The sequence below is a fragment of the Dryobates pubescens genome, chromosome Z (genome assembly GCF_014839835.1).
Source record: "Dryobates pubescens isolate bDryPub1 chromosome Z, bDryPub1.pri, whole genome shotgun sequence".
In the NCBI taxonomy this organism is placed as follows: Eukaryota; Metazoa; Chordata; class Aves; order Piciformes; family Picidae; genus Dryobates; species Dryobates pubescens.
The window spans coordinates 37824867-37885814 of NC_071657.1; the positions used below are offsets into that span (position 1 = coordinate 37824867).

At 41.8% G+C, this 60948-nt stretch overlaps 2 protein-coding genes across 5 annotated transcripts; both read right to left on the reverse strand.

The window, feature by feature from the left end:
- Window positions 1-728: 728 nt before the first annotated feature.
- Window positions 729-16504, reverse strand: FKTN (fukutin). 2 transcript variants are annotated; one of them, XM_009911694.2, is made up of 9 exons: window positions 16223-16504; window positions 15082-15141; window positions 11962-12165; window positions 10606-10883; window positions 9084-9216; window positions 7363-7492; window positions 6083-6216; window positions 5131-5258; window positions 729-1413 (listed from the first exon to the last, which is right to left on the reverse strand). In XM_009911694.2, the coding sequence occupies exons 1-9, from the start codon at window positions 16325-16327 to the stop codon at window positions 1200-1202; spliced, it is 1386 nt and encodes a 461-aa protein (XP_009909996.2). In that variant the 5' UTR covers window positions 16328-16504; the 3' UTR covers window positions 729-1199. The 2 variants fall into 2 exon arrangements, with proteins under 2 accessions (XP_009909996.2, XP_054034467.1); XM_054178492.1 differs by lacking the exon at window positions 11962-12165 and having other exon boundaries at window positions 16223-16503.
- A 4543-nt stretch (window positions 16505-21047) lies between these two features.
- FSD1L (fibronectin type III and SPRY domain containing 1 like) lies at window positions 21048-60238 on the reverse strand. Of its 3 annotated transcripts, XM_054178550.1 has the most exons (14): window positions 60193-60238; window positions 55116-55211; window positions 54215-54346; window positions 51142-51243; window positions 47774-47796; window positions 45347-45468; window positions 43659-43868; window positions 43234-43332; window positions 41504-41630; window positions 35566-35595; window positions 31664-31761; window positions 24022-24273; window positions 23658-23746; window positions 21048-21694 (listed from the first exon to the last, which is right to left on the reverse strand). In XM_054178550.1, the coding sequence occupies exons 1-14, from the start codon at window positions 60205-60207 to the stop codon at window positions 21575-21577; spliced, it is 1515 nt and encodes a 504-aa protein (XP_054034525.1). In that variant the 5' UTR covers window positions 60208-60238; the 3' UTR covers window positions 21048-21574. The 3 variants fall into 3 exon arrangements, with proteins under 3 accessions (XP_054034525.1, XP_054034527.1, XP_054034526.1); XM_054178552.1 differs by lacking the exon at window positions 35566-35595 and having other exon boundaries at window positions 31664-31758; XM_054178551.1 differs by lacking the exon at window positions 35566-35595.
- Between the last annotated feature and the right edge of the window lie 710 nt (window positions 60239-60948).

The following is a 60948-nucleotide window of genomic DNA, read 5'->3' on the forward strand; positions in this document are numbered from 1 at the left end:
TGCAGAGCAACAGAACACAAACTATAGACTCAACCTACATCTACTTAGTGAGAGGTGGAAAAGCAGTCTTTCTGGAAAAGCAGTCCTTCTGTTTTGGCAAAGAAAGAATAGATACAGGTTTCCTGCAAGTAACCCTAAGTGCTGCCAGTAACCACGAGCTCCCTTCAGTGCCTTGACACTGGTTCACAGGTACTCCTGGGTCTGTACTGTGTAGTATAGTCGTAACTCACTAGGCACCTTTAGTGTCCTTATCTTTCCTGTGAATCAGGACTGGAACAAACTTGGGACAACATGCTCACATGACAACTATTATCCCTGTTCAAGATACTGAAGAAGAAAGCTTACTTCTCTGACCAAAAGCACAAGCTGAAACAGGACAACAGAGTTGTCAGGCTTCCACTTTCTTCTCTTCCACAGCCTAACATGACACCAGCACTTCCCTTGCAATTATGCTACTCCAAGGTTGATGGAACAGTTGGTGTTTATACACACTTCTGCTCCTACCTGAGCTGTGATTCTGAGAACCCTGTTCTGCAAGCCTGTGTTAAACAGAAAATTATCATCAATACTCTCATTTCTGTCTGCTTGTAAGATGGCAGAAGTAGCTCTAATATTCTAAAAATACAGTCCAAACTTTTACATGGAGAATACACTAGTTAGGACATAAACCCAGACATTTTTCATGGGAAAGACATCCCTGCAGTACAGACCTTCATGTTCTTAAACAAACAAAATGAACAAAACCCTGCTTTGCATATTGTAGGGATCTATCAGTCTCAAATCAAGCACATCTGGTGTTTAAAAGATGAATAGTCACAGGATCTCCTCTGAAAACCAGAGGAATTTCATTGAGATTTTTACATCCCACCCCTCTCTTAAGCTTGAGAAGTCAACAGTCCCAAGGTTTTGGTGATATCAAGAAAGCCTAAGCCACCTGGCTACTGTTTAAACAGTGCACATCAGTTTACTGCAACATTTCTTCTCTATTCCCTTTGCACAGCTTTTATTTCAACTTCCCTTCTCTTCAGTTGCATTAATCTTTTCCTTCACCCAGAAAACACATGAAGGTGAAAAAAACACCTGTTAAGAAAAAAAGAGAAAAGGTATGGAGGAATGGACCTTGATGCCCTTGGGAAACAAGAAATCACAATCTGACAGTTCCAAGGACAGCAGGCATGCTCTTCTAGCGGTCAGGGCGATCAGTAGATTTGAATGACATCATCCCATTCATTGACAGGCCAGACACCGTTGTACTGCACGTTGGATGGTGAGCTCTTCCAGTCCCATGTCTTCAAAGGAACCTTCCAGTCTGGGCCATAGTTGGCTTCAATGTACTGAAGGGTTTCACAGGGCACGTGTACCTTCAGGCCTATAAATTCTGTCCAACAGAGAGTAAACTTTGGGAAGAGATACCTGTGTCATATGAAAAAAAATGTGGTCACTGGTAGAAGACTGAAACACCTCTAAATAAACTAATGGAGAAAGCAAGCAAATGCAGTGAGTGGCCATCTTGCATTTATAATTTTTGGTCTTATTTCATACCTTCCCATCTATGAAATACCAGTTACATAGTGGACAGGTGTGATTATCCAGAATAAACAGTTAGCTTTGGCACATGTTCTTAGCAAGGAGCATTTCTACATCTTTAGCTCCTTACACCCATATCATTCTGCCACTTAGAGAAAACCACTGACTCTACTTTTCCACTTACAAACTGGATTTAGAAGTGACATCATTTAGAAGGGTATCAAGAGGACACTACTTGTTGTTTGGTAGGGGAGATTTTGACAAAAGCAGCATTAAACACTGAAGGCCATTTCTAAAAACAATTTTTTACCTTCTTCCATGTTACCAAAGAAATCACTCAGCTTCCCCTCAGAAGCTGTGTTTAAAGAGGCCAGCAGCTGCACAGAATTCAGACAGAGGAGGTGCCACTCTATACTTTCTGAAACCCTCTTAGCCTCTTCAGATTTTAAAAATACTGTATTCTTCCAAACTGACCTTGCTCTGCACCTATTTTCTGTAGAAGGACCAAATGAGTCCTGTATGGTTACACCGTGGAATTTCACAATGTGATCTCAATGTCTTTCTACAGGCACACCGTGTCAGAGCTGGTATGTAAAACAAGTAAATACCAAGGCCTATGTGACATATTCCTGCCGAGGATCACTTCTACTTCTGAAACTGTAGTCTTCCACAGAAACAAAAAGTGGTTTTAAAATTCATTTTCACAGGTTAAAGCGAAACACTTCAGCCTATTGAAAGAGAACATTAAAAGGTTTCTGCGTTTGCATGAAGTACAAACCCTTTGTGTTCCTCTAAGCACAAAGTGAATTTTTTTTGAAGTGTTAAGCAAGTATCAGGGGGGGGGGAAAAAGTACCAGGAAACAAACCCAAACCAAAACAACAGAACAAACAAGTTTGCTTTTATGCCCTAAATGAAGAGAGAGTTAAAAATGGTTGAGTGCTTTTGTTGGTATATGCAAAGCCAGCCTGACCTCAGTGCCAAGGAAAATTATGGAGCAGATTATCTTGGTGGCAATAACTGCCAGGAGGGAGTTGGTCTCTTCTCTCAAGCAACCAGCACCAGAACAAGGGGACACAGTCTCAAGCTGTGCCAGGGGAAGTTTAGGCTCAAGGTGAGGAGAAAGTTCTTCACAGAGACTCGTTTGTCATTGGAATGTGCTGCCCAGGGAGGTGGTGGAGTCACCGTCCCTGAAGGTGTTCAAGAGGGGACTGGACGTGGCACTTGGTGCCATGGTCTAGTTATGAGGTCTGTGGTGACAGGTTGGACTCGAACTTTGAGGTCTCTTCCAACCTTGGTGATACTGTGACTACTGATTAGCTCTAAACTAAACCAAAAATGAAAAAAGTGCCATCTACCAATGTGAAAAACAGGTAAACAAACTTTATTAGTAAGTCTATGATCTCCAAGCAGCTGTTTATTAACTCAGCATTTATTAACTCAGGAGATCATTCACCTATCAGAGCTGCAGTGGGCATGCATATGCAAAAGCTATCACAAAACTACTGAAATTATCAGTTGTCCAGACAGTGAAATCTGAATAATAATTCTAAGGAGAACAAATGAGTAGTTTAAATGAACTAACATGTCAATTAAAATGTTGGTTGGAAATTTTACCAAAATAATTATTTAACCATTATTAAAACCAAGTATTTACACTCACTGACAAAAAACATATAACTTTCAGCGATGCTCCACGCTACACGAATATTTCACAGAATCACTAAGGCTGGAAGAGACCTCAAAGATCATCAAAAGTCCAACCTGTCACCACAGACCTCATGACTCAACTGTTAAAACGGATTGATGATTCAGCATGATGAAACCATCCCTTCATTTTTGACTGACTTCTCACATCACCTCCCTCCACAATTTTGAAAGGGCTGAAGACTAAGCAAAACTGAGGGTCATTCTGATATTGCCGTCGTTCAGACTGAGCACGCCAAATCATCGCATCTCACAGCTAAAAAGTTGTGACGGTTTTTATCTTTCTGAGATGGTATTTGGAATACCACATATCTGGAATTATTTGCTAAGCTTTCTGAACAGCCATATTCAGTCAGAGCTCAGGGTCTTTATTATGGTAAACAAGTTTCTTCCTTCTTCTCTGTATGGATTAAGTACAGTAAACTACATGTAAGAAATGCAGATCAGAATTAGAGGATTCCTTATGCTGCTCTGTCTAAGCAAATTAGTACTTACTGAACCAAAAAGCCATTTGTAAACCTGGAAAAAAACTAGCACAAAAAAATGACCAAGAAAAGGAATATGTTCTATGAAAGCTGTAATTCCAGAAGAGCTGTAATACCCCGAGATACAAGAAACGAAGCACAGCACATCTACTTTCTATACTAAGGCATTGGACCAGTCATATCAAAGGGTGAAAAAAACCCCTAGCTCTCAGGCACCTGAAGTCTGAGGCTACAATAGAATTTTGAAAGAGCATGTCAACTCCACTGGCATAGATACAGCTGTTGCAATTTAGATGCAACAGAAGCACAAAGAAAAGGAAAGGAAGCTATTGAGCTTCCTCCTTGGAATGTATGAGACTAAATCCCCCACAAACTTGTACAGAAAACCTGACATTAAGTCTGCTTTGTGAAAGTAATAAATTGTTGTTGTACTCTAAGAAAACTGTCTGCAGCACAACGTATTTTCTGTGGGAATATTCCAAGAGCTCTTCCTTTAGTCTATCCATAAGCATGCCTTTTGACTCTGGCATCAAAATATCTTCCTTAATCTTTGTTTATCATTTCACAACAGAGATAACTGACAAGTACTCAGTCTTTATCATCATCTGGGTGACAGTATTCACTACATTCCTATGAGCTAAATATAAGCAAATACATTTCAGGCCAAACATGAATGGCAACGAAATCCTGTAGAAATCAACAAGGTTTTCAAGTAGTTTGCAACTGGATGGATGATGGAAAGAAAAACTGCAATTATCAAAACATACATTCAGTTTCCTAAGTAGTTTAGGAAACTGTTGTACTTATTTGCTGACTCAATACTGAAAGGTATGAGGCAAGAAATGTGAGATCCTATTTAAAATTCCATTTTCAGAACACAAACAAGAGAAGGTCTGCAGTAGTCACCTGTGCTGCTGTCACATTATACTCAATGAAGTATTCCAAATCATTAACTCAAAATCCCAAGCTCTGAGGTTTACTTTGCAAGGATGGTTGAGACCTTCTGCCATAACACTCCAGCATCATGACAAATGCCTAAGGATTAATTTGTTATTATAGAAGCAGTTTGTGCAATAAACACTATTTTAGAGACTTCAGTCTCATCTTAGCTGTTTAACTCACAGCTTGCCACAGTTCAGATAAAATCTGCTGGATACATGACATGCCAGCATTGCTTTGATTCCATGAGAAAACTGGCATTTGACCAGTCCAGGCACAGCACTGCTGCTCTCTTTCTGCTCCTCCAGTCTCAAAAGTGTTAAATCTCCACTGATTCTCTTCTGACAGCTGCCTTTCCCACAAACACACACAGACTTTGCCAGGCAACAACACATAACGCACAAAATGCCAACACTAAACAAACATGAACTTGTTCTATTTCTTTCCTATGAGAGGTACATATCCAGCTCATACTTAAATTTCTTGCCAGATTTAGCCTGAGTTCCTCCATTCCATATGTGGTCATCCTCTTCATAGAAGAAAAAAATATCAAGTTTCACATCATCATCTCCCTGAAAAGAGAGCTCCAAGCTGTCTTCTACCTGCAAGACAAAAATACAGACTGTACCTGCTCATAAAAATACACAGCTACGTGTGTCAGCAGGCATCAGGAAAGAAATTTACTTTGCTCAGGTATGCAGACTGACTCCTATCCTAGCTGAATAAAATACACTAACTTTGCAGTTTTGATTTACATGCCTTGAGAACACTGAAAATTTTCTGAACCTCCGTAGAGCTACCTTCTCTTCCTTCCCTTTAGTCACAAAAGCTTCAGCATCATCACCTTGTCCTTTGCCACAAGCAAAGTACTCTCAGTGAACAAACACAATCAGAAGCTACCTTCATCTAATCCACCTCTCACTAGCACCAGCAAGGATGTAACACTTGAACTGTGGCTGAATCTTCATATTCCTGCATTTTTGTTTCCTTTACCATTCTGCAACCTACACTCTGAAAAAGCTAAATAATGATCCACATAAGCTAATAATTAACAAGCCCATTGTCCACCTCATCCATCCTTGCCTTTTTGCTAGTTTTACACACAGGACTACAGATTATCTCAGATGTCTGAACCAGTTGTCTCCCTGTATGACGAGGCTTAAAGACTAAATACTACCTTGACTCAAGTTTCCCTAGTGCCACTGACACAGATTATAGCCCTGCAGAAACTTCTTCTGAGGTGGAATTTGGGCTCCCCAAACAAGGCTGAAACTATTAAACAGGCTATTTTCTCATGCACTGTCCAAGAGAGCACATAAAAATCAACAGGATTATAAATCCTAAGTAAGTCTTCTCCTGCCAAGGAGAATTGAGATACCCACTTCCACGTAAGTGACCTGAAGAAAACTGTTCATTATCTAGGTACCTTGCCAAATTTGTGCTTCAGTGGTAACCCTGCTTTCTGAAAAGCTGGAATGATATCTGCTTTGTAGTCCTTTATAAAGACTCCCAAATCCACATCTTTGCTGTAAGGAATGACATTGCACTGTCTATACCAGCCTGAGTTAAATAAAAAGAGAAAAGAAAGAGAAAAACAATTGAATGAGTTAATTCAGGAACATTAGAAATACATCATCAGAACAAAAGCAACATAAAAATTAACTGCTATTATTTCACCAGGCAGAGATCTTTGAATAGGGCCATAAACAAGAGTTCTGTCATTCTCTAGTGTAAGATGAACCACACCGGAGAAAATGAATGTTCCTGCACTTACAGTCGGACCTTTCCTCCAGAAAGCCAAGAATGAGAGAGAAAGCACCAACTCTTTCAAAGACAAAGTGTCTTCAGTTTTGTAACTAACTAACTAAAGAAGATAAAAATCTTCTTTATCTAGGCCCAAATCTAATCAGCAATGAACAGTTACAGCTCTTCAGCTGTGCTTTTAATTTGAACCTATTGTTTTAAATACTATCTGAGGTGTTAATAATCTTTCAATCACTACTGACTGCAACCCAAGGAGTTCTCCCAACACAAGGAGAAAATTCTTCGGTGTGAGGGCGCTGGAGCCCTGGAGCAGGCTGCCCAGAGACGTTGTGGAGTCTCCTCTAGAGACTTCCAAGACCCATCTGGATGTGTTCCTGTGTGACCTGCCCTGGGTGACCCAGCTCTGACCAGGGGGGTTGGACTGGACGATTTCCAGAGGTCTCTCCCAACACCTAACATTCTGTAATTCTGATGTTATTAAAAGGAAGTGTTTAAAAACAAAGAAGAATTACAGATAGATGTAAACTGTATTTCAAAAGTCAGTGATAAGCTCCAAACTGTAAGGGAGTAAAACTCAGGTGAGAGTCTACAATGATATTAGAAATAAGTGCCCCTCACTGTGTTTTCCAGCTTGTATTTCAGTAACCAAGTCATACAAATCAGGGAACTGCTAACTACTTTCTAAGCAGTGATCAATACAACACAGACAATTGCTAACAATGCCAAAAGCTTCACTGAAAATTTGCTCAGCATCTTCAAGGCTTTAGTTTCCAATTAAAAAGCATCTTGTCAGGAGCAAAAGGCCTATTTTAATACACATAATGCCATGTGTTACCTTCTGACATTGTACATTTAACCTCAGCTGGCATCACAAGCAAGAGAAGATGAAATGTTCAAAATTTCAGGTGAGTTTAAAAACTCAGTGTAACACAAATGTCTTACCAAGGCATGTTCCACTGCTCAGCCAGAACTTCACTCCTAAGCTATTCAGTGTCAAGGCAGCCAGATGGAGCAAGGACTTTGCTTTTTTTCTGAACTCCACTGCATCAAGAGAGGCATCATCAGGATACAGCTGGAAGGAAAAGAAGAACAAACGAGTTATTGTCAGAAAGCAAACTTGTCTCTTCATTTTTCAGTATCATAAGTAAAAATTACCTTTGAACATTTACTTAATATCTGGGCAGTATCCCTTATCACACATACAGACTAGTTTGGGAACGTGCGCTAGGAATGCCACGGTACAATTTCAACTCTGAAACATCAGTCTTCATTTTTTTCCAAACTAGCAGAATGTAGTCACAGTAAAATAGCATTAAAGCATGTGTATTAGACAGCATTCTCAGCACTTGGCAACAGTACAGATGAACCCTAGTTCTGCACAGGCTGAAGTCAGAGCAGCAGCTAGAGTCCTGTTGCAGCATATGAGTTTATTTGGCGCCACCAAGTGTAACAACTGGACATTGACAACTCCACCAGTGAGCAGAAACCGTGCCAACAGAAAACCGTGCCCACCTTCCAGCTACAACCGTGGCAAGATCTTCTTTTAAAGCAAAGCCAAAAACAGCACGGCAGTCTGAGCGACTATTACCACATCAAACATAGCAACAACGCACCACTCAGCTTCACAATTGATTCCATTAAGAGCCTTTGGGCAACAAGCAGATTAAATGACTGGTTTTCAAAACAGATGACAGCTGCTTATTTCGACATTGAAATTCCAGCAAAGTTCAATATAACTTCTGAAGCCTATTTTTTCTGCCTGTGGCAAATACAGCCGGGGGGGTTTAAAGCTGATGTGGCACATGCTTAAAATTTCTGTTCTTTGCAGATGAAGTGACAGCACATGGGTACCCTTGGGTACAGTAACCCTCCTGCTACACATGCAGGGAGCTACAGCCTGCCAGACTGAACAACAATAGTTCTCCTTTCCCTAAGAAGTACTTTCCCCAGGACCTCAAATGTCTGAAGATGCAATCACAGATGCCTCAAATTCAGTGACCTGATTCCGACTCCACAGTCTTAACTAACTGTGGTAAACTTGATCACTTTGTACCTCAGTGCTTTCCAAGTTAGGACAAAATGTTCCCCATGCTGCAGCAGAAAGTTTTCTACTACCTGCTAAATCAGGTAGCAGTATTCTAAAAATAATGCTCCAAATAGTGGAGAAGACATTAGCTCACATGGTCAAAAAACAATTAAATAGGTAATTTCAGAAAGAATATGCCATTTCAAGTAAGCTGAACCAGCAATGTGGAAAAGCAGGGCACAGTGCAAAGTAATATAAAATTAAGCATTACTCAGAACTTTAAGAAGTGGCGTAAGAAAAATCTTCAATCACAAACACAACCTTATTTACATGAAATCTACACATTTAGTAACACTGTGTAAGAACTGTGGACATGTTGGTTACCCCTTCCTTCCAAAGTTTTGGAAAATGGGTAAAACAAGGACTCAAAGTGAAAAAGACACACCATGATTTCCAGTTAAAGGTTTAGTTTTATTATTCCTTACAAAACTCTATGGATTGAGTCTCAGATGCTGCATTTATGCACATGAACAGCGGTTTCTTTTTTGGTAAAAAGACAACATAACTGTTAGTAGGCTTGGGTCAATGAGTGAAAACACAAATGACATCTCAGACACACTATCTGGTTACCACTAACCTGAAAGAAAGCCCGAGCTTCTCTGTACCTACATTCAAGAAATCTAGAGTGTGACATCTCCTCTAGAAAACTGGATGGACTTTTTGGAATTTGAACTTTTAAGTCATCAATGGAAACAAGCAGAAGTTCTGGCCTACAGAGAAAGAAAGATCATGTATCACCCCATTCAATTCCTTTACAAACCACAGGTCACTTTTTCCTCCAGCTCAGGTTAAAATCTGCATACTGCTGGCAGTGATACCTCTGTCCAAATAAGCCCAAAACTGATTATAAAATGAGCAGCAAGCGCTTCAAAAAATTCCCCATACACAAAAATTTTGTTTAAGAAGAAATTCTGTGCCTCTAAGCTCTCAGTTTGTCAGACCACTGATTCCTGACTCATAGCTTGCACTGAATTTGTTCCAAGCTACTTTTTCAGTGCATTTGAAAATTCAGGCTGTTTGTTTAGTTGTCAAAGTATGGGCTGCACTTAGGAATGAAATTTTACCCTGTACTTTGAGGCTGTTTGCATAAAAAAATGTTAAAACTATTTAGCTTTCACAATGAATGAATCACTGAGTTCAAATATTTAGGCATGTAACTGCAACAGATTCCATGTTTTAAGAGGAAGGGAAAATTGTGTCAGTTTCAATAAAAGAGTTAAACAGATTTATTTTGACCTGCAAAATGTTAGGCTGCTTTAACTTTGATTTATGGCATATTGTATATGCCATACCCTACAGGAACACTGTTCTCAAAGCCTACTGCTACACACTTGACTTTGAAAATAATGTCAAGATGCACCATGATCTGTACCTCCTGAAATACTGCGTCTGAAAGTGTTGTAGGGCAAGGCAGATACTTACAGTAACTTTGCCAATGCAATGCAAAACTTAAGCATAGAACTATAGAAGAACACCAACACCAACTCAAACATTTATGCAAAAAAGGAGTCTCTTTACCATGCTAAGCACATGGCTTAGATGCAACGGTTGTCACACTTCTTTGTGGTACAAATGCTACCTCTCTTGTATTCAGGTTAACACTGATTATATGACTAATACTGAATAGATTTCTGTTGCTTCCCCTTTTCATTTCATGTTCCATATCTGTATTCAATTTCTGGATACATGTTGTTACAGAAAGAGCAGCAGTACTGCACTTCTTGCTACTTATGCCTCGTGTCTATGTAGGTAGCACAGATGGCTATCAAAAGATTTCCAACTTTTAAACATACTGATGGTAAACCACTGACTTTAACAGACAGTCCTCTGGTATATTCCACTGCAGTCATGACTTGGCTTCTCTCATGCTTCAAAAATGCAGCTCTTAATTTATGAGTGGTGGGAAGCTCTTCTTTTTGGGACAACAGAAATGCATTTACCTTCACACCATACTTCACCTCCACTTTTGAGAGCTGAGCCACACATGAACTCAATTTTACAACCTGACTCTAGGAAAGACAGTAATCTTATATACAGGAAAAAGAAGCTACTTTGTAAGTGCCAGTGATGGCCTCATCCCTCCTCTGTTTCGAACTCACTTTTCATATGCTCCAGCGTAGCGACCAAAGTGGAGTTTCCGGAAAGGCACAAACTTTCTGTCCATATGTTGCTTGAGCCTCAGGGGGCCATGCCAGAGATAATTACCGCTCCTCTCATAGAAGACCACAAGGTGAATGGCATGAGATGCCAGTTTAAATATGTAGTGCAAGGCAATTTCAATTCCAGACAGGTCATCCATTCCATCCAAGCGGGGATCCTTGTTTATGATTTTTAGCCACTGGAACCCCATTTTCTCAGCAGCTCTAAAAAGGCTCACCTAAAAATGACACAAGAGAAAAGATTAGAGAAACCAAGATGGAATGCTAAATGTTTATTTTCAGCTGGTGTGATTCCCCATTTTCATTTTCTAACCAGTTAAAGCACATACTTCTCAAAAAATTTCAACACCATAAAGATCAGCAACCACAAGCAATTCCAACCCAGTGTAGCTCTACTCGTCTCAAATTTTGCACCCCAAACAATGAAATACAACAGCATCTGAAGACCATTCAATTACCCTTCTTGAACTGTTTTATATAGGTATATCAGCTTCTTCTCTGGATGCTACAGATATTATCAATGAGCCACAAAGGAAAGGGGAGGTGGGTTTATATTAGTGTGCTGTCATACAACCATATTATCCCTTTAATTCTTTTAGAGCTATAGATAAACCAACTGCATGATCAGATCCAGACAGCCATCACTCTTCACTTGAGAGGGACTCTTTCAGTAAAACAGATACAGACTCTTTTGATTCCTGCTTAAAAAAACATAAGGGCAAAAGAAAACAAACAAAAGTCAAACAAACAAAACCCTGAACTCTTTAACACTGCTATCTTTAATCTGCATAAATTAATCCAATAAATATATCCAGCTGACACATGATGAAATAATCTTGGATTCCATTTTGTCCTTCATCAAATGCTACACCTCTATTTTTAACTTTGATTTTAAAAACTCAGAAGACCTAAGTAGAGATACTTGTGCACTAAGTGACAAAATAAAACGATGATTATTACCAGGATGTACTGAAAGGTAAACCAGCAAGCTATGACAATCTTTCCAGCCTTGTCCCATCGATACCAGTCTCTCCTCCTTGACAGATCCCCAGACTTGAGATTTATGTGTTTATTGAGGACAGCTTCTAAAATCTTTTTGTTATCTGTAAATGACTCTTTAATGTATCCAATATAATTAATGTATTTTTAAAAGTTCCTTCTCCCAGTACTTTTATAAGACTTACACACAATTAATTCAGAGGCCTTAGTACAAACATGAAAGCACTATGTCACAAAATCATACCACAGTTGAGTGCATTACCATACGCAAATGTGAACTGAAGAAAAGGCACTTACTTCATGTTTCCATGTTTTATCCACTAGTGCAAATGTAGTGAAGTCTCTTGGAGCACAAAAGTACTTGCATTCAGGACTAGGGCCATCAGGAGAACTTCTGATCTGTTCAATGTCTTTATCAACCAGTCCCAGAATCAAAGGATCAATCAAATACACTGGTATATTGTGAGTGGATATTAAGCCTAGGAACTTTCTAACCACATGCTGTTTGACAAAGGACAAAATCATAAGTCAGAAACATCATCTTTAAGCATACAAAGGTTAAAAGTCTTTGACAGAAGGAAAAAAAAACCACCCCAGCACTCTAGAGTGCTTGAGAACAGACTCTGGGCTACACTCTAAATTCTGTGCAGCTCTGCTCTAGACGGAGTTGGAAAGCACCTCAATAAATCAGATATTATAACACATAATGTACATGTGGGTGCTCAGGGAGATGGCTGATGTCGTTCTGAGGCTGCATTGCTGCACCTTGAAAGCCCACAGTGGTCTGGAGCTGTTCCTCAAGACTGAGAAAGGCAAATGTCATGTCATATTCATGTCATATTCATGTCATCGGGAACTTTGGTTACCTTAATCGCAGTCCTCAAGAAGCATTTGGAGCAAAAGTCCCTGCACATGAAGGACACAGCTGCTTTCTCAAAGGTGATTGAGAAAGACAGGTAAAGGCAAACTGCACCTAACCACACCAACAGCTTTTGAAGCAGTCTGTGGGCAAGGCAAGAGCAATGGATGCTGTTCATATTGTGACTTTAGCAAGGTTTTTGACCCACTCTCAAACAGTATCATGCCTGAGGTTTGGGGATGCCTACTGTATATGGAGGATGATTCATTGAAAAAAGCAGGGAGTGCTACACAGTCTTTGGATACTAGCATACTCAGGACACTGAACCATGGTAACCTTGTGTAAGGGGCTTGAAGCTCTATCAAGAAGGTCCTGTGCCTGATGAGATTCATTAAACTGACTCAGTGAAAAATTTCAGTTAACTGCATTTAAATGCCTATGGCCTACAGAAGCCATTTACTGCAGTCAGAGCCACCCTGCTATCAAAAATGTAGCTAAAGTATTTAAAATCAACAGTTAAATTTAATGACTTATAGTACTTCTCTAATAATAAAAATTATTTGCTTAGAACAGCACTGTCAGGCTTCCTGTTATATCTCAAGGTTTCAAGACAACGGCCTACTGCCCAAGGTACCTGCCCAGCAAGCTGACCCTGGCTTTCTAACTGAAACTCAAACCTTCCTCTTGTCCAGATACTGAGTCTGTTCAATCAGACTCCATAGACCAACCTCCAATTCAGGCACATGGTTTTGATTTTAGAGAGATAAAAAAATGAAGACAGAATGTGGACCAACAAAGAGAATTTAAGCAGCAGCACTACATTTACTGTACCACCAGAAGCAAGGCCGCCCTCTTTAGTGATTTCAGCCATATGAAACTCAAAAGTAACTGATGTGGAAGCATTATTTCCTTAGCTAAAACTAGCAGATTATTCTGATGAACAGACAGCAAATCTGTGCAAAATCTACTTTTTCACCCCTTGACACTTCTCCAGGGAAGAAAAAAACTTTTAGTTGAAACGTAAAATAACTGGTAGAATGAGATGGTGATGATGCCAAGCAACTAAGAGAAACACTTTCCAATAGAGTATTTCAGACTCATCATACAGGAACTCTGAAGAAAGCTTGCTGTGCAACAGGTCCCTGGTAGGATCATGGAGCATTCTGCCTTCTTACAACTTATCTCAAGTTAAAGCTAATGAAAACTCTGTCCACAGACTGGCAGACTGGAAGCCCACTGTGACCATGTTATCTAATGCTTAGGAGATGGTTCCACCTCCAGAATAGAGAGACATTCCTGGAGCAAGCAAGCAGTCCACAGATTATTTGGTTTGGATTATAGCAGCCTTCCAGTATATAAAATGGGACCTCCAGCACAGGCAGAAAAGAACTTTTTACAAAGGAGTGTAGTGGCAGGAACAGGGTAATGGCTACCTTCTGGAAAAAGAGAGATTTAGATTAGACATTAGGAAGAGATTTTTCATCATGACAGGGGTCAAGCGCAGGTACAGGCTGCCCAGAGAATTTGTGGAGACTCCAACCATGGAAGTGTTCAAAGTGAGGTCAGAGGTCTCCTTGAGCAACTGTCTAGTAAAAGTATTCCTGCCCATGTCAGAAAGATGGAACTAAGTGTTCTTTAAGGTCCCTTCCAACCTAAACCATTCTATGATTGTTCCCAAGAAAACTCAATCAGAGCACCCTTCCCCTTGCTCAGCAGGAACAAGGCATTTAAATGGCTACTTTGTTAAAGTAGCAATATTACCACATTGCATTCAAAGGAAAAGGCAGCCAGCACCCAGTGGATTGTTCCCTTTAACCATCTGTGCTGGTTTTCTGCTGGCAGATCTGTATGGATCTGTGAATCCATGAACAAAAGACTTCTGTAAAAGTGTTTCCAAGAAAATGCTAACTAGAGTATCATAACTAAGATTCTGGTTCCCAGAGGCCAACATGATGTTTTGGGTGTACTCAGCCCCACAAACCTGAAGTACCCCATTTCAAGTATCTAAATGGAATCCTAATGCTGCTCCTGAACACTGGAATACAGCAACCTGTGAGCAGTGAAATGTAATGCCTTCCTGTTTGTGAAGAGCTTTACAACCCAGCAAAACCAAGAAACATGAAACACTGAGCAGCAGGTTAAATAACTGGAACAAGCAAAGGGGTATTCTGTGACCTAAAATCCGCAGCCAATTCTTTTACCACGCCAGTGTCAAACAAGCTGCATGACAAGTAAGTCAATCTTCAATACTCAGTCTGAACACATACCAAATCCTGGATCAAAACTCTTGTACCACAAAAACCAAGTTTTGCCTCTTAAAACACTAACCATACTAAGGATTGCAAGAGCCCACTAAGCTCTGACCAGTTCTCAGTTCCATTTTAAACTGATGCTTTAAAACACATCACAGCTTTACATCATGAAGGAAGTATCTCTTAGTGCTTAAAATCACAAAAATCCCCATTGAGAGTAAGAGAACTTGGCCATGAGTTTGCAATTTCCTGTGAGCTCTCTGAGACTTGCAGCAGAGCTGTATGAACCAGTAATGTCATACATACCCATCTAGTGCTGTCTTGACCTGACTGGAGTCCTCTGACTTTGGAAAAAACTGATCCATTCTATCAAAAACAAAAAAGGGGAAGAGGAGGGGAGAAGAAAAGAAAAAAATTAAGTTTAAGTTGAGTCTTTGCTTAGGATTTAACAGGGGCATTTGTCCAGTTAGCACTTTATAATTATGGCTGTGATCATGCTGCTGGTCACTCAACTGCAGTACTGAATATGAAATCACAAACAATTTTTCTGGATTACTGTATTTAGAAAGACAACTCGAGCCTTGAGGACTTTCAAACATGCAGCGATTGTGTGATCAAGTCTCAGGTTTCTAAGACAACTGTTAAGCACTGTTAAGTAAATACCACTGGGGGAAAGACAGCAGGACTATGCCTCAGTCCTTCCAGGTGTAATCCTAGAAAATTAAATCTGACAGACAGCATAAAGCTGAGCCAGTTAGCAGCTCAGCTTTCAGCTTTTCAAAAGTATGAAGAATTTCTTATTCACAGCCTTGGTATTTACAATCAGAAACTACGAGAAAGAAGTCAAAGGTTAGAGTACCACCTAACACTAAAACTGTCTCTATTAAGAATGCCCTCAAAAAAACAAAACAAGCTCAGGCAACATGATACCAGTGCAGTTCTTCTGTAAAAATAAAATTAGTTCTTTTGTTGAATCTGTGTTGCAGCTGTAAACTATGGCATTTTAAAAGATAATTTGTTTAATTTATAGTAGAATTTACCTTTTTTTCTGTTACAGAATATCACACTCTGGAGCTAAACACCCATGGGTGGTATAAAAGCAAGACGTAATCTGCGAGAACTAGAAAATTAGGAACACAGAATCACAAATCCCTAAAACCATAGCTGAAAATTATCCGTTTTCTTTAAAAAAAAAATACCAAGACAACATTGTTAAAAAACCTGCAACCAGTAAATGCTGCTTTCCTTGTTTCTTCAGAAAAGCGTTTGGTCTAACCTGACAGAAGCTTGCTCGGGATACCTACGAGTTTCACGTTATCAACACTACTGGAACTGCTAACCATACGAGGCAGTCTGGGGGGTGACATGAATGCTACTAAAGGACTCCAAAGAGAGTAAGCTTATATAGTCTCCAAAATCAAGTCTGCGCAGGACTGCTTCCTCTTACCTTCTGCGACAAGTAGAACTTGTAATAGTACAGCTGGAAGAGGAGGAAAACCAGACTGGTCAGAGAAAGCAGCGCCAGAACCACGTTCTTATTGATTCTCTGCATTAGTCTTCGGGGTGCTCTCGATCATCACCTGGTAACAGTGCGGCGCCACTCATCTTCCCCGGTTTCCCAACTCCTCCCTGCGCGCCAGCAGAGGAAAACGGGTTGCCAATGCGCCAGCCGCAGCCAGCAGGCCCGCGCCGCCAATGCGCCGGCCGCCGCAGCAGCCCACGGGAGCCCTGCTAGTCCGCGGCGGGGACCAAGGAGTAGTCATCCGCACTACTGCGTCCCACCCTGCCCTCTCCGCTCCCACCCGCGAACCACGGCGCTGGGGCACCGCCAGCCCCAGCCGTCCCTCGCCCCCCCGCGCTTACCTACGGCGCCGCTCCCCGCTCCCCGCTGCCAAGCACCGCCCGCAGGCCTGCGCGCATGCGCAGCGGAGGCCGAGCCCGCCCCGCTGTCGGGGCTTGGCCGGAGCCGCTTTGCGCCTCCCCCGCCGGCAACCAAGGCTGTCTCAGTTTCGCCCCACCGAGACACCCGAATCTTCCCGCTGCCCTCCCTCGCCCCATCCCCCCCAGCAGCCGACCCCCACCGTGAAGGAAAAGGAGGGAAACTTAGGCACGTCAGGTTTCAAATTTCTGTATTAATACAAAAGCTCGCATTACACACAAGTCAAAGACCTCAAAAGACGCCGCAGGCTCTAAGGCACCCCTGCGCCTCAGTGTGGACAGCGACAGGCCTCCTTCCCCATGGCGCTGTCCGCAGGGGCGAGGGGTGAAGCGCTGGCAAGAGAATTCCTGAGGTACGGCCAGGCCACGCTCGGTTACGGCCGCGTCAGCCGCTCACCGGGAGACGTCGCTGCGCGGGCGGTCGCGGCAAGGCGATGCATGGAGCGACGGAGCATCTCCTCAGCTCGACCTAGCATCGAGACGGTGAGGGAGAACCACGTCCAGGTTTCCCCTTCCAACAGGGCGTTCAGGCTATTTGAGTTCAGTGAGGTGCGGTGGGAAGAGCAATGATCAGAACTCCTTGCCTATCACGTTCACAACCTGTGAGCCTTATCTGACTGAAGCACCAAGAAGTCAGATGGTCTTCCTGAGGGAACCAGTTCATTTCCCTAGTCTTAGTATGCAAGGGTAGTAATGAGATGAGTGCAAGCGGGAGGAAACAGGATTTGCACATTAGCCTCCAATTTTTCTGCTTAGAGGATGGCTAAAGAAATAAACCTGACAGCCTCCACCATCCGTATTTGGTATCTGGTGAACTACCTATCACCTGGATGCTTTTAAAACATCCTTTCTGAAATTAACATCCCTCAATGCAGTTCATGCAGCTTTCCATAAAAATAATGAAAGCTACAGATTTGTAATGTATGAGGAACTCAAGGGAAACTTTCAGTTCCTCACAAGCTGTTCTGAAGTTATTTTTCACTCTGAAAAGCTACCAAGTGATCTGTATTTAAACAAACAAACAAAATAATCACTCTCATTTTGGTCATAAAGAAGAAAGCACCTGTCCACCCACCAAACTATCAACTCCAGAGCTGAGGAGTTCAGGGAGTACTGAAGTCACCAGGATATTACACTTAGTGATTATGATGATGGGGCAAAACTACAGACCTTCAAAAGGTCTGACCAACCCATTGCCAAAGGACAACCCCTCCAGTCCCTGACTGGAATTCCCCTAGGAAAAATGTAACTTCACAGGCTGCATGCATCGCCCTCTAGCTGCAGGTACAAACAGGAACAAAGTATCACCAATATTTTGGTACTGGACAGACACTCAGAAAAAAGTAAGAGTCTAAAAAAACAAGTCTAAAGTGCTTAAGGCAGTTCTTCATATCCCCATTTACTAAAAAAACAACAATCGGACTAGCTGTTAGCAGCAAAAATCTGACATCTGTGCAAACTATAACAAATTCATCCTTTAGGGCTAAAAAACATTAAGTTCATCTTGGATATCAGTTAAACTTGGAAGTCCCAGTATGTACTTCAAGCTTTCTTCTAAGTGTTAAAGAAAAATTACATTTTTGCACCATACATATCAAATTTACCTTGCAGGCTGCACTACATCTTGCTTAAACAAAACCAAATAGAACCACCACCAACAGAAACAACCAACCAAAGCTGTAACTTTCACAATTTGAATGGGTTTATGTAGGGTTGCAGATTACTCATGGTTCTTTATCACCACATATTAGCTTACTGTAAACATTCCCATTCTTTCCATAAAGGGAAATTTAAATAGGAACTGTAGCTGAACACCCAACAACTGGGCAGCATGATGTTACTAACCTATTTTGATGCCTATTAACCACAGTTGTTCAATAGTAGAAGTCTCAAAGCAAGAAGTATCAATCTTAACCTCCCTCTCCCTGAATGCCACCAGGGTCCAGGTATGCAAATCTCACTCCATCACATACTGAGCCCTTAAAACTCCCAGCCAGGTGTTCATGGCAGTAAAAAGATATATTCAAGAATACTACACAATTTGACTGATAACAACATCTGTAGATAGCGCATGTAACAGATTCAGACACTGTTCATGTAAGAATCACATCACCTTCTAGTACCTTCGTTTCAAGGCCCAAGACACTAAACTGGCAGAGGAAGGTACAGTTAAACTAGGAATTGTTTTGCACTTTCCTCTGCAAGAGATTACACTGAATTTTGTTCACAATGCAAGTATTTTCAGATGCTCACATTCCAGGTACAAAATAAACATTAAGGGCTCAACCATCGTGTCAACTTCATGATTCCTCAAGAGAAAACAACACTTCCATAATCAGTTTATTACAAGTTGCTTCAAGGAATTTCTCCTCCTCCTGAGAAATCTTGATGGACACAAAGCACCCACTGATATTCACAAGAATTAACATGATTAGATGGACATGTTTTTTACAGTCTAAATTAACAACATTGGAAAGGGGCCAATTCATAACAGGCCCTATCAGCACAAATTTGAAACTTTTCAGGTGGTACAAGGCAAAAAAAAAAATAATCTTCAGTTAAGAAAGACTGGATTCAAGTGTATCTGAAAATTATTTGTAGGCTCCTGGACTTGATTAGAGGGATGAAAGCAGATTTAAACAGTCTGCAACACACATAATTATCACTAAAAGCATGGAGATTTTCCACAAAGAATATAACATGTTTATTTTCGCTCTCCCAGTACTTTGAATCATTCAACTACTGTTACAAAGCTTCCAACTAAGAACTGAGATGAGGGAACACCCAGGCTCACCATTTCAGTTCATCTGTGAATGCAAACATATGATCTGCTTCTGGTTCTGTCAGCTGTATGTTAGCTGGCAAAGCATTTGCTCCATTTCCACAACTGCCTTGCCCTTAAAAAAAGGGAATACGACCCTCTGAAAGGCAATCTCACAGCCACATATACATGACATATGGCACAAACTAGCAAGTTAAAAGTGGGATGCTATCTACAGATCCTATATTTCTACTGGATAAAGAAGCCCTGCAATTTTTACTTCCCTGGTTATCCAAAAAGCTCCAGTAATCCTCATTAGGCTAGTCAAAACAGCAAATGGTCTCAGAGAGTACTGCCCTACCAACAGCCTTAAAGTTGGCTTGAGAAAAAGCCAAGCAGATGTTTCAGCAGCTCTCCTCTCCTTTGCACCCCCAACATCTCTAGGGTGACACATTTAAACTGTAAACTGAAGTGCTCTTGCTCTTCATAGAATTGACCAGGTTGCAAGAGACCTCCAAGATCATCCAGTACAACCTGTCACCCAGCCCCATCCAATCAACTAGACCATGGAACTGTGCCTCATCCAAGCTTTTCTTGAACACCTCCAGGGACAGTGACTCCACCACCTCCCTGGGCAGCCTATTCCAATGGCAAATCACTCCCTCTTTGAAGAACTTCTTCCTAATACCCAGCCTGAACCTCCTCTGGCACAACTCAAGACTGTGTCCCCTCGCCTGGGATAACTGAACGACCCCCACCTGGCTGCAACCTCTCTTCAGGTAGTTGTAGACAGCAATGAGGTCTCCCCTGAGCCTCTTCTTCTCCAGGCTAAGCAACCCCAGCCCCCTCAGCCTCTCCTCACAGGGCTTGTGCTCCAGGCCCCTCACCAGTTTCATTGCCTTTCTCTGGACACATTGCAGTACCTCAACATCTCCCTTGAATTGAGGGGCCCAGAACTGGACATAGTACTCAAGGTGTGGCCTAACCAGTGCAGACTACAGGGGAAGAATAGCCTTCCTTGTCCTGCTGGCCACACTATTCCTGATACAGGCCAGCATGTCATTGGCCTTCTTGGCCACCTGTCACACTGCTGGCTCACATTCAGCCCCCCCAGCCTTCTTCCAAGCCTCAGCTGCATTGTAGCTTTACTAGTGGTGGACAAATATTCAATTTGTCATTCACATTTGATAAACAATGTGAATTACTCATCATCAAAATCCAATTAGAGTAATGGCACAAGACTGGAAAGCCAAGAGGTGACCCAAAATTAAGAGCTTCTGAAAGAGCAGTACCATGATGAGTTTTAATAAGCTCTGGAGCTTTGGGTCTGAACCTCTTAGTTGAAATGTGTCCTAGCTCAATGGCAGTCTAACATACTGAGTCTTCACTGAGGATGTAAGAATATTTAATACCTTTAAATTTTTACACTTTCTGTAATTTGTGATAAACAGGTGCTGAACTCTAAATAGAAGACATGTAAATCAGTTACTCAAGGGAAATAGGAGGATTTTGAATCAGAGGGGAAAAAAACAAAAATCAGGCTGTTCTTATTGTGTTGTTTGTGTTGTTTTTTTCCACAGCAAGCCTGCAACTTCTTATGATAGTTTGTTTTTGAAATGATCCTACTATTTTGACAGGCCAGGCTAGCAAATCAATTCTTTTTAAAGGACATTTGATATCACAAGTTCTAATGCGAAGCTCAGTAACAATAAAATATACAGTCAAGTAATTCATATTAGGAGAACTAAGAAAGTGGATGTTATATTCTTCATAGAAAAATAATATTCATAACAAAAGTAATATTCAAGTCCATAACAAAAAGCTTAAATACAGTATTAGAAAATTACATAGCTACAGCTCTTGATTCATCCACTTATTTTTCAAGTAGGCAACAGTTCCATTTTCCACCTGACATTTCTGTCTGGATTCACAGTAAGTTCCTAACACTTCAGCACCAAACCTTTGCACTGTCAATACCCAGGCCTAAAACAGCAGCAGGCAGCAAACCCAGTTTAATTGAATGCTCACAAGCTTCTGTGAGTTAGCAGCTACACAAAAAAAACCCAGCCTTTCAGAAATAGAAGTGTTCAATAGACATTACTAGGCAATATTGTTTAAGCTGCTCGTTGAACCACTCAATCCATTTTCACTTTTCTGGAGTGTTTTCACAGCACTTGGCACCTGCAATCCAGTACTCACTGTAAGCCCACCACACCAAATCTAAGGGAGGGGAGAAAAAACATGTAATTAAAAAATAAAGTAAATATTCTGAACATTATGAACCATCTGCCTTTCTCTTCTCCTGTCCCACAACTGAACTAACAAAACTTGTCCTGATGCTTCATTCATTTTCTCACTTGCTCTCCAGCCACAGCCCTCTGTAAAACATTCTAACAACACAGAATGTAATTTTTTAAGACGCTGAAGTCTAAGATGCTTCACATTCTCCATTGGTTTGACTCTATAACTAGGTGTAAGAGCTAATGCTAGAAGATGTGCTTCTAATAGGAAAACTTTCCTGAAGATCAGTGTCATAGCAGCAAGTATTTACAATGACAAATTAACATGAAAGCTACAGATCTGTGATGTATGAGGAACTCAAGTTCTGAAGTTATTTTCACTTTGAAAAGCTACCAAATAATCTGTATTAAAAAAACCACTGAAACTTGCAAGTCACAAGTCATAGTACAAATTCCATCAAGCTTTCTTCTACGTGTTAAAGAAAAATTACATTTTTACATTGTGCCTATCATAATTACCTTGCAGGCTACACTACATCTAGGTAAAAAAACCCCAAACCATACCAAACCAAATCCAATCAACCAACAACAAAAAACCCAAACAAACAAACCAACCAACATTAAACAAACAAAAATTAAAACAAACAAACAACCCCCCACAAAAAATCCCAACCACCTTGTGTTCTCTTATGTAGGGTTGGAGATTACTCATGGTTCTTTCTCACTATGCATTAACTTATTGTAAACATTCCTTTTCTTTCCAAAAAGTGAAATTTCAACAGTGTCTGCAAGACTGCTACCACAAAGCACTAGAGGCTATATGAAATGCAGACTAACACATTGATGTGGATAAGCAAACACTTCCTTGAATGACTTAGGAATCGACTTAATGAGTTATCAATGCTAGAGGGATGACTAATGCATGTATCCTAACAGTCCTGAAGCTATTCCGTTCCCTGTATTTGAAAAGAACTTTAGTCACCTCCAAATAAATGGATATTAAAAGCCTAGAGTACTCTTGTCAGTAGATCTAGCCAACAATACAAACTGTGGGAGGATTCTGTCCAATACAAGTGAAAAATCAGGTGTTTGGAAATGTTAGATGTAAGGTTGCCTAGGCAAGTTACTACTTTTCCATTCCTCCTCCATGCCCAAAAGTATAACTTTTTTAATTGACCTAACTGCACCTTAAAATTACCATTCTGGGTTTCCTATGTGCTGAATTACAAGAGGCTAGAGTACAGTGCCTGGGCAGCTGAGTTGTTAGTATCAAATGGCATGATAGCCTCCTCCAGAGTCCTTAGTCTTCCCAGATCTATACATGTGATGGCACCTCATTACACAGCCAAGGCCTCCAAATGGAGCTACTTAAATAACTTAAATCATTAAAGAAAAAACAATACAAAGTAATGAATCCTTTTCCTGTGCATTTTGTGCAAGGTTTGAGTTCTCATAATTTTACCAAGTTTTCACAGATTAGCTTAGTGCCACAAAATGAATTATGCAGACCAGAGAAATGGCATGAAAATCCCACTGAGCTTTCAAAGGCTTGAAAGCCAGAGCCTTGTGTCTCAGAGGTAAGCATCTGTGCTGCTCTCTCTCTCATGACACCTGCTCTGACAGCTTGCGGTGACTTGGGCTTCCATCTGCATTAGTCTGGATCAATGATTGTATCAGACTCAGCTACTGCAAGTGCTACTAATTTACCCTACAAAAATATAATTACTTTTATTTACATAGCTGAGACATTCAGGTGCAGAGTTCTCCTATTGGAGTGCTATACTGAGCACGACATGAAAGAAACAGAAAACGATTGAACATTTTTTGAAGTTCTGTGTCAGCCAAACCAGTGCTCCCAGTTTCCTCCTTTAAAAAACAATTAGGTCTTCAGTAAACTTAATTTAGTGCTACAGAATAATGAATAAAATTTTCTAGATACTGACCATGAAGCCTGGTAGTAATGGTTGGGTAAACTTTGTTCTGAAGGTGTGTAACAGCTCCTTTGAGTTTGCATTATAAAATGTGAGTTGACCTGGGAAAGGCAGAAAACAAGTTGAAATGCATGTTTAAATGCTATTGCCATTTCATTTTCTGTAGAATGGATTCTCTTCCAGGGAAGAGCTTCCAGAAGATACTACATACTGTCCACATGACTGTAAAATTCTCAGTAACTAACTGTACTATTACACAAGCAGGTCTGGACCTTATTTTTATAAGGGACTAAATCTGTCTGGATGTAATGTAATACCTCAGTACTGCTTGGCATAGACAACTAGGTTTTTAGCTAAATCTAAGATTGCAATTTACCTCCATCGAAGTCGCAGTAAACTCCTATTCTGTCAGGAACAGGTACATCCAGAGTCTTGGTTTTATTATTGTGCTTTGCTGAAAATGTAGTTTGCAGCCAGTTGTTGATATGGATGCACCAGCTTGAATTAGTCCTTCCCAGCTGGTCAAATTTCCCCAGGTTTCTGTATGTTACTCCCACGCTGTAGGATTTGCAGTCCTTCTGGGCTCTCGCCTCCCAGTAATGCTGTCCACTTTCAACAGCAGTGTCTCCTACAAACAACAAAGTAAGGTTGCTATAGCAACTAAATAACAATGCAGCTGTACCTTAACAATACTTCCTTCCCTGTAGGCACCAATGATACCTTCAATTATATTTTAAGGTGGTCTTAGAAAAAGAAAAATCTAAATTAAGGAACAAAAAAAATTAATGAATAAGAAAACAGAACAGAAATATAAAATAGATTAAGACCAGTTTTACTTATATTCCTTGAGACTGGATACATTTAATGTCAGTTCACATTTAACAGCAGGGTTTTGAAAGCGGGGAGGAGCGGCGCTAACTGCCCCGTCGCGTGGGAGGGAGGCCCTGCTGCCGCGGGTGCTGAGCGCCGCTGGCGGGCGCTGCCCTTAGACAAGCCGGGGCCCCGCGGTGGGCGCCAGGGGAGAGCTGGCGGCGGCGGCTGGGCTCTGGGGAGTGCAGGATTATCACGGTCTGTGGCTCTGGCAGCGGCGGCAGTGCTTGGCGAGTGACGGGCGGTGTATACTGCCTTCAGAGGAGGTAGAAGATGGCTGAACACTTGAAAAAGCCCTTCAAAGACAGTCTGAGTGATATAAAAGAACGAATGAAAGAAAAGAAATCAGAAATGGTCAAGGTTGGGTAAATTAGCCAGACATCTACTATGAAGCCCAAAATACCAACAAACAGCTCCAAACAAATGAAGAGTATCCAAGCAAACAACAGAGCTCTAGCTCTGGCTTTGCAAGAAGAAAAGCTCAAACTGAGGGATGCCCAGGCTGTTATTCTTCATTTAAGGAACAACTATCAAGATCTGAAGCTTCAGATGTTTGATTTGCAGCAAAATCTTCAGTTCAAGCAAGCACAGGGACTTGAGAATCAGCGGTCAGCCTTGAATGAAATAATTTCCAAAGTTTCTCAGAACTTACTGGACTCGATTAATCTCCTTGGCCCAGCACTGACTTTGTGTTCCATGGCCTGTTACAGGGAGTGAGTTAGTTCTTATCTCTTGGCAAGAAGCCCAGAAGCAGATCCAGCTGAAAGGGACAGCGAAGGAAGGAAGACTGAGAGAAAGTTCCCAGCTCCCCTGGGTCCAATCTCACCTCCCACAATCCTACCAATGAAATTTGTTTAGAATACCAAAATATTTTTATAAACATTTAGCCAGTGTGCCCCTTTCTTAAAGGCACAGTGTCAAATGGCCACAGTCCACCCCTTCTAAACAATTTCATTGGTCATTTGTACTGTCCATCCAATCAGAAACCATATTTACAGTTCGTGAGCAAAGTTCATAGTCCGTTCCGGCTATACTCAGATGTAGATGATTCAGAAGTCCAAAAAAGTCAGGATATAAGAAAATGGAAACCAGCTTGTCTCTCTGCAGACGAAGTGAAGAAAAGGGAAACAGGAACACAGGGGCTCTCAGGGTTCGTGCACTGTAGATTCCTCAGGGATTCTTCCTTTGAGCGCGTTGTAGCTGTACATCAGTCTGAAATTAAACTCTTTCAGCTAAAGTTAAATTTCTTTGTGGAATACACTGAATTTGACCATTCTCCTGCATTACCCAATAAGTGTGACCCGGACCTTCTGCTGAAACCACCCCTCGGACAGGTTTAGCCTCTCCTGAGGGCGAAAATACCCAAACAGTTTTACCTAACAGATTTTCTCTAACAACAGGAACTCTATCACCTTCTACTTTCTGTATCAGATCCGAATGTGCCGGTCCAGCTCGATTCACTGAACCTCTACTATTCACCAGCCAGGTTGCTTGTGCTAAATGTTTCTCCCAGTTTTTCAAAGATCCACCCCCCATGGCTTTGAGAGTGGTCTTCAACAAACCATTGTAGCGTTCAATCTTCCCTGCAACTGGTGCATAGTAAGGAATATGGAAAATCCACTCAATACCGTGCTCTTTTGCCCAGCTCTTTACAAGGTTGTTCTTGAAATGAGTTCCGTTGTCTGACTCAATCCTCTCTGGAGTTCCGTGTCTCCACAGGATCTGTCTCTCCAGACCGAGAATGGTATTGTGTGCGGTTGCATGTGGAACTGGATAAGTTTCCAGCCATCCAGTGTTTGCCTCTACCATAGTAAGCACGTACTGCTTACCAGAACGAGAACATGGTAGAGTGATGTAGTCAATCTGCCAAGCTTCACCATACCTGTACTTGGACCATCTGTCACCATACCACAAGGGCTTAATTCACTTTGCCTGCTTAATAGCAGCACAAATGTCACAGTTATGGATGACTTGTGTGATAGCATCCATGGAAATGTCTATGGATCTGTCACGAGCCCACTGGTATGTTGCATCTCTGCCTTGATGTCCTGATGAATTGTGAGCCCACCAAGCTAAGAATATCTCACCTCGGTGTTTCCAGTCGAGATCAAGTTCAGAGTCCTTGTCTACTTGAGAAACTCTTGCAGCTAAATCTGCCTGATGGTTGTGCTGCTGTTCCTCAGTAGCTTTGCTCTTAGGAATGTGAGCATCAATGTGTCTCACTTTCACTGGAATTCTCTCGATTCGATCAGCAATGTCTTGCCACAGGTCGGCTGCCCAGATGGGTTTTCCTTTCCTCTGCCAGCCATTCTTCTTCCAGTTCTTTAGCCAACCCCATAGAGCATTGGCTACCATCCATGAGTCGGTGTAGAGATAAAGCTTTGGCCATCTCTCACGTTCAGCTACGTCGAGAGCTAGCTGGACAGCTTTTACCTCTGCAAACTGACTGGATTCTCCTTCTCCATCCTTCGCCTCTGCAACTCGGCGTGTTGGACTCCACACTGCAGACTTCCACCTTCGCTTGTTCCCAACAAGACGACAGGAACCGTCTGTGAACAAAGCATATTTCTTTTCATCATCTGAAAGGTCATTGTAAGGAGGAGCTTCCTCAGCACGAGTTACTCTCTCCTCTGGAGGTTTAGCACAGTTGGTATCTTCAGGCCAACTTGAGATCACCTCCACCAGACCAGGTCTTTCAAGATTTCCCATTCGAGCTCTCTGTGTTATCAGAGCCATCCACTTAGACCAGGTGGAATCTGTAGCATGATGTGGTGTGGAACCCTTGCCTTTGAACATCCAATTCAAAACTGGCAATCTGGGAGCTAGGAGAAGTTGTGATTCAGTTCCAATCACTTCAGAAGCTGCTTTCACTCCTTCATAGGCAGCTAGAATCTCTTTCTCTGTTGGAGTGTAATTAGCCTCTGAACCTCTGTAACCTCGACTCCAGAAACCAAGAGGTCGTCCACGTGTCTCATCTGGAGCTTTTTGCCACAAGCACCAGGTTGGACCATTGTCACCTGCAGCCGTGTACAAAATGTTCTTAATGTCTGGACCATCTCGGACAGGTCCCAGACCCACTGCTTGAACTACTTCTTGCTTTATCTGGTCAAAGGCTGCTTGTTGTTCAGGTCCCCAGTGGAAACTGTTCCTCTTTCGAGTCACATCATACAGAGGTTTCACAATCTGACTGTATCCAGGGATGTGTAGTCTCCAAAATCCCACTATCCCCAAGAAACGTAGAGTTTCTTGCTTGTTCGTGGGATTTGCCATGGTAGAGACTCTATTTACCACATCCACTGGAATGTGTCGGCGTCCATCCTGCCACTGCACTCCCAGAAACTGGATCTCTGTGGTAGGACCATTCACTTTGTCTCTCTTGATGGCAAAACCAGCATTCAGAAGAATGTCCATGATTTTGTTACCTTTCTCGAAGACTTCCTCAGCAGTTTTACCCCAGACGATGATATCATCGATGAACTGGATGTGTTCTGGAGCACCACCTTCCTCCAGAGCATCATGGATTACTGCATGACAGATGCTGGAGCTGTGGATCCAGCCCATTGGCAGTCTGTTGAAAGTGTACTGGATTCCTCTCCAGGTGAAAGCAAACTGAGGCCTGCATTCCTCTGCTATGGGAATAGAGAAGAATGCATTAGCAATGTCTATGGTAGCATACCATTTGGCCTCTTTGGATTCCAGCTCATACTGGAGTTCCATCATGTCTGGTACTGCTGCACTCATAGGCGGTGTTACTTCATTCAGGGCTCGGTAGTCCACTGTCAGACGCCAGTCTCCATTCGGCTTTCGCACAGGCCACACTGGACTGTTGAAAGGTGAATGAGTTTTGCCGATGACTTTCTGACTCTCCAACTGACGAATCAGATTCTGAATGGGCAACAAAGAGTCACTGTTGGTTCTGTATTGTCTGTGATGCACAGTCTGAGAAGCAACCGGCAACTTAATGTCCTAAATCTTGTGTTGTCCCACAACTGCAGATTCATCAGAAAGCTCAGGTCTAGCAGACAGTTTCAGGTTTTGTCCATCAATTTCTACAGAAGCTACTCCAAAAGCCCATTTGTAACCTTTAGGGTCCTTGAAACGCCCTTCTCTCAGAAAATCAATTCCCAAAATACAAGGTGCATCAGGTCCGGTCACAACTGTATGCTTCTTCCACTGTTTACCAGTTAGACTTATATTAACCTCCACCTTACTTAACTCTTGAGATCCACCAGTGACTCCCAGAATAGTTATAGACTCTGATCCCTGATAATTTGATGGCAATATGGTGCACTGAGCTCCTGTGTCAACCAAGGCCCTGTACTTCTGAAAGTGTGAAGTGCCAGGCCACTGGATGTACACATCCCAATAGATTCTGTTATCTCCATTATCCCTCTCCTCCCCCTGGCGGGAGGCAGGGCACCCCTAATTATGGGGAACATTTCCACAGGTGCAACGAGCACACTGTGCAGTGTTAGAACTGGAGCCACTGTTGGAGCTGTCATAGTTGTCCTGGGGAACTGTGGAAGTAACAGCTACCCTTCTGGTATTGCTACCCTGGGTTCTGCCACTTTGCAGTTCCCTCAGTCTCCTGAAAAGATTAGAAGTCGGTTGACCATCCCACCTGTTCATGTTCTCACCAAACTGATCACATAGAGTTATCCAAATAGTCCTACGTGATTGCCTTGGTGGTCTGTTTTGGTTTGGCCTGTTTTGAAATGACCTCCTTGGAGGATGTCTATTCCTCACAGCTGAAACCTGCACCCACCTGGAGGAAGAATTGGAATTATCTCTTTGTGCCAACTGGGATATGGAATCTTTGAGCTCTTTCATGCAATTCTCAATTTTTCCAGACAGCGTTTCAATGGCTGAAACCAAAGAAACACGTGTCATGCTATCATCCAGTTGTCTTAGTTGATCAGTGAATTGGCCAACCGTAGGAGGATCTCCACCATAATTTCTTGCCACAATTCTACTTGCCAAAATGTTTGCATAATTGGAAGGAGCAAGTTTGATAAGCTTTTTAGCAAGACCAGCTGCCACAGGAATGTCATCAGGATTCAGAGTATCATGGTCACCATAGAGTATCTCTCTAATGGCAAACTCTCTCAGACGCTTAATTCCCTCATCTATGGTAGTCCAGGGTTTAGGATTCCATGGAAGGTCATCTCGGGAAGGGTATCTCAGGGAAACCGCCATTAAAAGGCGTATCCACAGATTAACCTTACCGAGAATCCTGGCTAGATGTCTATCTATTCCACTATCCTTTGAGAGAGTTCCTAGCTGAGCTGCTGACTTGTCTCCCACTATTAGAGCTGGAGCACCTGTATCATAACACCTAGCAAGCCAAGATAGGATGGGTTCCTTATCTGCTCTGAGGTAATCTTTGCGGACATTGCGAATCTCTTCCCTCGGTGACGAGCAGCTCTGCAGGTCATCCTCTTCCTCATCTATCACATCTTCGTGAACGTTTTGTCCCCATAATCCTGCTGTCACTCTCCTAAGGATCTCTTTAAGCTGAGAAGCGCCACTACCAGCTGCTGTCTTAGCTGCATCTCCATCCTGTGATCTCAATAACTCAGCTATACCTCTAAGACGAACATTCTCTTCATCTCCAGCAGGCCCTTTCCTAGTAGAGGCTCCCTCACCAGGATCAGTCTGTCTAGCAGAGGTTCCCTCACCGGGATCAGTCTGTCTAGCAGAGGTTCCCTCACCGGGATCAGTCTGTCTAGCAGAGGTTCCCTCACCGGGATCAGTCTCCTGCTCTTCTCCTCCATTAGCTCCACTAGCTCCTGGATCAGCTTTGGCCTTTCCACCTCTGGTCTTTAAGACTGCTACTTGTTTAACTGGAGCTGTGTTTGCATTTACAGCCATCTTGATAGAAGCTGACAGGTCCTGATCTAAACCAGCCGCCGTGGGGGCCCCTTCTGGTCCTGTCATGGCGGACGGAAATGACCTTGCCTCACTACCGGTCGCCATCTTGGGAATGGGAGCCGCCCCTGGCTGCTTGCCAAAGTCAGGGAGTGAAGCATTTAAGGCTGCCTTGCCAATAGGTTTTGCTATTTTTCTAACTGACACAGCCCCTTCCTCGTCACTCGAGGACTCTGGGGCAGATTTAGAGGAACGCCTACGCTTTCTAGATTTTTGCTTAATCACAAAACATGGTCAAGAAACCTTTTTCTCTATATATAGAGCCCACAGCAGACACACAATAATTATCAGCAACAGCAGGATTACACCTGTCAAATAAATCACCTTAAGATCCCAGCCAGCACTTAAAGTTACTCTTTGACCTCCTGAAGCATTAAACTCCCTTATCTCGATCGGCAAAGTGGAAGACGTTCTATTGCCATAATTAGTGAGCCGAAAAAAACTGAAACAGCGTTGATACAACAGCTGGATCGTATGCATAAACCACAAATAGATTTTATGCATTAAATATTTACCTATCTGGTCTAACATCAATCCGATGCAGTACCGGTAGACCAACATGCCACAGACCGAGAAGAATAAACGTTCTAAAACCCAGAGCACCTTCATTTCGTTTCTCCGGCTGAGACAAGCAATAAATCAACTTAATTACTTAATTACCAGGCCCCACGTTGGGCGCAAAAAAAAAAAGTGTGGTGGTTTGAAAGGAAAGGCTCTGCTTTCCCTCCCCCACTGAGAAAGAGACCACAGCTAAACCCAGTCAGAGAAATGAGAGTATATTTTACAAGGAAACAGATTATATGTAACACAACAAATACAGGTATTTTACAATATATACAGGAATATACAGCAAATGAACTCAACCAGAAACCAGACCCCCCACAGAGGGGGCTTCCCCCTGTGCCCCCCTTCACCCCCTACCTCCCTTCTCCCCCAAAGAGGTAGAAGAAGAGATGAGGATGGTTAGCAGGACAGGGGAAGAAGCGGACAGGCCTGTTATAGGGCCTATTCTATACATAGAATAAACCAGGTTGGAAGAGACCTTCAAGATCATCACGTCCAACCCATCAACCAATCCAACCAAATTCCAGCATTACAGAGACACAATTACCTTTGTGCAGGACAGCATCAAGTACACAGCCTTGAACAATACAAATTTTCATGCAAATTTGGTTAATCTGCCATTCCATAGCATAGCAGAAGTAAAAAGTTCACCTTACCCAACACTGTGTATGATTCACCAGTAAAACGATCTCTGCTGCCCCTCACTGAGGATCTTGTGGTAACAGATGTCCTCTTAGGAGATGGTGCACCACTTCTAAGAAGGCATGAAACATTCAAGATTTGGACACAGTTACAGAAATGCACACTCAAGCTTCCAAAAGTGAGTTAGGGAGCAGTAAGCATACATAAGCTGCGAAAAGGACACATTAGCTCAGCCACTTCACAGGTCTAACAATATGCATGCACAAGGACTAAGAGAGATGACAGCCAGAAAAAACACAAGATGCTAACAAGCTCAAAGAAGCTGAGAACAGATACAAGAGGGAGGCGGGGGGAAATAAAGCAGGTGTAGGGCACATAGTTTGAAGGAATATGTGTACTGTGTAGGACTTCAGTAAATTCATGTTTCTGGTTTTCTGCATGAGATTTCCACTAAGTCTAACAGATCAGCCAGGACAATCCGATAAATGAATACACTGCTGATACTCAATGTCAAAAATGCTTAGTTTTCACTGGCATTTAATTACTGGAGAATGGGAAAATATCAGTCATATTAAAGCCAGGTCTTTCAGAATACATAAGGCTTATATAATTAAGAACTGAACTACCAGGAAAAAGTGTAACTAATGAAGCATAAAAGGAATAAACTTGTGATAACTTTGTTTTAAAATACACACATTGACAACATCACAAAACCAAAGCATCAAATGTAAAGACAATTTATATCAAGAAAAAGATTGAGATTTTCACAGTTCAATGAATCAATTTTTCTAAAAAAAAAATATTAATAATTGAAACACCTAAAGTATATTCACTTGTATTAACTCTTTCAAAGACTACAGAACAAAAATTGTGTCACAACACATTGTGCTGAGAAGCACAAAGCAACTCCTCAAGAGTTATCATCAAATTTAAGTCTAATCACAATCAAGCAAGGCTCAGATTTTATAATCATGCTTTTCAAAAGCCTTCTCAGGAAGCAAAAGCAAAATAATAAAGATCCATTTTGCTCTGTAAAATATTTAATGAGCCATCAGTTGCATAAAGCAGTAATTCTAACCTAATGAGGTTTTCAAACATTTCCCTCTACCTCAGTTAAATCCTAAAAATTAATTCCTAGAAATTTAACCATTAAACAAAACACAGATTATTCACAAATTACAGTGAATATTAAAACCCAGGTAATGAGGTCTGGTTATTATTTTAAAGGCAATGAGTAGCAAGGAATTAGAACTCCTCAGACACAGCTATGCAATTTAATTCTACCTTGACAAAAAGAACCCAAAAACCTTAAACACATGAGAAGTCATTTTCAAATCCTCATCCTCTGCTGTCTCTTCAAAGGGTTACCACACTAAGCTTTCTCACAACTTTTATTTCAACTGCAACTGGCAGTTAATTGCTATTTAAATGTCCACTAATACAGTAAAATTTTATTTCCTTTGAGTCATTCAGCAGTGTTTTCAAGTCATAAAGGCTAGGAAATATCCCTCTTGCCCGATACTTTAAAATACAGTCACAATAGGAATCCAAAGCTGAGTGGTGTTGAGTGTTCATATATAAGAAGTATGCTAGAATTTGTAGTTCATCTCCACCACAAAGTTTGGTTTCTTCCAGTTACAGGAATCTGCAAGAAGGTTGTCTACTGCGTTATCACCATTTAGCCAAATTTGCCAAGGCTGATATGAACATAGCTAAACCTCCAAATTGCTTGCAAGAGTTACATGAATGGGTTTTGTCCAGGTGTACCATATAAATAGCTTTAGAATTTTATTAAGAGAAAGCTGGAGTTTACTTACCAAAGAAAAAGATAACGAGTGGCAGCATGGGAAACAACAACAAAAAAAAGCCAAAGCCAAAAATTTAAACATAATTTCAGGAGGAATTATCACACTGCAGATTTGAGACTGCTTCAAATGCATCAGAGATCATTCACTCACACTTCCAACAAAAGCTCCTGATATTTTTGTATTAGCCTCACTATAACTGAGTGATGCAGGAAGCAGTGTGGCCATTTAGAGATTGCTGTAAGAACAACGCAGGTACTTTGCTAGTATTTTCTCACAATTAGGAAGACAAAAGGTCCTCAATATAGTCCATTCAAGTCTTCTATAAATGGCCACTGCATGGACTTTCTCAACTCAAAAATCTATCAGCCTTTACCAGTTCAGACAACAAGGTTAAGCATTTGGCATAAAAACTTGAAAAAAAAGGTATTAGTTTGTTGGGATGTTGTTGTCGGTTGGTTTGTGGGCTTTTTGTTTTGTTTGGGGTTTTTGTGTGCATTTGTTGTCATTGTTTGATTGAGGTTTTTTGTTGGTTTTGGTTTTGTTTTGTTTGTTTTCCCACAGTGCTTAAGCATCCCTTCCAATAGAGAAAGGCAGGCACTGTTACTTCAGCAAGGCAGTTTGGTGACAATTTTTCAATGCAGCAGTCTTCCTTAGCTAGTATAGCAACTGTTACATTTCTGCCACTAGTCAGGGACCAGTTATTCCTGTCTCCTGGTTACAATTATTGCCTTCTATACTGCAGTTAGTCTCAGTTTTCCTACCTATTTCAGCAAATACAACATATTCCAAGCAATGAATTCTCTTTTGGAGAAGAAATATCAACAAGAGATATCAGAAATTATCTCTGGAGGAATATCAGAAGTTATCCAGAGGCTTTTTTTCTAGTCTGATAAGCATGCCGCACATGATTAAGCATTTTAGTGCCATTGTGTTTTTCAACTCTTGGAAGCCGCACATGTGATGTTTAAAACAATTACAATGCAACTTCTTCCACTGACTATGGAGCTATCTTCAAATTTTCACTCCAGTGTAGACAACATTGTACATATATTCTGAACAGGGAACAAAAGCCTCCTGCAAGAATCAAAGCTTATCTAAATCTCCTGCTAGAGAAGGTCAGCCTGAGATGCAAAGCTGAACACATGACCATGCCCTTCTATCAAAGTAAAAGCCAGAAGAGGGAAGTTCTTTAGTGACAACTACAAAAAGACTCCACTTCTTGAGCAAGCGGAGGTATCTCCAAGACAGTACTAAAACTTAGTTTATCAGATATTTATATGCACTGTGTAGCACAAGTATTGACTACACAGCTTCAAGAGCTTGTTTTACCTGGAGGATGAATAGAAGAGTAAAACCTAAAAGAAGTTAGGACCCTAGGCATTCATTTTGTTTCCACAACTTTTAAACCAGTGAAAAACTGCAAAGGAAGAAGAATGAGGGAAGTATTTCTGAAACAGGAGTTTTGTTAGAAAAATCATGAAAAGAATTGTACACTGAAAAGCACAATTGCACAAGGAACAAGGGAGTATTTTAGCTGCCTTTATGTATCACAAAAAGAGGCTCACTTGAACAAGTAGATTCACAGGTAGAATTGCCAAAAAGATTTCTATATATGCCATCAGGCTAAACTCCATTTTTGTAAAGGTAAGAACACTTATTTCTTTTCCCCTTGATTCCTATTAAAAGCTGTAGCACATATTCAGAGACAAAATGGTTTGGGGATTCAAAAAAAAAAAGGAAAAAAAAAATCAACAGTTGTCAGAAAGGAACTCTGCTGCATTTGTCAAAAACACAGTGTGCCGTCATATGCTAGAAGGCTAAGTAAGCACCAGTATGTCTGTAGGTAACAGGGATCTTTGAATCAACACTAAATTGGATAATGCTTTTCCAATAATTGCAAATCAGGTCTCCTTCCACAAAGGATGTTTTCTAGTCACTGGAAAATAGATACATAATCTCTGTGAATCCAAAGTAAATTCCAAAATAATTTTTATAACCATGTATACTGTTACTGATAAAGGCTACTAGATTTCTTGCTCACTGTATCAAGCAAAGTAGCATGGACTCCCAGCAAAACTAGGTGCTAGGAATAAGAGTTACATTGTCACCTTCTATTGCTCTTCAGGAGATTCTGGCCACTGTCAACAGAAAGAAGGCATCATTAAAGAAAATGCTCTATTACTACAGGAAATCATCCTCATTTCTGAGATGCCGCTGTAACTTACTCTATCATGCTCCCTCTACAGGGACGGTATTCATAAATGATCTCAGGCAGTGCTCTTTATACCAAAAAGCACCACACTGAAAGTCAATTTGTTGGTTTTGAGGAAGAAGCAGCCAGTCTTGTGGACAATTCAAGAGCAATGGACACTGTCCCACACAGTAACTCCAAACCTCATGAGATGATACATAAACTAGGTAGTGGGCAGTGTACAGAATCAGTTGAACACCAAGCTCTCAGCTACGGATACTGTTCTGTGAATGAGAGAACCCCCCACAATATGAGAGGCTAGGGGACAACTAAGGGAAGAGCAACTCTGCAGAAAATCATCTGGGAGATTTGGTGGATAACAGGAGCCTACAGGGGAGGTTTAGACTCGAGGTGAGGAAAAAGTTCTTCACTGAGCGAGTCATTCGTCATTGGAATGGGCTGCCCAGGGAGGTGGTGGAGTCGCAGTCCCTGGAGGTGTTCAAGGGGAGATTGGACGTGGCACTTGGTGCTATGATCTAGTTGTGAGGTCTGTTGGAACAGGTTGGACTTGATGATCCTTGGGGTCTCTTCCAACCTTAGTTACTGTGATACTGTGATACTGTGATACAACAGGTGAACAATAGCAGACAATACACTGCTCTGTGCCCTGTGCAGAGGTGGCCAGTCATGTCCTAGGCTGTAGAAGCAAGACAGCAATGTGGCAGTTTTAGGCTATGCCTTTAAAAGTTAGCTGCAGATTGCGAGCAGAAAAGTAGAGAAATAGAAATAATTCACTACTGTGTGTAACAAGGAAACCAAAAGATTATTCTAACTTAATTTTATTGGACAGAATATCTGGTATAGAAGCAAGTGTTCAATAAACATTTCACACATTTTACTTTCAGCCCCATTCCTTCTTTTCTTCTCCAGTGGCTTGGCTGTTCTGCTTTGCTGGGGAGAACCTAATCACTTTCTGGCTGGCCTTGAGAAACAGGTAAGATGAACACTGCTCTTCCAGGTTGTCTCCCTTTTAGTACAAGGTGGGTTTGGAAGGTTGTGGGGGCAGCAGTAGGTGGGGGCAGCTCCCCTGCTCTCTGGGATCCCAGAGGGAGTCCAGGGAGTTTCCGTGCTGTTTTCTGATTGTAAATACTTGTATAATATTCTAAATACTGTGTATTTGTACATCTTCATTGCATTCCATCGTAGAGTGTAGCTTTTGCACTTTGTAAATACAGCTTCCATTTGCTTCCAACTGAGCTGGTCATGCTTAGTTAATGTGAATGGGAAACTTTAACCCACCCCAAGCAACAAGAAGGCCAAAGCAAGTGACTGTTCCTCAATTTTGCAGTGACAGGCTGAGCCTGAAGCCTTGTGCCCAAGACTGGGCTCCTCAGGACTTTACACTGACATGCTAGAGCAAGTCCACTGGATATCAAACAACATGATGCACAGGAAGACAATTCTGTTTGCTCAGCCTCGTGAAGACAAGAGCTAATATGCTGTCTTCAACAAGGTTAACAGGAAGGTACAAAGAAGATGGAGCTAGGCTTTTCTCAAAGGGGTGCACACTGATAGCTGAAAGGCCCCTGATACAGGAAACTCCAGCGAGGTATCAGGATATTCCTCCCCTTCCATGAAGCTGGCCTGAAAGAGGCCCAGAAAGTTGCCATTCTTTATTCCTGCATGTATTCAAGGCTCAGCCAGAGCAGACTGATCTTGCACTATTCTTACTCAGTGATTCTGAACAGCACACATCTGAGTGCCTAACATTCAACAGCCTGCCAGTAATTCTGTTGGAGTTCCTCAAGTATGTTTCCTGGATGAACAGTTGGTAAGTATGTTCAGGGCTGCCATTTTTACAAGAGTTATATTCCATTACCATTTCTTCTTCTGTTATCTGATTTGTTTTATTGGTACCTTTTCATCATCAGTGAGGGTTATGAGATAAATTCAAACATCTGTAGTACCCATATTATTAAACCTTAGGTTTTTCAAAAGGTAAAACCAGCCAGCTGTTTCTTTTTTTAATAGTAGGAAAGCTGTCTGTTCACCAGTAATGACCTGCAATACTGCTGAACACAGAACTACTTGCTTGCTGCATTTATCTTATCTACTGCACATGGTTTATGTGGCAAGGATTTGCTTGCAGGATAGCTGCAGGGGTGGCTTCTATGAGAAAATACCAGATGCTGCCCCCATGTCAGAAGGAGCCAGTGCCAGCTGGCTCCAAGATGGTCACTGCCACTGGGCAAGGCTGAACCGGTCAGTGACTGTGGTAGAGTCTCTGTGTAATGGGTTGGGGCAGATCCCCTCCCCACCACAGGCAGAAATAATGACTCAGACAAACGGATTGCAGAAGTGATGAAAGTTTAAATAGAAAGCAGTGAATGTTACAGAAAACCCAAAGTGCAGTGACAAAGAAAGATCCCATCCCCACCTGAGGGTGCATCCAAAACCCCCAGGGCTCCTTCTTCCCCCTCCCTCTGCTGGGCTAGTCTCAGCTGGCCAGGCCTGAGACTGCCCATCCCCCTGTGGCCTTGGGCCCAATCAGGCCATGGCCGGGAGATCTCTCCCCCAGTTACCAAGTCTCGGAGAGGGAAGGAAAGAGGAAGTGCCAGACTCCGCACTGGATCTTATAGTGGTGCAAAGAATTATGGTAGGAAATACACAATTTCCTGTGTCCGTCCCTCTGGGCTGGACTTCTGACACAGGAAGTGAATGCACCAGGGGGGCACCCAGCTCAAACTACAACACTCTGTGATAACATATTTAAGAAAGGGTAAAAAATGTCTGCCCAAGAGCAGTTGGGAATGGAGCAAAAATAGAGCCACCCTGCAGCTTGTGAAAGACTCCACAGCAGAGCTGGCAGATGTGCCCTGAAGAAAGCTGCAGCCCATGGAGAGCACAAACTGAAGCAGGCTCCTGGCAGGACCCATGGTCCTCTGGACAGAGCAGCCCATAGTGGAACAGGTTTGCTGGCAGCACTTGTGGCTCCATTTGAGAGCCACACTGGAGCAGTGTGGAAAGGATCCATGATGAGTGTCGTGGTTTAGGCTGGATGCTGGCCCAGATGCCACTGTGCAGGCCACACCTGGGAGGTCCCAAGGGGTGGGCCCAGCCCAGGGGGTGGTCACAGGGACCAGGTATTCCATTCCCATAATGCCCTGCTCCCCTATAAAAAGGCCATGCGGGGTCTTCACTTCCTCTTTCGTCCCCTGCTGCTGCCTAGGTAACATGGAGTGAGCTGCCTCCCTTGGGCCTGCTCAGGCCCAAGGCTGGGTTGGGGGGGGGGGGGGAAGAAAGAGCCCTGGGGGGGGGGTTTGGGTGTACCCCCAGGTGGGGATGGGATGTTCTTGGGTATGTTCTGGGATCTCTCTCTTTGTCATGGTGCTTGTGGGTCTCTGTAAAACTTTCATTGTTGTTGGTTATTGTTTTCCTATTTAAACTTTCATCACTTTTTGCAATCCGTTTGCCTGAGTCGTTATTTCTGCCTGTGGTGGGGAGGGGATCTGCCCCAACCCATTACATTTTGGCGCGCCAACGTGGGGCCAACTGCAGCTCGGATTGCAAAAGATGGAGAGTTTAAATTTAGTTCTGGGCGTCGGTTTGGGTTTGGAAAGTTGGGGCTCAGGTTTTGTTACCGGGGCGACTGTGTGAACTCCTGTGGACTGCAGAAGGATAGCTGGTGCGTGGCTGATGGCATGGAAGGCCCTGCTGTTGCTTGGGAACAGCGAGGGGTGGCTCTTTCTGTGACTTTCTGCCCAGGATAGCTTAAGAATGCTCGAGTAGCCTAAGAAGGCGAGACCTGCCTTCTCCTCGTTCTCTGCGGAGCGGCAGGGAGCGGAGGAGGGGCAGCGGCAAGCAGAGCGTGGTCGGCCCGCGGCCGCTGCGGGGGGCGGACACCCGCGGCGAGCGGGCAAGCGACTGCTGGAGGTGACTCGGACTCTGCATCGCGGCGACAGAGACGGCGGGGGCCGGGCCGGGCCGCGTTCAAGCGGCGGCGGCACCGCCTGAGCCGGGCTGCGTTCAGGCGGCGGCGGCAGCTGTAAATCTTTCCCTGGTGTTTTCGGGCATGTTCTGAAAACGGCGCCGAGCACCTGGCTCCGCCTCCTCTCTTCTCAGCGAGCTGTGCTGCAGCCGCCCCCTCCGGGGGAGGGCTGTGAACCGGATGTGGTGATGCCTCGGTATGTGAACGCCCCGTGGGGGGGCGATGTGCCTGCGATGTGCATTGGTGTAGCTTTGGACTGGCCAGAAGCGGTCGGTTGTGGTTCCCTGGAGGGATGGAAAAAGCGGTCGTGGAGCCTGATTGCTCCGACCGGCTTGCCCCAGGGGTGGAAAAAGCCGCTGAGAAACTGTAAATGCAGATAAAGGCTTGGCTGAGAAGTTGTGAGGTGTTTCCAGGTGACCAGGATGTCCCAAGGAGTCCACAAGGAATTCACACTGCAGGAGAAGGACTGCGTCGCTGGAGGTTCCATCATATGAGGAAGAACAACTGGAATGGACTGATGCTTGAGCCTGAATGAGAGACTGTGTGGAAGGACGCCCAGAAGAAGACATGGACTGTTGCTACACATGTCATAAGAGTTCTAATTTGATGATATGTTCTGGGTGCAGGGATTATGGTATGGAATAAGGGGTGGTCTGTCGTGGTTTAGGCTGGATGCTGGCCCAGATGCCACTGTGCAGGCCACACCTGGGAGGTCCCAAGGGGTGGGCCCAGCCCAGGGGGTGGTCACAGGGACCAGGTATTCCATTCCCATAATGCCCTGCTCCCCTATAAAAAGGCCATGCAGGGTCTTCACTTCCTCTTTCGTCCCCTGCTGCTGCCTAGGTAACATGGCGTGAGCTGCCTCCCTTGGGCCTGCTCAGGCCCAAGGCTGGGTTGGGGGGGGGGAAGAAAGAGCCCTGGGGGGGGTGTTTGGGTGTACCCCCAGGTGGGGATGGGATGTTCTTGGGTATGTTCTGGGATCTCTCTCTTTGTCATGGTGCTTGTGGGTCTCTGTAAAACTTTCATTGTTGTTGGTTATTGTTTTCCTATTTAAACTTTCATCACTTTTTGCAATCCGTTTGCCTGAGTCGTTATTTCTGCCTGTGGTGGGGAGGGGACCTGCCCCAACCCATTACAATGAGGCAGTTTGTGAAGGACTTGCACCTGTGGGGAGGGCCCATGTTGGACTAGTTCATGAAGGACTGTCTTCTATGGGAGGGACTTGACACTGGGGCAAAGAAAAGAGGGTGAGGAAGGAGAGACAAAGCATGATGAACTCACCACAACCCCATTCCCCATCCACCTGCTCAGAGGAAAGAGGCAGAGAAGTCAGGAATGAAGTGGAGCAGGAGAAGGGAAAGATGGGAGGCAAGATACTTTAAGATTTGCTCTTATTTCTCATTATGCTACTCTTTTGATTAGCAATAAATAAATTTAAATTTCTCCAACTCAGGTCTGTTCTGCCCATGACAGTAATTATGGAGTTATCTACCTGACCTTATCTTGACCCACAGACTTTTCATCATACTTTCCCACTGACCACTGGAAGAGGAGAAGTTGCAGAGCAGTTTAGTGGGCACCTGGTGGCTAGCTAGGATCAACCCACCACAGCTACAAATTATTTCAGCACCTTCAATGATACCTTAACCAAATATATTTTAAAAGTAAATCCCATCTAATGATTAAGACTAATTTCTAATAGCTTTAATAAACATCTGTGTGACAGGGCAAGGGAAATAAAAATTTCTTCCAAAGCAAGATTTCTGAATTTCCCAGTTTAAGTACTTTAATTCCTCCCTGCCTGATTGCATTAATTGCCAGCTGAGACATCTCAGACAACAAAACATTTACTAAACAGAGTTCTTACCTGCTTTTATTTTCCTTCCCTTTTATTTTTTCTTGACCTTTGCCTCCAGTAGGATCCCATTCAACATAGGTATCTTCAACTTTTAAGTTCAGATGAGATGAAGTACTGTCCAAACTGAACACAAATGCTGATCAAGACAAAATGCAGAATAGTGAAATGGTACAATGCTCTCTCCCAACAGCAGATATTACAGAAGCAGTAATAGCACTGCAGCAGAGAAAAAGAAACATTGTATTTTAGTCAGAAGCTTGTAATCAAGGTAAGGTACCCTTTGCATAAAGTCCAGCTATCTACTTCCAGTGTGTAGATTGTAACATAGGTTTTTTTCATCTTTATAATGCTGGAGTATCAGCAATTAAACTCAGCCAGTGCCTTCTGCTAGTTACATCCCACTCCCCAGGATCTTACAAATATGAATGATTAAAAAAAACAGATATGCTTATTTTCCACACAGTCTAACACTCTATGATTAGTAAGGATTGCAAACCTCAAGAATGCTAAATTTACAAGGTAGCACAGAGGCAGCCAGTGTTGAACTGTGAAATTGACTCTAGACACTAGACACAAGAGCAGTAGGGAATGAACACAACTGGAAGAGACTCAGTATACATTGCAGCCAAGTCCTTCATTCAAAATGAATACAGTATGTCAAGTTCCCTATTCTGTAGTGTCCAAATACCGTCAGATATTACAGTCCAGTTCTAAAAAAAAAGTATACTTGAGATTTTAAGGGTTTAAAGCTCAACAGCACACAAGTCTGAAAACCAGTGAGTGCAGTGAATGAAGACACTGAGTTTCTATGGACTGCTAAGTAAAGGAACTGAACTCAATAATGTTCACACAAAAATATGGGAGGCATTACTGCCCACACAATCAGACTTTTAATGGTACTCGAGTAAGGAATGTAAGTGGCTATTAAATGGATCCTACATATCAGACAAGGAACAACATTAAAGTTGTTTAAGAAAAATTAACAGAATGCTCATGAGCTCATTCAAATTGCATACGGCTTTGTTCTTATGAAGTAACATTCACAAGTATCAGAATTTATATTTTAATTATCCAGCTCCTATCAGTCATTTTGCCCTTTACACTAAAGGCTTGTCTATAATTAAAGTCTGAGGATCGTTATCTCCACCATAGCAGTGGAGATTTGTGCTCTGTTACAAAATATCACTTCTGAGGTTCCCCCCCCTCGGTTTATTCACAAAATGATTTCTAACACAGTGACTTAATTTCTGCAATTTGGAGCTACCTCTTTGTAAGTATTGACAGTGATCAGAATCTACAAAGTAAAACCAATCCTTATCAGCATCTTCTCTTTACAGAAAGATACTACCTGTCACATGCTGAGTACCAATAATCAGCCAATTTTAGATGCCCTAGGAGTCCTACTGATGCTCGGCCACAACATTAATAATTTCTTGGTGTATGTTGGCATGACACAGCAGAACATAACACTGTCGATCCATAGTATAAAACAACCAATGTCAAGCTCTGTTGGAAAAAGTTAAACACTAGAACTGAAGTAGTGATGTGCATGCTAGAAGGCCAGCTTTGTGTCAATAACCTTCTTAATCCTTTACAGAAATGGTTGTTAACACTTCTCACATAGGAAGCACGCTTCAGCAATGCTCATAAAGAAACAGACTTAACACACAAATTCATATATGAAGGCAGACCATAGGTGCAAAGTTCTATACATCTAAGGTTAGTCTTTCAAATTTTACCTTTGGTTTCCAGAGTCACAGGATCAGAGTACTCCCCCGCCACAGCTTTGTTGCAGGCTTGTACTCTAAAGTTCATATATTTTGTATCAAACTTCAGACCTAAAAAGTGAATGTTTAGAAACCTGAGTTGACATTGATTACTGATAATTTTTACAAGATGAAGATCTATTCCACACAGCTATCTTTCATTTATATCAATCTGAAAAAAAAAAAGCAGCTTAAATACCAGCGTTAACTTCATTTAATAAATGTTTGTCTGCAAAACCTCTAGGTCAAGAGAAAAGACAGAGCCACTGCTGTGCAGAGAACCTAAGACTCATGTGAAACAACTGAAGCTTTGTTATGTACAACAGGCACACTGTGAAACTTTCAAGCATAAAGAATTACATCAATGTTCTCAGTTTTGAAATAAAAGAAAACTTTACCTGATAATGTATATTCAGTTGCTTTAATATAGTCTATCATTTCCCAACGCTGTTCATCTTTCACTCGAGGAAGTCCATCAAAGTTAGTTTTCCTGTATTCCAGTACAAAATGATCGATTCTGCTGTCTTCTTCAGGCATTCTCCATGATACTGTTATGCAGTTATCAGCAACCAGACATGCTGCTGCATCGATCTCTGGAGCTTTAGGGACTGCAGAAAGAAAAGTGGAGATCAGTTTATATAAGAGAATGGACTGAATACTATTAATCAGTTCTCCTTGGATTTACCAAGTTCAGAAACTGCCCTTAGCCCAGTATGATAGATGACTAGGCTTAATATGAATTTTACCAAAATAGAAATGCACATTAGCTCTAGAGTGAACATGGGCATCAAATTTTCCAGATGTTTGTTTTCTGAGTAAGTTGGGCTGATGCTGTTCTGGAGGTATTACATAGGACATGCCAGAATACAGTGAACTTAAAAGTTATAAGCTTCCACTTACAATAACACTACACAAGATGCATATTAAAAGGCAAAACTTTTATTTATGAGCCTCTGGAAGGTAAGTACAGACATAGCCCACAAACAGTATCACTTAATCTACACTAGGACATTAGTATTTCCTGGTATATGAAGGTCTATGCTCAGTGCAATTTTGTTTGCAACACTTTGAGCTATCAGTATTTGAAGAGTAATTTGGTAGTTTGGCATTACAGCAGACTATCTTGATCCAGATACAAGACTCTGTTCATCCCTGCTGTTAGAGCATTACACTCCCACTCCTGTTAAACAGGTGCCCTGTGACCAACTTACCTACCTTATGTCCTTATCTTATGAAATACAGGCACCCAGAGCCTGAAACTAAAAGGTTAACTTCTGCCTAGAAACTGGCAGCTGACCTCTAGGAATAATGTTGGTAATTCACTACACCTGCTACCACATACTGACTCTGCAGCACACAAGATAAATGTGCAGAAATGTAAACTGATGCTGCCATGTCCTTAACAGATTTGGATTAGTGACCTAGAGATGAAACAATTTACATCCTGCCAGTGGTATTCTTGTCAGTATATTCTTGGTATCAGTCAAAGGCAAAGTGATTTAAATAGGAAAGCAATATCAACAAAAACATTTGAAGGATACATACTGCACCAAAGTTTACTTTCCAATCATACAAACTATGTATTGATGTGTATATTTGTTATTATGGTACTATCAGAACCCTAGTAGATTATCCCTCTCTTGCATTTTAGACTCTTTAAAGTGACATACTAGCTTACACTCCCACATATAACACTACTGCAGATGACTACACTTCAGACACAGAGCTAGCAGGTACATCCTTGAGAAACTTGTAACTTCAGGAAGTACAGAGCAACTGATGACTCAAGAAAAAAATGTGGTCAGGAAGACTCATTCTCACTTTTGAGACCACTGCTATTTTATGAAATGTTATATCATGTAGAAATTAAGACCAAAAAAACCCTTTTACCTCAAGGTATTCAGCTTAATATCCCATGAATGAGTTTAAGTAACCTGAAAAATTTGCTTATTAGAGTGCAAGAGGTGAATTTTTTGGCTTTTTTGGCATCTTGTTTGTTTTGTTGCTCTTTTGTTCATTGATTTTTTTTTAATCTAGTAAGTCATTCATATGGTAAGAAATTAAACTCTTCACATATAGATTTTACCTGGCAAAAACTTCACAGCCTGGAGCATGCGCCTTTCCAGAGCAAAGTCCACCATCAAGTGAGTCATGCTATCACTGACCTTTGGTTTCAGAGAGATGCGGAACGCTGAAGCCATTGTGACTCTAAGGTCAAGATAGCAGCATTAGTGAAATGTACTTTGCATTATTTAAGTCCTATAACCAGTTCAAATACAAGGAGTCAGATAATCTGAACGGTTAATGTCAAACAGTTAGCCAAAATACTTGATCAAAGACCAGAACATTTTTCTAATGGGCAACTGTCTGCCATTTAGCAGAGACTCCAAAACAGAAAGTTTGCTAACATGACTGTCTCAAAGAAAAACTTAAAACTTCTTTTAACAGTGAAAAATCTTGGATGAGACAGAAGAAACTCCTATCACTTAACACCAAATCAGTAGTATGGAAAAAATCTAAACCACTGCAGAATCAGGATGTTTCATATACTTAAAATTTTGAAAACTAAAACTTAGTTTAAAAGGTCCATACAATTTATTTCTCAACAAGATCCACTCATTACCTCCAAACCACATTTTCACATGTTAAATATTGCTCATAAGGCATTTAGAAACAGCAGTGAACATCCTGAATATTCTGATTTCATATGTACCTCTCATTTCATCAGAGGATGAAAAAACATTTAAGTTGCAGACACCATATTGCTTTGGAACATGCAAGTACCAGATCAGTTTTACATGACACACTGAAGCACACCTTCCATTTCCACTTCTGGTATCTTAGCTCAAACCTTATTTAGATTACTTCTGAAACACTCCTGTACACCATCAACTACACCACCAAAAAGAGCAGGACTCTGAAGTAACTCTGTACTTGTGTCACTCTGAAGACATTAGGCCACCCAGCAGAATTTGATTAACACTGATTCAGACCCCACATAGGTCCTAACTTCTGATTTTAAAACAGACACTCACCTAAAAAGTAACACACCAAAGAAAGTCAGCTGCAGACACCTGTATCCAATTTACACCCACTGATCTGTGGGACCCTTTAGAACACCTACTAGCTCCCAAGAAATAATTCACATTAAGTAATTCAGCAGTATGTAAGAGAGATTGTAAGCTAACTACAGGTCCATTAAAGAATGGCAACAACCAAAAAAGAAAACAAACAAAAAAAACAGGCAGTGAAGAAGGAGGAGGAAATATGAAGTTGAGTATTAAAGATGTAAGCATGGCAAGAATGACAAGACATTATAAAGTTTGGGATGTAAGTTAATTACTACACTGAACAGGAACATTGTAAAACACAAGTCAGTTTCCCATGACAGAGCTGATGCTCTGAAATTCAGTATGGGCTGTCCAACAAATTCCACTTCTTGGCTGAACATGTAAAGCAAAGCTCTACTTAAGGAAGCATAATTCTCTGTTTAGCAGTAAGAGAACACTGAGTAGTCAGTTTCAGGTTGCTTTTTACATTCTGTTTCAGCACCAGTCTTAGAGAACCAGCCACAACTGGCTCAAAAGGATTAGACACTACAGAATTTCAAGAAACTAAAACAGTATGAGGATGGTTATTACAGATAAAAAGGCCAGCGATTCCCACCACTGTCACTAACCCTCTGATTTGTTAATGACACTACATCTTCACTCTTGGAAAGGCAAATACTAATTTCTCTAGCAGTTCCTCGCCAGATTAGACCATGAGACTCTCCCTTCAAAACCTGTAATAGGAAGTCAGCCTATTGGGTCCATAATAGCAACACAGGCTGGAAACACCCCATGTGCTACATTTCAAAGCATTATGCACATAGAATCACAGAATCTGAAGCAAAAAGACTCTCAGAACATAGTTATTCTTCCAAGTGAAGAAAAATGGTCTTAGCATTTATTTTGAAACAGTTAAGTTTTGCTTTCTAAACAACAGTTTGAAACACAGTTCAAAGAGCAACCGGAAACAGCAATTTTACTGGCATTAGTCAAGAGTGACCTCCCTAGAAATACTTTAACAGCTGCAAGACTTTCTACATTCAAAAGGAAAACCATCTAGCCAGAGTCTGCAAGCACTTACAACTCCAAACAACATTCTCATACTTAAGGGGCAGAGTCAGCTTGAAACATTCTTAAATGTCAGCCATTATGTATTAATAAAAAGTTAAACTTATATTAATGATACATATTATATACTTCAAGAAAAAAATAACAGTGGTTGCTGCAGAGCTCTATGTCCCAGCATTAAAAACATCTTCCTCTTTATTAGGGTATAAGAGACAAACACACAGCAAGGAAAACCACAAGAAACCGTTTTAGTTCTCTCTCAAAAACTCTATGTCACAACAAACACTTAGAGTCAATGAATTTGATTTAAGCTGACTATGACCCTTTCAAAACAAATACATTTTCAAGGATAAGATTAATTCAAAGACACAAAAGTGATAGACTTTGTACTGTACCTATCTTTGATCTGTCTGGCAGCCTTGATTCATGTCAGGAAGAAGAGAGAAAGTAGTTAGGATTTCCATGCAAGTATCAACAGCAACAACATGCAAGAGGCTGAGAACAATGTCAGCTGTATTGCTCCAATTTGAAGGTCAAAATGAGGTCAACATTGTCATAAAAATAAACTTTCCCATACCTGCAACAATGTATCAACTCAGGAAAAAAAACTGATCTCAAGAACCCCAGCAAACTCCAAGTTACTCAACTTCCTGGGTATGACTTTGTCCCTTCATATTTCACTTGAACAGTTAAGATACTCTCCATCATATTTAAAAAGAACAATGCATCCAGGACAGCAAGATTTAACTATCATGCTATTTTCTGTGAAACTATAAAGTATTTATTAGTGGCATGTAGCTGTATTTGACCTGTTTGGCTACACAAAGGACGTACACTCTGACAAAACAAATAGGACTTGCTTTAACTTTCCTCTAAAAGCTACTGGGTTATTGTAACAGTATTTTCTAAAAGGCTCTTTCCATATCTTGCTCTTCAACAGTTTTTCCCAGTATTTAAACAGTATCACTGAAGCAGAATGCAAAAGTGGTAATGGTATACTTCAAGGAAATTTTAGCTGGTATTTGGAAAGACAAATCCCTGTCCCTCATCAGGAGGAACTGCAAACCTAAGACAGCATGTTACCGTCAAAGTAGTGATGGCTTAAATATTGAAACCACGCCTGAACACCGCTACTACATCTAGTTGTTGCCACTTAGTTGAGAAAAAAACACCACCACAGTTGCCTCTGCTATAAAACCCATTTTATATTCCCAAAGTGGGAAGCATTTACTTCAGAAATAATTTAGCTTAAGAAATAGTTTTGTTTTACTTCAAACCAAGGTTATTATAGGAAATACTGACTGATTTTCCCACAGGACAGCTGCAGACAAAAGAGTTACTCAAAACCAAAAGTATTCCTCACCCTCATAACCTCTACATCTTGTGAAATATACAGTAGCCAGGAACAGTCTTCTGCAAAACAGTCCTGGTTTAACTCCTTTCAGTTTAGTTTGTTTCCAGGCTACTGACAAAGACAGGTATCAGCCCACCTCAGATGTGCTGCCCAGCAATGTCAAATCACATCCTGTCTAACCATTGATCCCTCCTCTGTGCTTGAATTCACGTTCTTGTAACTTCTGGGTAGGCCAGTTTAGCAAACAAAGTCACCAAAAATCAAACATAGAAGCGGGGGGAAGTTTAATTACATGATTTTTCCCTCCGGAACTGATTTTCTAGGAGATCCAAATAAGATTTGAACCAACAAAAGAAAGTCAGGACTCAAGCTACCCTTACTGGATCACTTGGTATTGCTATGAGCACAGCAATAGCTATACCTAGCTAATAAGCATGGCAATATTATCCTTAAATGCTGTATCTGAAGGCACATTTAAAAGTTCACTGAGTTAGAATTAGAATAGAAGCCTCAGACTTCAAATTTGAAGATATTTGCTTTCCAGTAAACAGTCAGATAACTTTACTTAATGCATTTGATTGAAGGGGGGAAAAAAAGGGTGGCATTGGAATTGTTAGAAAAGAAACCATTTACAGTAAGTTCACAGCTACATTCTGCATAGTGCTAAAGAGCTAACTTCATTTTTTGCACATCACTGTGACAAGGCAGTAAGGACAATTCAAACTCCAAGTCCCAAGTAAAACGCTCAGTTTAGGAATTGTCATTCTTCAAGGCAAATATATCAAAGCTGACACTCAGGATGCATGACAGCACATAAACGCATTGCCAAAAGGTGTAACTGACACAGTGAAACATCTTTCCTGCCCAATCTTTTAGAATAATTTGTGTCCCTGCTCCTGTTAAAATGCAGAAACACAGAAATAATTAGGTCTTGGATTTGGCATGACTGACCCCACTACTAACACAAGGATTCCTACAGCAAGCCTATTGTACAGGGCCAGTGTATATGTAGAATCGGTTTATTAACTTGTAAGTATATTCTTCCAGTTAGATACATGTTGCCTCATTTACAAGCCTGCTGTGGTGAAGTATGCTTACCTGTATTGGAATCTCAATGCCAGGTCCAAACCAGGCTCTTGCCTACACATCATACAAATGCATTAGAAAGTTTTAGGGAATCAAGGAAGAGTTGCCCTGGATTCAGTTTTGTAAGGTCTTTCAGGACAGTTATAGAGTTCAGGGTTTCAAATTAAAGATAAACAGCTTGCATGAAGCTCTGCAAAACACACACCTTGTCGTTCACAGACAGCTACAACTAGAATACAGCGACCACAGAATCACAGAATGGCTTGAATTGAAAGATACATTAAAGATCATCTAGTTCCAGGGACACCTCCTACTAGACCAGGTTGCTCAAAGTTTCATCCAGCTTGGTCTTAAAACACTTGCAGGGATGAGGTGTCCACAACTCTGGGCAACATGTTCCAGTGCCCAACTGCCCTCATGGTAAAGAGTTTCTTCCTATTGCCCAGTCTAAATCTACCCTGCTCTAGCTTAAAAACACTGGGCCTTGTCCTATCACCACGGGCCCTTATAAAAAGTCCCTCTCCAGCTTTCCTGTAGGCTCCCTTCAGGTACTGGAATGGTGTCCCTGGAGCCTTCTGTTCTCCAGGTTGAACTAGAGCCAAGTTCTTCAGCCGGTCCTCGGAGGAGAGGTGCTCCAGCCCTCTCATTACTTTTGCGGCCCTCCTGTGGACTGTCTCCAACAGACATCCTCTATTGTCCTTCTTGTGATGGGGGCTCCATAGCTGGATGCAGTACTCCAGGTGGAGTCTTACAAGAGCGGAGACAGAATCATCTCCCTTCACCTGCTGGCCACAACGCACCTTTTGATTCAGCACCCAGGATACAGTTGGCTTTTTGGGCTGCCAGTGCACATTACTGACTCATGTCAAGCACCTCATCAGGCAGCAAACATTTGAAGACTCTCTTAAAGTGTAATGTAACAGTAATGACAGGTCACTTGCTACAGCTCTGCATGCTGGCCATCACACATTTTGTAAATATTTTTCCAGTTTTAGATTTATTTTGCCCTCACTTTCTGGGTTCACTTACCTAGCATTAGTGCAAATGCAATTAGGAATGACACTATACCAGAAGGCGTTCCTCTCCCTCCTCCCCCACCTCTAAATAAGCCAAAAAATATTTTGTTAGAGAGCATAAAAATTCAAGACTATAGTGCTTGACTTGACCCTAGTGGGGTTTTAATTGCATTTTTCACTTGCCTCTCTATACTTACTTTCAGCATTTCTGGTAAGTTTGCAGGATTCAGACAGTAATGCCAATGATACTTTGAACCAACAGAAGCATCAGTATCTGCCTTATGCACATCCATTTAATGTTTTCTACCTTTAAGAATTCCACAGGGTCCTTTATGTCCAGCGACTGCGCAGCAAGCTCCAGCAGCTCTTCAGAACTCTCTAGGGCATTACTACACTGACTAAGCTGATCCTGAAGCAAAACCAGAAAGTAAGAATAATTTAATTAAGTTACATTTTAGAAGTGGTTTACAAACTAGAACTACATGGCTTTGCTATGCATTTGTAACAAATTATTACCTTAATTGATCAAGGCTATTACCTCTGGCATATCAGGTTGATTAGAACCTCACTGTACTGGAGCAATGCACAGTGATATATGGCATAACCTCTAAACCAAGAGGAAAATGCTGGATAGGTGGTGATGTCCAATTTAAAAGTCAGCTTTCTTTAAGGTCTATCTCTTCCACCATGAGAATCTTCATAAGCAAAGACATGCTCACATCTGTGTGCATTACAATTTCTGTTTATAGAAATTGCATTCTAATTATATTCTAAATTGCAGTTTATAGAACTGCATTCATTAGTGAACTGGTAGTGTTCAGTGTATGAGTAACCTTGAAAAAGGCAATGATTTTATTCTCAACCACTCTAGAACTGTCACAGACAGTACTAAAAATCAATATTATCTGTGTAATCAATGGGGATCATGGAGGAAGAAGGACAGAAGATAAATTTATTTCAGTATTATCTAAAACTATCATTAGTAGATTACCAGGTCTAGTGTATAAAACAGGTCACAGAGAACTTTCAGTATTACTTAATGGAGGTATATTAGTTTTGAATACACTGCAGGATCCTAAATACACTGTAGGTTAAACAAGATCTGCATTTTAAACCTACCAGCAGATTTTGCAACCTTATTCAAGATACAGTTGTTTCCTGTTCATGTGACACCTAACATAGTAACGCAGAACAAGTCAACTGCAAATAATTATTTATCTTCAGAAAAGAGATCTTGAGCTAGAATAGGCTTTGTCTCAAAAGCAACCAAACCATTACATCAACTTCAACAAGAGACTGTTCTAAAACACTTCAGAAGTTTAACTAGTTTTGGCAAGTTGACCTGGGCCAGCTGCCCCTCAGATTCCAAGAATAAACTATCAACAAGGAAACAGTTCAACAGCTAGAAGTTTGTACACAGTTTCCACATATAATTCTGAAGCATGCCATTAGCACAAGCTACCATTCATCTAATACAACTGCACTCCTGTTTGGAGAATATCCAGTGCTGACAAACTCAGATATGCCATGATACTCCCAGTACATCCCAGGCAAACACTTCAAGAAAAAGAGAAACAAACACCAAGAGGCATTTTCAAACAGCTTTGCAGAAACAGCATGGTAACTGGATGCTTCCATTAGCATCCTACCATGATGCGTCAGGATTTGGGAATTAGAAATTACTTGCATCATTAAAATATACTGCTCCAAGATGAAGCAATATTAGAAAAGCAAAGTTGTAAGGACATTTTCTAATTTTCAGCCTTAAATTCCAAGGAAATTACTTGGGAAGGATCAAAATATTAAAATCTTACCCTGTCCCAGCAATATGTAGCTCCAGTATTTTAAGTTACAGCTTATTCTCAACAAGAGCATCCAGTCAACTACAGAAGACTAAGTACAGTACAACCACTTCAAGAGACTAACAAATAAAACAACTCAATTCCTTTAAACAGGATGTTTAGACCTCACTGAAGTTCCCTGGTTTCCTCATATAAAGCTAATTTTTAGTGCCAGCAAAAGATAATGGCTTGGATTGATGCATTCAAAGCAACATTTTTCATCTGTTAGTTTGGTTTGGTAGATTAACTGTCAGGAAAAACACTCTTGCAGTGCCTCAGTTACAGACAAGCTTGGTCTGTCATCAAGTGACCAGAATGTCTGTTATGACTATAGTTAGAGAACAGCCTCAGCTGAAAGATAAGTAGGGCACTCAACAACTGTGTCACTGATCTGTAACATTGCACCTGTCGTCATCCTTTTCTAAGTTGCAGTTCAGCTGTTCAACACAAGGTATGGGGCAGGAATTCTTGATACAGTTGCATTACAGTGAAGAGCTTTCAGAAAAAACTAGGTTCAACCACACCTGAGCTTGATCAAATTAGATTAGCTACAAGAAAATTAACAGAAAATACCAATGGTAATTCAAACTGACAGATGAGTAAGCACCAAAACCATTTTCAGTACCAGAACCATTTCTTGCAAAATTAACTGATTTTTTCACTAGAAGCTAGAACAACTGATACATGCCACAGCTGAATTTCTTCCATGAGCTGTTCATTGAGAAGTACTTTAAATACTTAAATCATTTACTTATACCATTTAAAGAAAAAAAGCTGGAGAAATGTCTTCTGCTTAAAAGATTCAACTGTGCTTTGGCCCCATGCAACCAGACTCTCTTAAAGATCTGTACTCACTGCTGGAAAACATAAGACTTTCAGTGTGTTTCAAAAAGTTAAGCTTTTGTTTCTGTTTCTCCAAAACCCACTTGAAAGATTCTCAGGTATGAAGTTACAGAACCACAAGCTGATAAAGTTCATGTACCTGCTCTAGTAGCAGACACCAGCGCACCACCTGTTCCCACTCTATTTCCACAGGTTGTCTGCTGTGCATATACAGTCTGCCTCAAGTTAACAAGCAGCAGCTGAGCCAACAGAAGACCTGCCTTTGTGCTTAGAGTACTCAGTGTTACTCTCAACTTTTAAGTTCATGACTGAGCAAATCACTTAGGCATGTCTACACGTTCCAATGCTCAGACTGTAGAAAGAAACCAGTTACAGTTGAGAGGCTGCTCATTAATTTGAAGATACTAAACATATGTAAATCCTGCTACTATGCAGCTCCACACCACCTGTAAGCTCTATGGGTAATACCACTTACTTTCTGCCAAACAATGCTGAGAACACAAATATGCTAGAGACCATAAACCACCCTAGAAGAAGGTATGAGAAAAAGCACTTACCTCAAAGAAACATTTACCTTACACTTAATGCATTTCTCACAACACTACCAAAATCTCCTTCTCAGTTAAGATTTTAAACTAGGAGTTTCAAACTGATTCTATTCAAGTGCAAAAAATACAGATGTAGTTATGTCGTTACCTGCAAAGCTTGAATTTTACGAGCCTCTTCTTGCTGAATAGTGTTGGACATGCTCCCCTTCATTTCATCCAATATAGAATACAGACCATCAAATTCTTCATCCAACTCACTGATTGCATTAGAAGAGTTTACCTGAGAAGATAAATGAAACAGCTGCAATTCATCCTGGAAAGAATGCAGACTAGTCTTTTAGGCTGGAAGCAGGACAGAAATCCATGAAAATTCCATGATAGTCAAACTTGCACAAAGCCAACACACTGAGCAACTTTGCTCCATGACAAAAGGCCCTTATTTCCTTATAACAATTTTATATATACTGCCTCATGAGGTAGCTATCCAGTCCCATATAAAATGGTTTAATGTGGTACTAGAAGTTGCACTCTAGAAACCAGCTTAAAGACTGGCTGGATTATTTCCATTTCTGCAGCTGACTTGGCTCAGATTTAACATGAAACAAGCAGCTTGCATCTTATTGAGAGGCTACAGGAACCTAAACCTCATCCTACTGTAGATGCTGTGAAAATTAAGTCAAATTTCATTTAATCCCAAAAATTTGTAACTGCTGAACAGAGGGAAAGAATTTAAGTATTAGGAAGGTCTCATCTTCCAGTTTGCCAGTAAGACTAAAAATCAGAAAACCAAATAGACTGCTTTCAACTTGCATCAAAATCCATATTCTTTCTTCCACACAAATCAAAACCTGTAACAGCTTTTAGCATGAAAAGCAAAACCACCACACCTTTTACCTGGAAAGATATTTCATTAAAAAGAAAAAAGTGCTTTTCTATGTGGTTCCAATTCTTCAACACATATCCTTTATACACGACCTAGTCTGAGGCTGACAAAACTGGAAAGCTGACCCTGTCTCAGCTACAGCCTATAAGCTTCAATGTATATATACCTGAACGTTTCTTATCGTATGGTTCAGCATGTCAATGAAGTTGTGTATTTCATCATTTTTGTTCGCTAGAGTAGAGACAATCCTTTGCAGAGTCTCCTAGAATTACAAAATCAAAGGAGAGAAGTTGTAGCAGAGGCTTGCAATATTTCCAACCATCACCATTTCAACATACATGGGAGACTCATCATACACACTCCAGGTGTTGTGAATTCAACTCATTTTGTTAGGAAACTGAAAGAATATCAAAGGCCTAACAAGCATTCCAATAAACTAAAGATTTAAGAGTTTAAGAGAAGTTTCAGAGGAATCAAGAATGTGGTTTATGATACACCTCTGTTTCAAATGTTTTGCCACCCTGCAAGTCTCAATTCATTTAAACCTACTGGAAACATACTCAGCTATATGCAACCAGATGTGAATGCTAGTACTTGCAAAATCAAATATAGAACCAATATTTAAAAAAAAACAACAAAGAAACAAAAACCCACAAACAAACCAACCAATCAAAACAAAACACCTGGTAAAAGTTAACCGAGAAGAAAAATTGTCTAAAGAAGCTAGTGCTAAATAGCTAAGCTGGTAGTTCTACATACAGAACAAAACTTTCAACAGTTATTTTTGAACTTATTCTACAAGTGGTAAACTATTTCAGTAAATAATTTATATATGCTAATTGAAAATTACCTCAAAGAGGAAAGCTAAAAAAGAGGATCAAAATCACTTATCTGGTGTATTACTCCATCAGTGGATTCAGCTCTCAAGAGAAATACTGAGAGCAGCAAAACTGCCAGGGACATCAAAATGCATGTTTAAACTAAATAAAGCTAGCAAGTCTAATGTGATTGAGTAGTCGGTCTCGCATTCTAAAAAGCTGACAGAAACACATCAATTCTTGGTACCCGAACACTGGCAAAGTTGTGCCATTAAAGCTCAAAGCATATCAACATACCTAAGTAAAAATAAAGGACAAGGTTGAGGAAGTACCTAAGAATTTTCTAGCATTTAATTCAGGATGATTGATAACAAATTACAGAAGCAACTTTGACTCTATAATCCTATGCTTGGCTCTAAAGAAAAGCATAGCTTGCCTTAACTGCAATTAAGACATTATTAATCAGTTTGACTCTGTTTCAAGTCACTTAGGTTAACATGGTCACTTGACAACTTTCAGGAAATCGAGATATGGGGAGCCAATAAGCACACCTTAAAAACAGCCAGGCCACAAAAAAAAAAGATACTGCAGAGGTCCTGCCCATAAAAAAATCTCTTAATGACCATTTACTACTTAAATCACATTAGTTTGCTAAAAATGTTTTATCCCTTCACAACATAACAACTAACACCACCAACACTGTGTTCCATATGTGGAGTCTTCGCTACTAGTCCTAAGCTTTGCTCACATCTGTTTCTTCTGACCTCTTCCTCAGCAGTTTTCAACAAATCTGCAAAGAAGCTGCAGATTGGCACTCACCCATCTGCACCACAACATGCTCACAAAATTAAACCACCAGCAGAGGAAAGTAAAATTTTACCGCTTTTACCAGAGGCATTGTGATGGTGTTATGTAAAGATGTAACAGACTGGATTGTAATGATTGAAACTAGAACTCCTGAGATCAATTTTTATATCAGTTAGCAATTTTGGATCATTAGGGAATCTTTTCCCTGTCTGCTTAAAACCAAACACATTCAAAGACATTAAAATAGGAAATGAAATGCCATTGTCCAGCCAGCTGCTTCGGCATTCACTGCTGACCAGAGGCAATTGTTTTCACATGCCACACAGCCCACAGTTAAGCTTTAGATCCTATAAACTTAACTGTCAATTTGGATGAACAAGAAACTCCCAATCCTCTTTCAGTTAGGATTTTAGGGCTTGCTTACCCCAAGAAAAATATTAACCTTATTGTACATACTACTGAACAATGGCTTTGGATTTTAGAGCCATGTACAATTACAGGAAAAGATTCACACGTGAGGAATGATTAGAAAACCTTTATACAGCCATATACCTGCCAGCAACTGGAAGATAGCTGCCAAACAAGTTTCTCCACCACATCTAAAATTGAAGTCAACTGACCAAACAGGAGACAGTAGAGCACTTCCTAACCATTACCAATTTCTCCAAAAAGAAATCCTACCAAGTTTTGTCAAACAAGTTTAGATGCCTTCTACAAATGCAGAAGCAAGATGCCTATCCACCAGCAGCAGACAGAATTTTTTGTAAACAATGCACCAGCCACAAGAGCAGAAAGTTGGGTTTTAGGAACTATTAACATAGTATTTTCTAGTGTCACTTTCAGTTCACTAATACATAATTAACAGACTTTCTTCCAAATATACCAGGACAAATGCCAAATCCAAAACACTGAACTGCTGCCATTTCTTTCCTTGACAGGAACTTCTGAAAAGTCACAACTGATTTTAACAAAAAGGGTGCTAGAAAACCCACCAATTTTATAAATCAACTGCAAATGCACCAAGCTGAGGGAAGCTTCTCCATATTGAAGGAAATTTCAATCTGTTGCCCAATGACAGACATATTTTATTGAATCCCAGTACAAATAATTTTCTTTTTGTTTCCTCTCTGCCTAGTTGTGGCAGTTTAGGCTGGGTCCTTCCTGTTCCTGCCATGTAAGTTACACCTCTGGCATCCTGAGCGTCCGACCCAGTAAGGTAGACACAGGAAACAGTGTATTTCATACCCATAATATCCTGCTCCATAAAAATCCACCTGCAAAGTCATTCTCCTCCTCTTTCTTCCCTCTCTGCTCTCGTGGGAGATGCTCCCTGTCAGGTAATGGTGGGGGAGTATCTCAAGGCCTCTTAAGCCTGGCTAGGCCTAATGCCAGGAGGAGGAGGGGCAGGGGCTGCAGTCTCAGACCTGGCCAGCCTGAGACTAGCCTAGGAGTGGAAGTGGGGGGGAAGACAGATCCCTGGGGGTTTTGGGTACACCCTCAGGTGGGGCAAAGGGAAGTGCTGGGAGGCTTTTGGATGTGCTATAGGGGACTCTGTATGCTTTGGGATTCTTTTGTCACTATGCTTGTAGCTTCTGTAAAACACTTGCTGCTTTTCCATTTAAACTTTCCATCACTTTTGCAATGCATTTGTGTGAGTGTCATTCTTTTGCCCCTTTCAGGGCCAAGAGAGGATCTGCTTGGCCTCAAACTAGGACACTAGTAAGCATTACATGAGGTCAGGTTCAAATTTCTTTTCAAAACGCTATGGCATGTTTACTGCAGATGGCATTTTTCTGCTGTCAATGAGCTTCACACTGCTCTTCACTTTTATGTTCTTATTCTCAGAATCTAATACGCGCTTTGCAGGGGAAAAAAAAATACACAACACTTATAAAGCAACAGTGTGGATGCACAAGCAATGCATAGTATAAAAGGACATGAAAACATGTAAGAAGCCCTGCAACATGTGGTGAATTGTAGTCTTGCCAGAAGCATAAAAGGGGACAACATACCTTTCTTTGAACAGTAGGTACATAACATCACATAGTACCTGCTGAAACAGATGGGCACCTCAAGAAAGTTAAAGAATCAACTTCAACAAATTAAGCAATTATATCCATTTTGTTTAAGAAGCAAGTTATCCACTTGCTCATGATCATACTGAAGTCAGAACAGTTCCTAAAGCAGCCTCGGGCCTCAGACAATATCCCATGGCATTAACCTTCACGGGCAGATCAAATTTCAAACAAAACAACACACTTAGCCTCCCTCAATTAATCATCTGCGTTTGTTCACACCCTGCAGTTGCAAAAGCCTGAAGGAGTACTTGACACAACGCATGCGACAACGGCAAATTAACAAAGTATTGTAAAACATGAGACCGATTTAAATTTCACTACTGTATTCAGAACCTCTGAGCAGCACTGAAATTCAAATATGATCAATGACACTGCTCAGGAACACCCACCTAGACCAACCACAACAGCTGCAGCCCTCATTAATGCCTTCTGACAGAGACTATTCTTACATAAAGCAGGCAAAAGCAGACAAATTTAAATGTACATTTACATTGCATTAGATACATTCTGCTATCTACCAAAAGCACACTTTTCTGGCACTTCACATCTTACATTCCAAAAAATCTCTAAGTATTAAGTAGCGATGCACAAACACCTTAAATAAAATAGCAAAAATATGTGATCTGTGAGTTTCAAGCCGCTAGCAGTGCTAATTAGCCAGAACCTATTCACAAGCCAGTTTCCAGGCTAAGGAATTAACGTCTTCCACGGTCTGTAACTGAAGTCCTTTCAGACTGCTAGTATGAAAGCCAGAAGGCTGACTCAGAACTCTGTACAGAGATGGCATAGATGCAGAGATGGCATTTTTAGAATGCTCATCCCAGGGGCAGGCACGTGGAGCCTAGACCCAGGAGCAGAGGCTCCTCAAGTGATTTCCTTGAGTGGGTAGACGGCAAGTAAGGGAAGGATAGAATTACAAGGTAGCAGCTACAGAAAAAAAAAAAGAAAACAAAACAAAACTACAAGACGCTTTCGGTAATTACTTCCCTTCAGCATAGGATTGCATGAATGGGCAACAGAAGGCCCTATGTATGCACCATAATTACTTATGACAGGAATACACAATGTGAAAGAGCTCTACACCAGCGATGTACTTCATTACCAAGTAGCAACGGCTGCTGTCACGCCAGCACCCGAAGCCAGCAGACGTGGAGAAGCTCCTCCTGGCAGGCGCCCCGCCACCCCGCTCACGCTCCTCTCGAAGGGAGGAGGCCTCCCCGAGCTCCCGCAGCAAGCCAGATGGACTGGCTCCTTTCCTGCAGCGGGTAATCTCCTCAGGCAGTCAAACTGAACACCGAACAACGAAGAGACGCCGCGGAAACGCCCCACCCGCCTTCTCGGCGGCTGCCAGCGGCAGCCCCGAAAGCTCGTTGCAGCCAAGGGCCGGCGGCAAAGCCAGCTGACGGAGGCCAGGCTCGCTTTCCGCCCCTAAACAGCCCAGCCTAAACCAGCTCAGCTCAGTCCAGCCCGGCCCAGCCCAGCCCAGCCCGGCCACCCGACGCGACCCGTGAGGAGATAGGCTATCGCCGGCGGCACTCACTCTCTGCTCGTCCATGATGACAGAGCGAGCGAAGCCAGGGCCGGCAGCAGCACCCGGCTGCGAACACGCTCGCCACCACCACCTCGGCGAGCCCGAGCCCGCCCCCGCCCCGCGCCGCGCCGCGCCGCGCCGCACAGCACCGCCCCGCACAGCACCGCCCCGCCCCGCCCCGGCAGATGAGCACACACTTGCGCATGCGCATTACCCGAAACGCACTCTTTCCCCGCCCCCCCGGCCGCACGCGGGCGGCACGTGGGCCTGCCCTCACTAGGAGGCACCTTTGGGCATGCGCAGTCGCAGCCGACCGCAGCATGGCGGGGCCGGCGGTTAATGAGCGGCTCTGCTTCCGCCTGTTCGAGTCCCGGCAGCGACCGCAGAGGGGTGCGGCGAGAGTGGTGCGGCTGGTTCTAGTGTGAACTGGCAGTTGTCAGTGGTCGCCCCTTTGTCCGTGAGCCGGGCCGGGAGAGTTGGAGTACACGGGGTGCATGTGCCCCTTTGGAGCACACTTCAGAACATAGTTTGGTGTGCATCATTAGTGATTGCACTTGATCTTGGAGGTGTTTTCCAGCCTTAATGGCTCCATGATTCAATGTCAGGTGTGCCACCACCTCCTGGTAGGCACGGGGTATGATGAGCCCCAGGCGCTGCACAGGCCCCTGGCACTTGCCTCCTACTGCACATTGCAGGGAAGTGCCCTGCTGGCAAGTGATGCAGTGTGGCCAGGAAGGTGGTGCCCTTGGCCCAGCATTGTACAAC

Excerpts from the sequence above, each read along its gene's own strand:
- FKTN (XM_009911694.2), bottom strand. The coding sequence starts at position 16,327 with ATGCAGAGAATCAATAAGAACGTGGTTCTGGCGCTGCTTTCTCTGACC. Across the intron at positions 15,142-16,222 it reads AGTTCTACTTGTCGCAGAAG|AATGGATCAGTTTTTTCCAA; the intron begins GTAAGAGGAAGC and ends TGTTTTTGATAG. Across the intron at positions 12,166-15,081 it reads GTCAAGACAGCACTAGATGG|CATGTGGTTAGAAAGTTCCT; the intron begins GTATGTATGACA and ends TTTGTCAAACAG.
- FSD1L (XM_054178550.1), bottom strand. Across the intron at positions 43,333-43,658 it reads AACTGAATATACATTATCAG|GTCTGAAGTTTGATACAAAA; the intron begins GTAAAGTTTTCT and ends TTCACTTTTTAG. Across the intron at positions 31,762-35,565 it reads CTCCTGAAGAGCAATAGAAG|AAGTGGTGCACCATCTCCTA; the intron begins GTGACAATGTAA and ends ATGCCTTCTTAG.